Here is a 72089-nt window from a genome sequence, read left to right on the forward strand (position 1 = left end):
ACTTGAAGTAGGATATTCGGGGAGAATTCTTGAGCTTATGTGTACATTGGCACAGCTCCTGAGAATGCTGGTGCTCATGTTCATAGAATTATTGTAGCAGTTGGAACTGTCCCTTTGAAGATACAGAAACAAGCTTAAAACTGATAAATGAAGATGGTATTTTTTTTAAAAGTATGCAGTTATTAAAGCATAATTATCTTTCAGGGAAAGCTGAGGAAATGTAGAATTTGGATTGGTAAGTGGTGGAAACAAACACGGGGATAAACAAATACCATTAAAGACTTCTTTTGGTTCAAAAAATCAAGTAAAATCTGAGAATGTGTTATACATTTGTCCTGGGAAATTAGTCTCAAACAGAGGTTGACTTCATAAGGCTTCTACCAGCATATACATTTGTATCTAACTTGCAAAATAAGTTCAGAGATTAGAAACACCATTGAGGTCTTCTTCGAGGGGTTTCTGAACACTGTTGTTAGTTATATACTCAGTCACGGGTGCTATACTATTAAAAATTCTGCATTTGAGCAGTCAAGCAGGCATGGAAAAGAATACAGCAGCCCTTACAGTACTAATTATTAAATGGGAAAAACAGTTGGAAGCTTAAGTCATTCGAGAAATATAAAACTTACATACACTAAACTTCAATCTATTTTTCCCTGCTGTAAATGAGTTCAGCTCATGCAGTTACAAATGATTTTCTGAATTATATGGCCCTGTGGGTGTGCATCATTTCTAGTAAGGCATATGGCCTTGATCCCTACATGGATATGCATCACAAAGCCTAACACAGGAGTAGTTGCTGTTAATTTAGAATTTATGCCCTGCTTACTTGCAGAAAAGATTTGATTTGGTGGGAAAAAAATAGAACACAACATTAAAGAGAAACATACTCACACGTGTATCAAATGTATATCAAAGCCATAGAAACATAAATATTACCATTCAAGTGGAATGACTGAACCACTGGAAGAATCACCATGAAGACCCAACACGGTGCAGAGGAGTTTACACTGTGTCCTGAAAGGGAAGGACACAGAAATATCGATCTTTCTCTATCTTCTTGGCTTTTCTGGTTCATTAATAGCCCCAATCTTGCTAGCATTGCCATTACTACAATTAATAACAGAAAAATTACTAGTGTGCATCTTATTTCATCATTTGGAGAAGGAAACACAAACTATATTTTATATACTTTGTAAACACATAGAATATTATAACATCAGAGTATATTACTGATGAATAGAATTAGACATTTGGGTAAATAGAACATGCTCAGCAGCAGATGGCCCCCAAGAAGAAGCTCCATTCCACTGAAGAGCATATAATTTTTAAAAAGAATAAAGAGACTCATGGACAATGCTTTCTTTTTTACCCACTTAAAAAATTTGGAAATATTTCAGTAATGCAAAAAGAAGAGAGAGAGAGAAATAATATAATAAATATGCTTACCTATAACCCAATTATATCAAATCTTAACATTTTATCTTCTGATCATTTCTTTAAAAATTAATCCTTAGAAATGCAGTTGAGAAATCTTTCATCACTTTTTCTTTCATTTCTAATGATAATCGATCACTTAAAATTTTTATTTAAGAGGCATTTGATATTGTCATCACATTTTGTGTACTCATAAACCATAATCTTAGTTTGCATATTTTAAAAATCTAGATAAATTACACTATATGTCTACAACATCTTTTTACACTCTACATTGTTTTTGAGATTAATAGTCGTAGGTACAGTAGTTCTCCCTTATCCACAGGAGATGCGTTCTAAGATCTTCAGTGGATGCCTGAAATCACAGATAGTACCAGACTCTGTATATACTATATTTTTTTCCTATGCATACATACCTATGATAAAGCCTTATAAATTAGGGACAGTAACAGATGAACAGTAACAACTAATAATAAAATAGAACAATTGTAACAATGTAGTGTAACAGAAGTTATGTGAATGTGGTCTCTCTCTCAAAATATTGTACTGTGCTGACCCTTCTTCCAGTGATGATGTGAAATGACATAATGCCTTATAATGAATCAAGGTGAGTGACATAGGCATTGTGATATGGAATTAGGCTATTATGGACCTTCTGACAATTTTTCAGAAGGAGGATCATCTGCTTTGGGACCATGGTTGACTGTGGGTAGCTGAAATCAACCACAGGTAAGGGGGACTACTGTGTATATATTTCCTAATACAGTTACCTTAACAACAGTATAGTATCCCACCCTATGAAGATACCAAACATTTTTTACTTTATTATTATTATTTTTTTAATTAAGTAGGCTCTGTGCCCATTGTAGGGCTTGAACTCATGACCCTAAGTTGCATGCTCTACTGACTGAGCCAGCCAGGTGCCTCCTATCCATTTTATTATTGGTCGGTAATTGTATTCTCATTTTTGTTCAAAAATAAACAAACAACATTTCGATAAATATTTTTGCACATCTTTTTTGCATGTATATTAGGGTTTTTCTAAAAGTTGAATCATCAAGACTTACTGTAGGTGAAGTTATCTAGGCAGTGGCAAAATTTTCTTCAGAGTTGTTATAATCATGTTCTCTATCTTTTTAAACAGTGGTTAATGAGATTCTTAGTACTCTAAATCCTACAAAAAATGTAGTAGTGCCAAAGAATTAAATTCTGCTAATCTGGCTGACATTAATTTGCATTTCCTTCATTACCAGCAATATGTACATTTTTAATATGTTCATTGGCCAGGTGGGTGTCCTCTTCTGTGAAACACTTACTCGCTCATATCCTGCACTCATGTACCCATTGTGTTGTCTTTTTGCACTCACATATACATTACCTAATATATATATATATTAGCTATGTGGGATGTTAATGTTTTCAGTTAGTCTGTGACTTCCTTTTTCACATTAATTGTGATGTGTTTGGATTAAAAGATTTTTATTTGTTTATTTGTTTTGATTTTGGTCAAATTGTCTAAATGATAATGTAGTCAAATTTATCATTTTTAACTTTTCAGTTTGTATTTTTTTATCTTATTCAATAAGTTTCTTCAATCAGTCTTAAAGATAATATCCTATATATTTTTCTCAAATATTAAATGGACTGTTTTCACATTCAGAACTTAATCAATTAGAAATTAGTATTTCTATATGGAGTAATGTCGTCATGTAATATTATTTTTTTCCTATCAATAATGTTCTTTTCAGCACTACTTATTCAATAGAAAATGGAAAAGCATTTCCCCACTAAATGTAATAGCACTTGTGCACTATGTCATATTCCACATACACAGGATTGTCATTGTGGTTCATGTATTTCTTTGTTTAGTCATGTGCCAAAATCACACTCTATTAATGATTTTCTCTAATATTTTATATCTAATGATTTTCTGTAATATTTTTCCTCTTCAATATTAGGACAACTAAGAAATGAATGTCGCATAAAGAAGGAAACTTGCCTGTCTTTTTTAAAGATTTATTTATTTGAGAAAGAGAAAGACAGCGGAAGCAGAGGGGCAGAGGGAAATGAGGGGAGAGAGAATCCCAAGCAGACTCTCCACTGCTTGGGCTTGATCCCACCACCCTGAGGTCATGACCTGAGCTGAAATCAAGAGCCGGACACTTAACAGACTGAGGCACCCAAGTGCCCCAAAACTTGCCTTTCTTGACACTAAACTTGAATAGGGATAAGAAAGATGTTCCTATATAACTCATAGTCACAAATTCTCACATAAGTTTAATGACTGAATTCAAGTACCTTAGTGGTGCAAAAAGTGAAAGTTGAGAATCTAGTTTATTTCCCATAAGGCACTGGCAAAGGCAAATGCAAATATTCCACACAAGCAATTACTCAAATTATAAGTGTCAAACAATTTCCAGAGATAATATGTCAAAAAAAATATTAGTGGTTAAAACTCAAACACCCAAGTTCACGTGTGCGCGCGCACGTGTGCACGCGCACACACACACACACCCAAAAAAACCAAGACTTATGTGGGAATTAGCTAAAATAAAAATTAGCCAAGCTAGCCTCACAAAGACTTAAAAAAATTGAAGGATAAAACTTGGAATATGTTGAAAAATAACACTTTTTGGGTATTGAATGTATTTAAAAACTACCTTTCCAAAAGCCTGTAATATGTAAATAATATGTAAACAAGGTCATAGAAAAACAGCAGATTTTTAAAAGACATATAAATTTTAGCCATGAAATAACTATAAAATTTCAAATTAAAAATTAAATGGATATATTCAGCAAAATTTTAGTCACAGGTAAAAACAGAGTTATTAAATAGATGATATTGCTGAAGAAATTTTCCAGAATAGGTTTCAGAGAATAAAAGATGTGGGAAATAGTGTTGTTATAAAACAGAGGTTAAGAAAGTTGTAAGAAAAAATGAGGATTAGCACCCAACTGATAAAGGTTTAAGAAATATATAACAGGGATGATCAGGAAAAGGTGATTTACTCAAAAGAATAATGGATAGGAATTGTCCTTTTATGAAAAATGCAGAGAATAGAAAGCATACATTGTGTCCAGGAAATTGTTCATAGCCTATTTTGCTTATAGGGATCAGAATTTATAGACTTTCCTTTCTTTAGTTACAGAAATGTTTGCCACATTTTTATTTAGCATAAAACAGTTAGTTTTTAATGCTCAAATGCTTTGTTAAAATAGACATTTTCAGTAAGATTACAAAAGTTCTGAATATATGCATTCTAGAGACCACAGAAATATATTGTGTAAAGGATGCAAATAGAAGACTAGGCAAGTGGGCAAAATTCCTATTTAAGTTAAAATGTTTATATACTCTATTTCTTCTCACAGTCAGAACTTGAATTACAGTCTTGAATGACAGTGATGGGATCAAGAAGCTATCCAATTTATTCAGTTGGTAACTAAAAATTTCAGTTTTTTTCCTGGAATCTAATTTTTAACCTTAAGCCTTGTCATGACCAAAAATTAAAAGACACTTGTGGGAATTATATTGATTGTGGGAATTATATTAATCCACTCAATTATGGAATGTATTTGTTTCAAAACAATACGAACAAGTTGGTTACTGCTTCTGAGTGGACTAGAATACCTCATGGAAAATAGTGCATATGGAGAGCAGAGTCCAGATTTAAGCTGCAAATCACTCCAATACGTAATACTGTGAGGGAGAAGAATACGGCAAAGGAGACCATAAGGGGATCAGTTGAAGTAAGAAAAAAAAAGAAAAAAAAAAAAAAGACATGTCAGTGTCCTGGAAGCCATGACAGAAAATTTTCAATAATGTGGATGTGGCTGATTTGGGAGGATCCTGAGTAAGCTAAATGTAGAAATATCATTAGCAAAATTGGTGGCCTTGACAGGTACATTTTTTAATGCAGTAGTAGGGACGTGATCAGATTGGGTTGGATCAAAGTATGACTGAACACATAAAATTGGAGATAGCTGTACAGACAAGTCTTGTGGGCAGGTTGGCTCTGGAAGAGGTCAAGGATAAGGCCAAATAGTTGGAGATAGTGAGGAACTGGATGTTTTGCATTTTTTTCTCTTTTGCTTCTCTTTTGCATAATGGTTGAAGATATGAGAAGATGCTGTTATAATGACATAATTTCCATAGAAAGGAAGGAGAGAAGAAATTAAAAAGCAGAGTTGTGTGAGAGTTAAGGGGAGGGGCTTCAGAGCACACAGGGAAGACAGGCCTTTGGGGGAAGGAAAGACACTCCCTTTATTACAAAAGCAGTGAAGAAAGGTGTGCTAAGTATAGGCAGGATTACAGATTTGTTGAGGAGAAGATTAAGACAGTGAGAAATTGGGTGAGGTCATCAGCTGGGAGTGAGTACTGAGAAAAGGCTATGGAAAACTGGGAGAACTGAGTAACAGAGATAATCTAAGAAATAATCTCCCTTTGTTTTTTTTCTTTTTGTTTTTTGTTGTTCATCATGAATACAAGTGAAACAAATAAACCCATTTATATAATTCTTTCCTAACAATAGTCAACATTTCTGCTTTAGCCATTGCATCTGTAGATTGTAGAGTTTATCTAGATTTGGTGTTTGTGTCAAGAGGTGGTTAACAAAGATCAATTATAATGGAATAGTGTAGTATTTAGTTTGGTCAAAAAAAAAATCAGGAGAGAGTATATTGCTAGAGAGGAAGTTGTGAGACTACTGATGAAGTAGATCGTTTTTGACAAAGGGGATATTTGAATGGACAGCTTCCAATTGATATTGCAGAAGTGTTACAGTGGCTAACGGAGGACTCCATGGCAAAATATAAATAACAGAATTGTTAGGCAAAAGTAAGATTGTAACTGAGTTTGAACATAAGAATAGCCTGATGGTACATCTACTGATTCATCACTGTTTAGTGACTTTCTCAAGAAAATGCAGAAGATCACAGTCAAATAAAGTTCCATAACTGGAGCCAAGAAAAAACACAAGTTGGCAAGTTAGAGCAAACTGGCAAAAGAACAGTTGAAAAAGTGTGATTTTAACAGCTGGTTATAAGGTTTTGACTTGGGAGAGAGGCAAGTGATGCCAGAATTAGAAGTGGGGGAGAATATGCTACAAAAGGGACAACTGGAGATCTCCATCTTGGTAAGGATAAAAATCTAGTTTAGTAGAAATTTAGAAATGTGAAATAGAAAGCATCAGGAGGTACAATCAGACCATAGGATTTTAGAGTTGATCATCCTAAGAAAAAATTCAAATGATAGTGAAATGTATACTGTAACTGCTCGTGTGAGTGACTGGAACCTACTGGTAGGGAGGTCAGTGTTCCTGAGAAGCTAAAGATATTTAAGCCAGAGTGAAAGGAATATCAAATATTCAAAGGAAAAAATTCATAAATTGCATATTTCTTATGAGCGGCACCAAGAAATTTCACATGTTATTTTTAGTGCTGAGGGACAAAAGTTAAATAACCAATTTATTTTCCTAAATTTTTGATTAATTTCCTTACTGGAGGCTATCATAAAGAAAATTGACAATTTTAGAATTTGAGATAAAGGTCAATCATATATTAAATGTCACCTCTGAGACAAGAAATTGAGTCTTGACAGTGGAATAGATTCAAGGAGAACCACCAAACTTGTCCCCTGTTAACGCAGCCTAACTATAGATTCCCCTGCCTCCACACCCCAGAAAATAATTCTTAGCTACAATAATTATTTGAAATAAGCAAATAGAGATAAAGTCTTCTCATGGAAATTGTTAAAACTGTCCTGAAATTGAGTAGGAAAATTGTGTGTGTGTGTGTGTGTGTGTGTGTGTGTGTGTGTTTGGACATGTGCTCACACACATGACATCAGATTTTTGGACTGGTTTTGGATATTAGTATATACATTGTAAACAGAGAAACTTGAATAATTGACAGTAATATAGGACAACTTCTAAGTGTTTTTCAAATTATAATCCAAAGGGAGATGTCAGAAAAATGTACATTCGCTATGAACAAATCTAACATTTACAAAATCCCTTACAATGAATAAATTAAACAGGTTGATCATTTGTTTTGCAAATTATTTATTATAGTATTCCTTTAAATGTCAAGTTTCTTCATTGAGCTTTAATTGGATAACTCTTGTGGAACTGAATTATTTTGTAAATCAAGATATTGATACAGTTCAATATAAACTTAAAAAAATAAATTCATGGAATAGAATAGACTTTTCAAAGACATCAGTAAGAACTTAGTAACTAGAGAAGCAGAAATACTAAAGAAGGGGAAATGCCATGCACTGAATAAAATAATATATAGGCTTGGAGATCTAGAACCAACATATAGATTCTCAATATGGAAATTAGTAAGAGAAACATAATTGATGAGAAATTATGAAGAATTCTTAATGAAAAATGCCATGATAAAAATATGTTCATTTAAATATACTAGTTTTATTATATTTAATATATGTGTGGAACTATGAAATACTGTTTTAAAATTAGTATTTCTAAAGTTTACTGTGAATAATAAAGAGAAAGAATAAAAGTTAGCAAGTATGGTATTCCCAGAGACTCCTTCATGTGAGAAAAGAATAATTATGGGACGCCTGGATGGCTCAGTCAGTTGAGCGGCTGCCTTCGGCCCGGGTCATGATCGCAGGGTCCTGGGATCGAGTCCCGCGTTGGGCTCCTTGCTCACCAGGGAACCTGCTTCTCCCTCTCTCTCCCTCTGCTCGTGCTCTCTCTGTCAAACAAACAAAAAATCTTTTTTACAAAAAAGAAAAGAATAATTATGAAAGGAAAAAGAAGGATGTGGTAGCTAGCAAGACAGAAAAACTTTCTCTTATTCCAATTTAAATATGGGTATTCTTAAACAATTTTTCAGTTAATGTTAAATTAAGTTAAAGTACATTATAAGTAGAAGATGCAGGAGTATGTAAACTCTGTCTCCCAAGGGTCCACAAGTACTGTCAACAGAACTTTGACAACCTCTACTCTATTTATAGTCTAACATGAAAAATGTATGTGTCTGCTTAGATCAATGGTTGGAACCTGGAGGTTTATAAAAAGCATTTGGCATGCAGATTACTTTTGCTTGGCCTACAGGGATTTAAAAATATATAAACATTTAGGGCGCCTTGGGTGGCTCAGTTGGTTAAGCGACTGCCTTCGGCTCAGGTCATGATCCTGGAGTCCCTGGATCCAGTCCCGCATCGGGCTCCCTGCTCAGCGGGGGGTCCGCTTCTCCCTCTGACCCTCCCCCTCCTCGTGTGCTCTCTCTCTCTCATTCTCTCTGTCTCAAATAAATAAATAAAATCTAAAAAAATAAAAAAAATAAAAATATATAAACATTTAAAAATTGGGAAATTTTATATGAAAACAAACTTTCTGGCTTCATTAGAAAAATCATAAGGTCTGGTGACACTGAGAATTGAGTAGCAACTAGCCCCTTTTCCCTGAGGCTTGCCTTTACTCTCCACAGTCCCTTCCTCTTACCTGTGTGTCTCCTTACACCTGCTACTTTATTTACTTTGTTGGCACTTGTAGGCATTTGATTCTAAAATGCTCTGTTCAGAATGCAGGTTGTGAATAACAAGCACTTCCTGTAAATCCCATCTTTTATCAATATGTGAAATTTATGGCTTTATCCATATGTAGGACCATATTTTACCAAAACGTAAATTAGAAGTATGAAAAGTCCTAAAGCCCAGGAAATAAGGGATTAAATGTAGCTTTGCCTATGCCTGTGAAAATGCCGGGAAGTAGACAACAGAAAAATATCAACCTGTGTCCTTGGGTTAAATAAGACATAGTAGAAGGATGCATGGCACAAGTAAATAAAATGGTTAATAAGAAGAATGAGATAATGTAAGGAGAAGAGTTGTATAAAATGATCGATTGATTGTGGAAATACATTTCACTCTCCTATCATTATTTCACATCTCAACTTCCCTGTTCAATTAATTCAGTAATGAGACTCTTTCTCATTTTCTTATTCCCTTGTCTTCAATTAATTAATTCAGTAAATGAATGAGAAGACAAATTTAAGAGAAATTTCTTATAGAGAACAATTAGGTCCAAAGGAAAAGATTTTGGCTAGAATTTAAAGAAGTAAATTAAATTCATAAAAAAATGATAACCAAAATTATCATATTGTATTTTGTAATTTCTTTCACAATTTTGGGTGGATATTATTTACTTATCCTCATTTAATGGGCACAGTTTCAGCTTTGTAAGATGAAAAGAGTTCTGGAAATGGATGGTGGGGGTGGTTGTACAACAATGTGAACGTACTCAGTACTACTGAACTGTACATTTAAAAATGGTTAAGGTGGCAAACAAGAAAAATGAAATAGGAAAGAATAAATAATATGTTGAACCCAGCTGAAGGATTTTATGGAATCACAAATAAGGAAAGTCTGGTCTTATTTTTTAGTTAAAATAATAGAAGCAAAGACAAAGAACCGCAAGTGATTGAAGTCCAGGGGTTTCCTCACAAAGGTTAATTGAGGACATGGCAGGAAACAATTTTACAGTGCAAAGTTTACAAGTATAAAGTCCTTGTTTGTCCCCGACGCTGGTAGATATCCTGGTTTACAGTCTCCGAGGCTGACTTTCATGAAGTTTTGAAATATTCCATCTGCGAATCCTTAATTCATCTTTAAGACAATTTGAAGTATCTTTAAAAGTAGTATTACAGAAACAGATTCTTTTTTTAACCTTGCCGATGCAACCTCTACTATACTCTTTCTGGATTTAGGCTTTTATTTCTGAGAACTTCTGGTCTCTGCTTCTAGTTATGAGAAAAATGTCTTTTCCATTAAAACATTAATGGATCTTCATCAGAGAGGTTTATTAGAGAAAGAAAAAGAAAAATGAGAGGGAAAGAAAGTCAGAGACAGAAAGAGAAGGTTGAGACAGAGTCAGACGCTGAGAATCTAGCGAGAGCCAAAAATAGCCAGCTGTGAAAAAAGGAAATGATAAGATGCACCCATTTTATTTCAGTCAGGATTTCTTAACAGCTGTACTACTGACATTTTGGGCCAGATAATTCCTTGTTTAGTTTCCACTCACTAGATGCCAGGAATGTCCCCTCCCCGAGTACTGGCAGTCAAAAAATGTCTCCCAGGGACAAAACTGTTCCCAGAAAAACTAGTGCTCTATATCTCTCCAGTCTCTCGGAGGTAAATTTTCTAAGATACAACCATTTTCAGTGTAAAGTTGACTGACTTAAATGAAAACTATCCAATTTTTTTACACCTCAAGGAGTCTCTGTTTTAATGTATTTTTATTTTAATTTCCAGTTAAAATTACTTAAACCATAGTATTTAAAAAATTTAATTCTTCTCTGTCTTTATTTTTTTAAAGATTTTTATTTATTTATTTGTTGAGAGAGAGAGAATGGTAGAGAGAGAGCATGAGAGGGAAGAAGGTCAGAGGGAGAAGCAGACTCCCCACCAAGCAGGGAGCCCGATGCGGGACTCGATCCCGGGACTCCAGGATCATGGCCTGAGCCAAAGGCAGTCGCTCAACCGACTGAGCCACCAAGGCAGATGACAAAATTAAATGGATAGTACTATAGCAACTGAGAATTTTTCAGATTAGGCATACATTCTTGGCTAGAACTAATCCTAAGAAAGAACCTTTAGAATAAATAATGTTTCCTTTAACTATTTTATATTCACATTTTTAACTGTCTTATATTCACATTTCACAGAGTATACTTAAATATGCTGAGCTGAAACATAAAACCCCAAAGCAAAGAAATGCATCCATAAGGGCAGGAAGTTCTAATCAACCAATATCTAATATCATGTGACATTATGATGTGCCTATAGATGCATAACACTTGTTTGCCTGAGTTTTTAAAATTTATTTAATAGGAAGAATGTTTTCCATTCAAATATAGCATCTTGGTAAATACTGATTTATATTTATGGCATAACTCAAAATACTCATCACTGATGAATAAAAAGTACTCAGATTTTTATTCTCATATTTTTAGAAAATCATTTTATGGTAGAAATTTAATATCATCTTCAAATAATTGCTGAAAATAATGCTAAATACAAAGCATAATGTTTGTCACTGTGAAGGATTCCAAGAATTTCACATGTTGACATGATTATTTTCTAATGCTTCTTAGAATTATTACTTTTAGTCATTAAATAGACTGAAAAAAGGGAAACATTATTTCTTATTAATCATTACAGTAAACAATGGTCTCAACATATATTTTACATTCAGATTAACCTCCTTTTCATTGACTATTAAAAGAGCTAATTAAACACTTGTACAGAGTATTGCACCAAATTATGTACAAGTTAAATTCAATGATCATCTTTTATGAATTGGTAGCCTGAAAATACTCTGTTGTAGATCACACTATGAAATTTACAGAGTACTACATTCTCAGTGAATGTCCCTCTGACCCTAATCCTAACCCCATTCTCAAAAAAAGAATTAGCTATCCCTTATTTTGTGCTGTATACATTTCTATTATTACTCAAATTACACTGTATTGTAATTTTTTTAAACCAAAATGTTTTTTGGCCACCGTCTTATATGTCAACAACAGAGAATTATTAGTGCAAAACTATGCTACTTATCAGAATCTCTGAAGCTAGAGTTGGCAATTCTCTGAAAGTGCTGAAATCCAGTACCTTTTCATTTAAAAATGGAAAAACTGAGGCACAGAGAGGAAATCGTTTGTACAACTTACATAATGGTGGAGCCAAGACTTAATCAGAATCTTTAGCGCCAGACTCTTCTACTAAATTGCTAAAAGGATACTTCTCAGAAATCTAGAAGTAACTTAGCTATTTCCACATTATTTCTGATAGAGGGTACTGGAGTTGGATCTCCTTGCCAAGTTTCAGTTAATGTAAAGAATTTCTACCTCTCTGGCCCTAAGGGTTCTGGTGTCATTCACCTGTTGTTAGAAATTAAAAATTTTCTCAGTAACTAGTAAAGACTTAACCTGAGGTACCCGACGGAGGAGCTGGATAGCTCTTTGGAACAATTGCATAACTTGAACCGTAAAAAAAATCCCCAAACACTGTGAATATCTTATATCATTAGGTAAATCAAAAAAGTACTTCATTCCAACTAGATTTACTGCCTAGGTAAAGCAGTAATGGCAATGGTCACGTTTTTGGTTTCAAATGACCACAGGAACTCAATAAAATTTCCAGTGGAGATCAGGGTCAAATTATAATTTGATTTATACTGTACGTGACTGATTTTGAAAATGACCTTTGAACTCTCTCTTTAACAGAAGGATAGGGTCCAAGCTTTTTGAAAACAAATGCATTGACTGCCTATTGTATCTACTTCTACAAGCTCTTCTGAATTTTGACACTGGTTCATCAGAAGGAAGTAGTGTTTTATTTTGAGTCAGTCCCATTGGAAATATTTTGTCTCCTTTTCTGTGGTGTGACTTCAAAGTATATTCCCGAAGTTCAAATCTCATTTGGAGAGAATTCTTTGGAGTCAAAGTAAAACCAAATCTGTTGGATTCCCTGGTCCTAATTCTAATTAGCACCTAATTCTAGGTGCTAAAGGCAACTAGGCCAATTAAGACTCCTAATGTCTGTATAAAGGCTTCCCCGCACCAACCAGCAACTCTTGGACACCAGATGGGTGTACTACAATTCAACTCAATTCTGACACTAACAACCAGGAGATAGCATCAGATTCCACAGGTTAAGGGTTTAGTCCTGCAAGACTGCACTCCACTGCAGATGCCAATTTTCAAGCCCAGATTGTTACCTGTGCCTCTGACCAACTGGCTATAAATCAGAGGTTCCATGACCCCCTCCACTGGTTTGATTAATTTGCCAGAATGGCTCACAGAACTCAGGAAATGTATTTACTTGGTAGATTACCAATTGATTACAGAAGATGTTAAAGAATACAAATCTACAGCCAGGTGAAGAAATACAAGGGGCAGGTATGGGGAAAGAGCTTGGAGCTTCCAAGTCGTTCAGGTGCACAACTCTCCCAGCACCTCCATGTGTGCATCAACCTGGAAACTCTTTGAACTCCAGCCTTTTAGGTTTTTATGGCGATCTCATTACATAGGCATGACTGAATAAATCATTGGCCACTGGAGATTGATTCAACCTCCAACCTTTCTATTCCACAGAGTTGGTTGTGAGACTGAAAGTTCTAACCCTCTAATCACATGATTGCTCCACTAACCCCATCTGGTTCCCAAAGTCACCTCATAAACATAAAAGTCTCCCTTATGGTGCTCATCACTTAGCAAATCCCAATGGTTTCAGGAGCTCTGTGCCAGGAAAGGGGACAAAGACCAGAAATATATTTCTTCTTATAAATCACAATATCACACCAGGCAAGCTAGGTTTTCTGATCTCTATTATATACTATTTGACACAGTTTAGAGTCTCTGGATAGTTGATGCTGCTCTACTCTTTGACCTGGTGGCTTTAGCTCTTACCCCCAATGATCTGGTCATCCACAGGCTGTTCTGTGCTGTACAGTGTTTGGAAAAGGGGGAAAAGCAGCAAGGCTTGCTCCCGGGACCTCAAGTCTACATTGAGTCTTATTATAATTATTTTTTTGTAGATCTATTTTTTTCTGTAATACAGTAACCTCTTTGAAGGTAGAAAACAGAAACATTTAAACATTTTTGTATCAACACATAGTAGAAAAATTAGCATACAGAAGGCCTTAAATTTTGCTTTTGTGATGAAAAAGGTTAAGAAATGAGTCATCAATGGATTATTCTAGAAACAATTATCATCCCAAGTTGTTTATTTGTTTATTCATTCAGTCAATTTTCAGTTAGGTTTATTAGGCATTTAATCTTCTGGGCATGGTAGGAGGCCTGAAGGTACATGAAAACAGACATTTTGGTCTTAGCTTTCAGTCCCAGGCAGTACAGTCAGACAGAAACCTATGTGTAAGACACCGTTATCCCATGTTCTGCGTTTGCACTGCCTAATACCTAGGCCATAGCCAACCACGTGTGGTTTTTGAACCGTTGAAATATGGCTGATGCCTACTAAGGAACAGAAGTTTGAATTGTATTTCATTTCATAATTAATTAAAGTAAGAATTTATATTATACTGTATTATCTTATTTTATATTTTAAATTATATAGGTATGTGTGGCTTAGGGTTACTGTATTGGAGAACATAGTTTGGATATTAATAGAAAAAAAATCACTGCAGTGTGGTACACTTTGATTAAAATGTCAAAGAACAGTGTTGACCTAGAAATGGCACCATCCGGATTTGGGGGTAGAGCTATAAAGGAATTGTCATCTCAGGCCAAGTGTAAAGAGATAAACAGGACACAGGTGAAGGTGTTTTGATTTAGGCAAAGGCAGTGGCATTTGCAAGTGAGCGATACGGGTCATTTGAGGAAGAGAAGTAAGGTAGTCATGGGAGAGGACTTGACTAAGAAGAGAAGTGAGGATAATTGGATAAATACAGAAATGGAGTTTTGTGTGAAGGTGGTAAGAAGGTGCTATTAATCCTATGATTAAATTCAATGCAAAACCCTGATCAACAGCTTTGTATCTGCCTGGGAGGTTTACAAGGTTGAATGAAAACACTTGACTATGGAGACATAGTTCCTAACTGAAATGAGATAGATATGGATGACTTCACAGAATTAGACTTCACAGGTCTTGGAGACTGAGGAGATATAAAAATCGAAAGACATGTTCGAGTTTTGAGCATTAGTAACTAGAAGACTAGTACAACTCTTAATAGAAATAAGCGTATCAATCCACTTTGATGGAAGTTAATTACTTTTTTGTAGGACTGTTGAAAAACTAAATTAGATGATGCATACAAATATTTGAACATAGTGCCTGAAACATGGTAGGCAATTAATAAAATCGGGTGCCCACAAAAATGTGCAAAAAAGTGGTAGACTTCTCATTTTCTTTTCATGGAGTGTAGCACTTTATGCTGGAAGTAACATTGGCCTGAAGTCACACCCTTCTGAGGCCACGTCCTGCATAGTCCACATACTACAGTTTGATTAACCTTCCTAAATCTCAATTTCTTCATCTGTAAGTTGTAATAACAAATTTATCAGAGTAGCCTAAGTATTAGATAAGATAATAATTGTAACAGTTATTGAGTGTATTAAATTATACATCAATAAACATTTACAGAACATTTATTGTGAGTTAGCCAAATATACTAACTTCTGGGACCACTATGAATAAAAAATAACAATGTTTCTTTTATCCAAAAATTATCAAAGAAAAGGTCAGATACTACACAGCATGCAATATGAAATAGACTCAAATCCACTTCAATATATGAAGACAACTGTTCATCATTCATTGGACAAACTAACAGTTCTTCCGGATCTTCTGGTTTGGGATTTTCTGTTTTTCTCAAGACTTTTCATACCTCAGGGCTGCTGCCTCTGAGATACAGCCTTTCTCTATTTTAAGCTATGAGGCTCTAGTCTAAGATTAAAGAACATTCTTCTTTCTTTTTTAAAAAAATTCTTTTAAGGTCCAATGTCTGTATCGGATATTTTGGTTCTTAATAATTTTAATCCAATATTACTTCAAGATCTTTGGTCATCTTTTTTTCTTTTTTTTAAAGATTTTATTTATTTATTTGACAGAGAGACAGCAAGAGAGGGAACACAAGTGGGGAGGGTAGTGGGAAGGGAGAAGCCGGCCTCCTGCTGAGCAGGGAGCGATCTTTGTCATCTTATTCTAAATAATTTCTTTGGGAGATTTCATGTACTGCCCTATTTTTAACAATATTTTGTAATCTGTTGACTTCCAAAGTATATATCCAATCCATTATACCTCCTAAATTACAGATTCATATTTCCAATTGACTGCTGGAAATTCCTGCCGCACAAAAGAATTCCCTCAAATCAAAAAAGAATCGTCAACTCAACAATGGAGTATTTAAAACCTGAACTCTTCGGTACCAAATTTGTACCTCACTTTGTTATTTACTAGCTTACTGCTATTTTCTCAAAGTAGCAACCTGAAAGTCAACTCATAGTCCTTGCCTCTTTCCCACATGATTTAATTTTTCACCAAAAGTCATTTTGATTCAATCTTTAAAAACAGGTATAATGCCACTGCCCCAACCAGTCACGGCCATCATCCTCTCTTGGATTATTATATTTGCATCCTAATTGTACTGCTGTCTCTACTCCATACAGCCAGCACCTCAGAAATGTAAATTTGTCCATGACACTCTCTCAATTAAAAGTGTTCAGTGACTCTCCATAACTCGTAGTACAAAATCCAAACTCATTAGTAAAAGAGCCTTCAAAATCTGGCTCTGACTACCAAGCCACCACATTTATCAATGCCTCTCTCCATCCATCTGTATCTTAAGCACCAGTATTAAATTAGCTTGCCTAACCTGAATGAGCTATTGAAGTTTACTACATTTTTTCATATGCTGTTAATAGTGTTTCAACTGCTTATTTTATCTCATTGAGTGAAATCCTAGAGCTAACACTCAATCAAGGCTAATTATGTCTTTAATGGTTCTACCAATTTATTCTATATGTATTTCTACTACTCATTCAACATGTTACTGTGATTGTTCATATACATTTGTCTCTCCTAGGCAGACTTGAATACTTTGGGAGCTGGAATTGCATTTCTTTCTCTTTTCATGTCCAGCATTGTTTAGGTAAGTAAAAAAAAAAAAAAATGCATGCGTGAATGAAAATTTTAAGTTCTCAGTCATGCCTATGTGCGTATATGCTTATGCCTACATATACCTGTATGTGTACATGTATGTATGTAGATGTTTCTAAAGTAAGAGTCATATTTCTCCTGAGACTTTTTAATCTTTCTCAAAGTCACCTGGATCTGTTGACAGAAGCTAAGTATTTTTGGAAAATAAAGTTGGCTTGCTAACTGACCAGTGAAAGTCTAAGAGCAAAAAGTACCACTCTGACTTAGGATATTGTTATAAAAAAGTTGCTTCATCTTATGAGTTTTGCAAATTATAACATTCTCCAGAAATTGATGTAAGCTTGATTTTCTTGATTCATAATTTAATATTTAATTTCTTGACAACTCAAAGTAATATCGACTGGCTGCCCAATCCTGCCCAGTGTTAATGCCTCTTGCTTCAAGCTCTGCCAGGAAGACTTACTTGGCTCTTCCCATTTATATCGAGTGCCCTCTTTGAACATTCACTGTTTTCATTCACAAAAACAGCATATCTTTTATCATGTGCTTGTAGTTAGGAAACGTGCATCATACGTTCCTTTCCTTCCTCTCAAGTTGTCAAGCCTAACACTGGGCATGTTTTCATAAAACTGAGAATTAAAGAAGAAGAAGAAGAAGAAAATTCTAAAAGTAGCACTCAAAATTTCATTTCTGAGAATGAATAGAATAGAAATAGAATTTCATTCCTGAAATAGTATGTGTCAAACCATAAAAGTTAGGAAATGCACTATATCTATATTGATGGCAAAAACTATAATATTTTTGAAATTTAAATGATTATTTAACCTTGAAAGATAATGGAGATATTTTTGTGTCGGTAAAAAAGTAAAAGACCAAAACATTATTCTACAGCCTTTATTAGTGCTCTGAATCAAATACAAATAAAAAATTCATATGCCACACAATATAGTGAAGTCTGCTGTTAATTGTTGCACATGGTATTCCCACCTCAATACACACATACACACACACACATAATTTTTAAGGCTTCTTAAGCTTATTTGAGTCTTAAAATAAATATGTGTATTCAAGTGAATGAAAAACTGCTGTCTTTCTAAAGAAGCTGATAAAATATAGTATTTCTGATGCAAATCATTGAGATGATGGTTATTATTCTTAAGCTTGGGGAATTCGTCCTCACTGGAGAAGTCATTTTTTTGAATATCCATCAGCCCTGCATTGGTTTGGACAGACCATGTAACCTCCTTGCCTGGTAATTATGATAGATCATTCTAAATATATAAATTTTATTTTTTGATGGAACAGAGTAATGAATTCTTGCCTTTATCACACTCCAACTTCAGTGACACCAGCTCATTTCAGTTTTCTTTGTTATCCTTGATGTTGGAATTTCCCATAAATAAGGTCCACATCTACTCATTTTCTGCCTGGACATGATTGAGGAAAATGTTGTTATTATTAAATAATCATAGGGGGCTTAAGTGTGCTTAATTTTCCCTGGCCTTGTTTTTCACATCTTTATTGCTTCATCTTTACTGTTTTTTGAGTGTTTTCTTTTTCCAGAAAGTAGCTAGAGTGTGGTTTGGTGAGTTTCTTCTTGTAAATCAACATGATTAATAAACTCAATTGAATTTATTCTAAGCAAGTTTGGTCTGAAAAGCCCAGCGACCCAGGTGGGTGGGCTGCATAAACTTTGGTTTCACTGGCAAAGACTCCTGTCTCCATGAGTCTGGATCCAAACTTGTCTAACCTCCATTCTCAGAGGTCATCTGGACGAAACCTCTCTCCTATCCACAAGAAACACTTTTTTTTCTAGAATTGCTGGACTTTAGGCCTAATACTGTTAGCTTTGTGGACCCCTGGGGCTTTGTTGACCATATAGGTGCTGCTTTGTGCAAAATACTTGCTCTTTTGTGAAACTCCTCGAGGGCCTCAAGATCTGCTAAACTCCTATGGTTGACAGATCAGGGCAGTGGAATATATCTAAATCCCTCTGTTAGGCCAACTCAGTACTTGAAATTTGAACATATGTTAAAATTCAGGATGTTCATTTATGGATGAATGAAGTAAAGTTAAAACATAGGTGGTCTTGTAGTCGAGAATTTTATACCATAGACTTGGATTTACATTTTAATGATATTCACCCCTTGTTGATTTGTTCAAATATGTAGATATTGTGACTTCAATTCTTTATCAAAGCCTTGATCATTTGAATTTCTTAAGAGTTCTGCAGAGACTTTCAAAGTCCTCTGTGCAAAACTTGCAGTGAATGCCCTTATATTCTAGTTTTCCCATTTTGGACATAAAGATAACAAGCATTGCAGTATTGGATATGTAAAATGCAAACAAGCAACTGCCTACAGCTAGATGACATAATTATTAGAAACAGTGAAAGGGCAATATTCATTTTTCAAGCCTGAGTGATTATTTCCTCATGTTAATATAACCTTAATCCAGATTTAATATTCTTCAGATGCACTCTAGGTATTCCCTCCCCTCTTCCTTTCCTGAACAGGTAGTTCATTTTGCCAGATTGTACCATTACCATGGTTTTCAAATTCCTGTCTTGCTCCCAGTTTCAGGATGATTTCCTGAGCTTATTACAGACGTTTCTCCATTTTACATACAAAACTATAAGTTTACACAATTTTTTTAAACACTGTTTTTCTTGCAGCCTGCATTTCGTGCCTTGGATAATCTTCTCCCTGGAACGCTCCACATTATTTCTTAATTGTGATATTGGAATCTGCTGACTCGACCATACTTGCTTCGGAGCTACATTCTGAAGAAATGCAGGTGCTGCAAAATGGCTAGAAACTGTCACTTTTTATCCAGCTAATCACGGTCACAGTTTGATTAACTGTTTGCCTTTGTCTGCTGCCTACAGAGATGTGACTTCAGCTCTCGCATCTTGATGGCATCTGGAAATTTCTCATGGGAATGAAACTGCAACATAATTACTTTATACAGAATAGAGAAATGAGACCATCCATTGAAAAGCTTTGTAGGTGTAAACAGGGTCCTGTACCTATGTGAGAAAATGACTGAAGAGTCTTCATTCACTAAGTAGCTCTCATTTTCTTTCAGTATATGAAAACAGTTTGAATTGATAAAGTGCCTTTTACCTAAATTTCTTAATGTACTTAGAAATTATTCTGCCCGGTATTAAGCAAACACATTTCCAGGATGAAGTTTGCCTAATTATGCACATTTAAACAAACAAACCAAAGTAATCACGAGGATATTACATTTCAGAATGAAGATCCCTAACAATTAGGTGCTAAAGGCAACTAGGCCAATTAAGATCATGCGGTAGGTCCAAGAATGACAGTGTCTTATTAAAAAAAATATATTAATTTGTCCCAAAAGCTCTATCTCTGAAACCACCTTACCAGGGTGTATCCTCCAGAGAAATCCTTGGCTTGTTCCCAAATAAGTTATTAATGGATTGTTGATCAGCTGTGAATGTTTTAGCCAAAAACAGTATTTCGTTTAAGATACTTTTATCTGTGATATACTCTGCCAAGTTTGCTCAATTACAGTGACCGTTCTAAAAAGAAAAAGAAAAATGAATGTGAAGCCAAAGAATCCCAATGGTCACTGGCAAATACTGAATGATTTTTCTGTACCAAACATTGTATTTTTCAGTATAAAATGTGCAAAAGATGTGTAACATATGTATCCTACAATAAGGTGTATAGGGAAAAATTTGGACTTTCAGTGGGAGAAATACTATTTTTTTAAAGATTTTATTTATTTATTTGACAAAGTGGGAGAGAAAGAGAGAGCACAAGCAGAGGGAGCGAGCGGCAGGCAGAGGGAGAGAGAGAAGCGGGCTCCCCACAGAGCAGAGAGCTGGACACGGGACTCGATCTCAGGACCCTGGGATCATGACGTGAGCTGAAGGCCGACGCTTAACCAACTGAGCCACCCGGGCACCCGGGAGAAATATTATTTTGTTTTCAAAATTTTTTTTCTTACAGAAAGTCATCTTGGGAAACAAGAGCTTCAAAAATGTCAGTCTATCGCTCATAACTCAGAATGCCCTGGTTAAAATGAGTGATGGTCTTTGAAACTAGTTTGCTTTGTATTCCAATTCAGTTCAGAATATTCACTTCAAAACAAGAAAAAAGGTATTAGCAACATGTCTGTGAGCCTCAAAAGTATTTCATGTAACTAATGTAAACATTTTGATAAGCCTATTTTTACTATATAAGACACACAACAAATTCACTGCTCGTTCATTTGCAATCATATCTCCCTCCACTGACCACTACTGGTCAGACTACTGAAAATGAGTAAAATGATTTCTAGAGCACAGTTGTGTAACCGGCAAATATTATCAGTAACAGTTTATTTAAAAATTTGAATCTGAACAGAGATTTTAGAATAGAAAAGATAGAGAAAAACATGAAGATAAGACATCTGTGGGCATATGAATTTTTATTGAGTTATACTCACCCAGATTTTTTTGTCTTTTACTTTCTGCCTCATCTTTATATCACAATATCTACAATTCTCTCATTTTCTCAGAAGTGTAAGGATACCAAACAACTCAACAAAGCATCATGATTTGTTTTGAGTTATTGTTATCCTGGATTTTAAATTCTAAATCCTGTGATCATATTTCTTCCTCCTCTAAAGCTTTGAATAATCTCAAAGAAAAACACCTCCAAAATAATTGGGTTTCCTCTGTAAATCCTGAAAATCCTACATCCGGGATTGTTTCATCTGGCACAAAGATTTGCAGGTCTGCCTAGGTGAGTAACCAACCATGCCCTAATATAACCAGCCATGTAATTTGAAATGGAATTTGATTCCTCCAGTTTTAGAAGGAACAATCTTGTTTGAAAATGAAAACCACAGCCCATTTGTGTGACTGTTTCACCATAACATAAAATTGTCACTTTTTTTTTTTTCCCAGCAAGGCTAGGAAACATGAGAAAGGGTTGTTGCTCCATGGAAGAATGTCACTTGCTTACTGTGATGAAAATAGGAACTAGTTTTGTTAACTAATACTAGCAGGCAAAGGGATTTTGGAAAATTGCTCCCTTGATATAAATAAAATGCAGTTGTTATTCATTTTGAAGTGATAATCCTATTAAATAAGGGGTGAATATGCATTTAACACTTCATCTAAAGTTAGAAATATACTCTGTATATACTATTATTCTTACTCTGATTATTTCATCCTTAAAAAGTCATAAAAAGCATTTACTATGACTAATTATCCATTATATAAAGTTTCTAGCTATGCTGTTTTTGAAAGAAAATAAGGCATTAGCTTTTTAAGCTAATTATATGTATGTATCAAAGTGAAAATAACTGATCAATAATTGGGCCTGTGCCTAAAGTTGCTGTCTCCAGATTAAGGATAAATTGACAAAAGTTTGTCCACTGACTCTCATCTGGTCCCTCACATTGAGTAGCCAGCATTTCTCAGGACTGTCATAGACCTTGAGTTTGTGATGTGGAACAGAATTAAGTTAACTAGACCACAGACATTTTGGATCTCTTACTTTGCTCTCGTCAGCCACAGGCTAAGACTGAAGTAATAGACCGCACACATCTAAGCAGCAGAGCAAGCCGTTGCGGTAGGTTTGACCAATATGCTATAAGAACTCCAGACAAAACTGTGGACAGTGACTTTTTAACTATATTTGTAGATAGAAGAAGAAATGCATTGGCCAAAAATGACATTATAGTGCTTACAACTATTTGAGAGGAAGCTGAATATTCAATTACTCTTTTGCTTGTACCATCTTTATTAAGGAAAATGATAATTTGCAGACAAGGAGTAGAGCAATCGTGGCTCAGAGGAAATTTACTAGGTGTGGCGATTGTACATAAGTCACTAAACCAGGGTCCGTGTGAGTAGGTGATGATGCTGTTTGATTTCTGGGACTCCCCTGGAAGTCCTTTGTGCTTAATGGACAAGGCCCTGTGTTAATTTGGTCATTTGTTCATTCACTCACTCATTCAACAAATACTTATGGAGTTTAAATTCTGAAGGGTGATGGCAACTGTATTAATGAGCATGTAAGACTGATTTGGAAATTGATGAATGCTTCAGAAAGATCCAGTGGGGAAGGAATAATGAGTGAAAAGACCTGCCGAGGTCTACTTTTTCTGTTTTATTGCTTCTCACTGCCTCCCAAATATCCATCTCTTTTCCACCCTCATGACTTCTTCACAGGATATTTTCTCGGGCTCAGGCCCCTTTTCTGTCCTCTGCTTAGAAAACCCATAATTCGGTTTCAAGAGCCAACAGAAATAACATATCCCCTGTGAAGCTCTCATTACTCGCCTGCTTGAAAAGGAAGGAATTTGAGGATTAGGGTGCTCTTTCCAGTTATTCTTGTCACAGTTTGTGAATTTCCTTTTAACAACATTTTTCATATTACCAGTTTTTTTCTCTTACCCTGTTAGTTTATGGGCTATTTGAAAGAAAGAATCATGTATATATGTTTGTTACTACAGATCAAGGGTTGGCAAAACTTGTAATATTCACAAATATTTCCAGATTATTAATAGTTTAGGCTTTGTGGGCCTTACAGTTTTTGTCACTACTCAACTCTGCCACTAAAGCATGAAAACAGTTATAGGTAATATGTAAATGGATGGAGCGAGTGTATTCCAACAGCAGTTTTTTTTACAAACAGCAAGCAGTGGGCCAGATTTGGCCCATAGGAAGTAGCTTGCTAACTCAGTTATATGTTCTTTGTCTTTTCCTGTCTCTCATTTGTAATAAGCTCCTTCTACGTTTTGTTACATGAAAACATGTAACATCAAAACATTTTGTTTCCTGCTCTTTTGGTAGATATATATCATGCTTTAAATCCTACTATTGGATATATTTGAGAGTTCTTTTAAATGTATACTTGAAGATATACTCTATAAATAACAATGGCAAAACTTTAGGGTGGATCTATTGAGTGCCCTCAGGTAAAATGAGGAAAATAACACAAAACCTTTCCCCCCATCATCTTCCTTTCTCATTTCTAATTTCTATTGTTGAATCATAATTTCTAAACAAGTTTATTATTTTTTAATTAGTTTTGATATTAGGCATATTTTCTTTCATGGTTTATTATGACATTTGAATTGTTTTATAATCATATATGCAAAATTACATGGAGTTAATCATATTTAAAAGAATTCAGTGAACATAATACTAATAGTTTATGCCACTTTTCTCCCATTATTAGGTTCCTTCTTTTCATTCATTTCCCAATTGGTTAAATCACATTCTCAAGTAATTGGGGGGTGCAAGAAAGTTTTTGTGGACGGTGTACATTCTGAGCCCTTGAGTGCTTGTGAACCTTTTTCTAATGCCTTAAGCACATGGAAAATAATTACCTTAATAATCAAATTTCTCTTCTTATGGTGTGTGATTCCCCATTCTGCACTCTCTTGACTTCTGTTTAAAGATAATTATTGAAAAAGGAAAATGAGCATTAAGTATTACTAAGTTCTTTGAAATACTTGTCTCCTACTTTTGAAGATTTAAAACATCTCCATCTGCTTCTCCTAGCAATCAATCACCTATAACAAGTGCTCATCTCTGCCTTCTGAAATATATTAACTTCTAGGATACTAAATAGCAGTTAATATGGTTCTGTGATGAGCATATTGTAGTGGACTACCAGAGAGAAATCTAGGCAGAAGAGGGAAAAAGAACTTAGATTTGACACAGCTATATTACAAGAAGACTTTTGATTTGATTTGACCTGAGAATTTCACCAAATCTGTAGGAAAGATTGATTTTGAACACTTTTATTTTAAGTGTTATTATTTAACAAATACAGATCTCATTTAAGGGAGAATCACTTAAGATGGCATGAAGGGAATATGGATTTGAGACGAGAGATAAAATTGATTTTTTTTTTTACTATATTATATTGTTGCTATAGACCTTGGGCAAATTTTCCCATTAGTTTACTAATATATAAAAGAGATATAATACCTATTTTTAATTATCTATGAAACCAAAAATCAGCAGAAAATGTAAATATAAGTTTTTATGGCTAAGAATCTGTAGTATTATTATTTTTCTTTTATTAAAATAATTCATGAAATCTGGTAAGTCAAGTAAAAGTATCACCATTTTATTTTTAAAATATCTATATAATTAATTTTTTCCACACGACATAGGGTATGATATGTACCAAAAATTATTCTTCCTTAATATCGAATAATATTTTATTTAATAATTTCACTTATTTGAATGGAATACTTCTCATCTGCTAGGCAACACGATAGACACTAAGAATGCAGATATAAAATAATATAGAATCCTCTGTAGTCCCCCCAACTTGCTTGCAAAGACTAATGTGAAAAACATAGTGTGAAAGCTAAACACTCACCAACCGGGTAGCATTGTGCAAAAAGAATGAAGATGAATTTTTACACCATGTATAAAAATTAACTCAAAATGAATCAAAGACTTAAATGTAAGAGCTTAAACTATAAAAATTATAATAATTAAAAGCTTTTGTCTCTCAAAGGACACAATCAAGAAAGTGAAAAGACAACCCACAGAGTAGGAGAAAATATTTACAAATCATACATATCTCACAAGGGTCTAGTATCCAGAATATATAAAGTATTCTTATAATTCAAACAAAGAACACAGAACTGACTTAAAAATGGGTAAGACGTTTTAATAAACATTTTTCCAAAAAAGTTGCCAACAACCACATGAAAAGATGTTCAACGTCATTAGTCATTAGAGAATTGCAAATCAAAGCCACAACAAGATAACTCCTCACGTTTACTGGAATGGTTAGGATAATATATATATGTATGTATATTATATATATTAATTTTCAAGGATGTGAAGAAATTAGAATCATTGTATGTTGCTGGTGAGAATGTGAAATGATGTAGCAGCTACGAAAGCAGTTTGGTGATTCCTTGAAAAATTAAACACAGAATTAACAATGACCCAGAATTCCATTCTTAGATATGTGACCAAAATAATTGGAAACAGATATTCAAACAAAATTTGTACCAGAATCTTCATAACAGTAATAATAACAGTAGTCAAAAGGTCCATCAACAGATGAATGGATAAACAAAATATGGTATATACATATAATGGAATATTATTCAGCCATTCAAGGGAATGAAGTACTGATTCCTGCTATAATATAGATGAACCTTAAAAACATTATGCTATTGAAATAATCCAGAGACAAAAGTTCATATATATTATATAATTCCATTCATATGAAATGTCCAGAAGAATTAAATTTATAGAGATAGAAAGCAGATGAGTGCTTTTTTTAGGACTAGGGAGAATAAGAGGGAGGGTAGCTTAAGAATATGGGGTTTCTTTCTTTTTTTTTTGGTCATGAACATTATCTAAAATTGACTATTGTTATGATTGCACATATCTTTGAATATACTATAAAACACTGAATTATACACTTTAAATATGTGAATTATATCTCAATAAAGCTGTTTTTAGAAAAGTTGATTATTTCTTTTTTTATTCTTATGTTATGTTAATCTCCATACATTACACAGTCAATAATTATTTCTTATAGTTATTTTATCCATAGATACCCAAGATTTCCCCATGCTAATGCTGATGTCTTTTTTATCCTTCTTTATACTATCACATGAATATGAGAAGTTTGTATGTGTCATTGTGGTAACTTAGTAGGATTGTGAACTTAGTCAAGGTTTCAATGCTATCATTTACCAACTCTGTGATCTTAGGTAAGCAATGCAATCTCATCTAATACAACAGGGTTATGGTGAGCAGTTAAATGGTATATGCAAAGGCCATAATTAACAGAGAGCCTAGAATGGTGTTATCTGTTATCTATTACAAAGTAACAAAGTAACCAATAAATTAGTGGCTTAAAAAACCAACCTTTCATTTAGCTCACTATTCTGATGGGTGGTTCTGGAAGAAACACCAAAATACCTCAGCCATCTCAGAGGACCCCCCAGTGAAAATGAATAAGCTTTAGAATAGGGTTGGAGTTAAAATGATGTTTCCTGAAATTTAAAACCATGATTTTCTGAGGACTGTAAATTTGTTACCATGAAAAACCTGCTATTTTATCTTCCTGGAAAAGAAAAAGGAAAGAATGTGTATTTTATTCTAGAAGAGTGTGGAAATTATAAGAAATCTTGAGGAAATGTATGTACAAAGCGTTCAAAATTAATAAATTTGCGGCAGGAATGAAAGTAAAATTGCACCTGCTTTTATGAGGGGGAGAGGTCATGGTGCACTGCTGTCCTCACAGCTTGCCCTGTCACACTATTTTTCCAGTTCAAGGAGCACCACACACCTGAGATTATTAGTACAAATTGGAAGAATGCTTCCCTACTATAGATGATAAGAACCCTATATTATTATCCTTAGGATATTTGTATTGTTTCCTAAAGTATTAGACAACTAATTCTTCAGCTTTATTTGCTACCAGTAATTACAAGTGATAGTGTAATTTTGGTACTGTTGTTATATCTGGATCTCTATAAACACATTTTTTAGTCCTTCCCTTGTACAATTGATATTCTTTAAAATTGTTACTGTATATCAGGAGTGTTTTTTTTCAAGTTTGTCTTCTGTTTAGTTTTGAACCAGAAGCAAGGAATGCTAGCTGCTGCTGCTGCTGCTGCTGCTGCTGCTTCTTCTTCTTCTTCTTCTTCTTCTTCTTCTCCTTTCATTTCAAGGAAGAAGCATGCTGTAGAGTATTGAATTGCCTAGTTGACAAAGTTGTTACATGCCTATAGTTTGATACTTTTGACAAAACACACTTTCCTAATGAGTGCCAATGCTATATGAAAAAATACCCTGACTTCCAGTGCCAAAGTTTAACTAAATCTATATACAACTGGAAACTCATATATTTTTGATTTCTAAAAACGATGCTTTAAGGTAATTGTCCATTATCTATGTGGTTCCTCCGTAGTTTTACTCTACTTAATAGTTGGAAATCCACTTTTACTACAGTTTTTTACTAGAGTCTAAGGTACATTCTAACACAATAGAAGCAATGTATTCAAATCTCTACATATGTATTTAACTTAAGGTACATGTGATATTTACTAAATCAAAAGCACCTCACGTGATACTTTACAGAGTTTTACCTACAAATAAAAATTTCTCAATTATTTTTCTTAATGCAGAAAGCTGGAGCTCCAGAGTTTTCAAGAGTTAATGGAATTTAAATTTATTTTCTGTATTCTGATTCACTGTTTTAGCAGTCTGACTTTGTCACTTGAAATTTTATAGGAAATTGCTATGAGATTACACAATTTCAGTTAACAGTAAAAAATGGCCTTCGGCACTTTTTCAGATAAGCAAAGTAATAACAAAGAGCAGTAAACATATTGTGAGATTCTAATTACATAAAAAAAACCTGGCTGGCTTTTCCTTAGTGTAGATATAGAAGAATTATTAATATTCATTACATTTGCACAGGTGTACTCAGGGAGTAGACAACCTAAATGCAATACACACTAGATCTCAAAAGAATTGAATAAACTTGTGCCTCTAAAGGAAACACTTACAGGGAATGATGTTATTTGCACTTTTAACAGTAATTCTATTTTTATATTTATACTCTGGAACCAAAAAAAAGCTGGTTGTGTCTTTCATTAACTGTTTAAAATTTATAATAAGATAAAGGAAATTAATAAAACTATGATCCTTCTTATATATTAGCTTCTATACATATATTTATCTCAGAAAGAAACTTTTCTTTTTATTCTATTCTGGAGTTCATGCTAAAATGTACTCTTCTGGGAGGATATATAAAAATAGAAATAGTAATGCAAAAGGAATTCCAATAGCTCTCAAGATAATATTGTAGACGGAAAGAAAAATCCTGAAACTCTGAGAGCTTATTTATATTCAAGTTTTCAGGCCCTTCAAGTTGCTCAGGTAACAAATCTGCTACTGTGTTGAGATCTAATATCCTAGAATTTCATAAAGGTCTACACAGAATAAGTTCCAGAGATGAAAGTCGACCACCAAAAGGTTCTTGCTGCTAATTTCCAATCTGACACAAACAAACACATTAAATTAATCTCAAAACTTGCCCAAAATATTTCATAGCCCAATTCAGAGCCAAAAATCTACTGATAGCTGTTCAGAAAACTCAAAAGCATAATGAAGGAAAGAAAGGAGTGGTAGTCATTATCCTTTTGTTAATTTCCCTGGCAGTATTATTTCACTGGTAAATTAAAATTATTTCTGAGATCAGAAAATGACATTTCAAAATAGCATCCAGAAAAAAAAATGACATAACTCCAATCAGAATCTATGAATAATATTTTGCCAGATGCTGGGAATATTGCCCAAAGGGAGCTGCAAGGTGATCGACAACCCTATCTCACCCCAGCTGGAAGCAGCTTTTCTCTGATATTAAGACTGGTATTTAGGAAAAAAAAATCTCTATTGATGCTTTGATTAAAATGAAGAGCAAAAGTTGGGTGGGCTGGGGCAAAAGTGGGAGTTTTCCCTCTAGTGATCCTCTGTGATAATTCAGAACAGCAATGGGATTGAAGTTGAAAAATTACACTGTGCTGTCAAGCCATTTATTTTTCTATAATCTAACCCCTCAGCCAAAGGAAGTTCCCGGGAATAAATGTCATGGAAGAAGGCCAGGGAGGTAGTGAACATGATGAAGAGAAGCTTTGAACTAAAGCATTTTTGCCGTGAACCATGCTGACACCCTGAATGCCATAAGCTTTGGAAGATACTCTCTCCCTGGGTGAAGAAATGATAGATTAGGCAAGATGCATTGAGCCGAAGTCAACAGCGTGGATTACTAGATCTTTACTTCCCTCTCTTCTCCACTTATCTCAAACATATACCTAGCACCAAAGATGAAAGATAATCTGAAAGAAATCAAGAGAGAAGCTATGCATAGCAGTTGGCTTTTTTCCCCCCAAAAAAGATGAGACAGATGAATAAAGGTACATGAAGTACATACATCACAAGAGGAATTAACTAAGAGTACTATGGAAGAATATGGATATTTTGTCATAGAATCAAAGAAGTTGGCAACAATATAATATTCCCAGAACCAGATCCAAAGAAGAAGTTATAAGTTATAGGAGATGAAGAGCACAATGGCAGAAATTAGGAAAAAAATAGAGAAAAAATATTAAGACCACTGTCAAAATGAAAAGCACATTAAAAGAAACAAAAAATATTGGGGCCCAGTTGACAAGTGAGATGAAATATAAATGTATTAACTTCCTAAGTTTCTCAAATAAGTAGTTGATAATACGAGATGAAGTGGGTCTATGTGGTATAAAATAATCATGCTTACATTAAAATGTATTTCACAATATTTTTCCTACCTTTATAAAACTAATGGATTTCTTAATTCAACTTTTATTTTTACACTGTTAAATTTAAGTAAATTAATATTAATGATCTTGGTTAAAAATAGTATGTGGGGGGCACCTGGGTGGCTCAGTCTGCCTTTGGCTCAGGTCATGATCCCGGCTCCTGGGATCGAGCCCCGCGTGGGGCTCCCTGCTCCACAGGAAGCCTGCTTCTCTCTCTCCCACTCCCCCTGTTTGTGTTCCCTCTATCGTTGTGTCTCTCTGTCAAATAAATAAAAATATTTAAAAAAATATAGTATGTGGGGGCTTAAATTTCTTACATGTGAAGACCTTGGAAATCATCACTCCCATCCCTACAATAAGAAACAGCTAGACAAATTAAAACATAATGACTTTTCTTGGACGCTTTGTGAACCAGTCCTATAGTTTTCTCCTTAACAAAAGACCTCTTTGCCAGAGCGCTACTCAGAAACCTTATCCAGCAGGGAGAATATAATTCCTTCCCTCCAGCTCCTCCAAGCTTCCTTTCTCACTTAAGAAGGGAGAAATAGTCAACAGGGGACAGGGCTTGGAGGAAATTGATTGGGAAGGCTGAAACCAGTGTAGGAAGCAGGGAGAAAAATGTTATACCAAAGACAGAGAGTCTGAGAGACATGTAAAGACCACAGCTCCAAAACACAGGCCATTTTACAGACTTAAATGCAAGACCACAGAATGCCTCTTCCGTCCACCAGTACACTAAGGAAGCCCCGGGATAACAATCATGGACTACAGCTGCAAGACTGTGAAAGCTGTAAGGGGCAGGCCTTCTCTAAGCAGCAGTGCCAGGGGAAAGAAGCCCTAAAGGCAAGATGGCAGAAAAAAATAAGAACACTAGAAGAATTTTAAGTCTCTACCTACAGCTACAAAAAACATTAAAATACAGCCCAGTTCAACAACATAAATTGTCACATTAAAGGCCTATTTTCCTCATTTCTATTTCCCAATATTTGCTTTTTCACTTTCAACAAACATTACAAGACTTGCTGAAAGGCAAGAAAAAACACAGTAGGAAGGATAGGCTTAACATACAGCACAAAACAGGAAAGAAATTTTAATAAATGTCTTTAAAAGGAAAGAACATTTTAGTACATGTCAGACTAGCACTATTCCCAGCTTACAGAAAAGTACCTTGCTCTCCATGCAAGGAAAAGGAAGAAGGATTTGGAAGTGAAAAGGTGGGCGTATGTTCCTTTCCCAGCACTCCAATGAGAAATTTCCAGACATGTTGTAGGGAGTTCCTATGTGGGGTCCAAGGAAAAAACATGAAGAGATGAGAGAATGTGAAATCCATCTTCTTCCCTGTGGTTATCTTCAACTTAAAAATTCTTGTTATCTGTTTTAATTGCTGTTCTGTTTTAAAAATCAGGTTTATGGATTGCCAGACTGTAGAACAATTAGATTGTCTTTTTAAAAATTGCCTTTTAAAAGGCATATACTCTATTCAAATACTATTTACTAATTTCAAAAATCTATGCTTTTTTTAAATCCATCACATATTTATATTTTTTTAAAATAAATTTGTGTCACACTCCCATTTCATTGGGAGTGCAAAAAAAAAAGGTAGTTATCATTATCTGTGCCTTTCATTTTTATTTTAGCTGTCGATTTAAGGGTTTCTAAAAATTGAAACAATAATTATAAATAATATTGATGTATATATTTTAAAACACACACAAAATCCCATATTCCACATACAAAAACAATTTTAACTTTACAGATGTCTTCTAGCCTTTTTTCATAAGTATAAGTAGTTTATGGAATTGAAATTATGGGTTCCATTCACTTGGTTAACTTCTATTTCAATTAATATATTATTTTCAAAATGTAAAGTTTTCTTCATTATTTTAAATTTTGAATAGACTTTATTAATTGGAGGAAGAATTTAAACAAGGGACTCAATTGCTCAGAAGAAAGACCATGGATTAAGTTTAGATAGTACATATAAATGGAATTACAGTGAATTCAGAACAAACTCTTCCAGATCAGTCAAACAAACTTAGAAAGAAAGAGAACAAGACGAGAATACACACAGAAGTGTGAAATGGTTGTCATGCTTTTAACTTCAAAAGTGAAGGAAGCCAAGAACACTCAGACCCAACAGATTAGAAAATCAGAATCAAGGCAAAACCAGGCCCACTTCACCCTGAATTGTCTTGGTAAAAAGAATGCCACCTTCTAGTTATGGTTATTTTTATGATGATGAGAAAGAAACACATTTAAATGAAATAATAGAGGAGGAGTTTAATAGAAAAGGACTGGGAAGTAATCTGACGGGAGGGGGGCAGTTGTTTCACACAAGATATAATATCTAGAAGGGCAAAATTTTAGGAATATATAAAGGGATTCACTTGAGCACTGACAATCACCAGGGCATCTCTGGGTCCTTCTGACTTGTGTTTCCTTCTCATTCTGGAAAAATCAGTGTAGGCAGTAACACATGTCGTTTTATTTCACAGTTTTCCCCTTCTGCCCATCATCATCACTCCTAAAAAGAAGAGGAGAAGTCTGGAATATTTGTATCAAACATGACACTGTTCTTTGAAGACTCTCCCAGCGAGGGGGCAGAGCAGGCTGTGTAAAAAACCAGGTAGTTATCGTTACCTGTGCATATTACATCATGTTGGTATGTAACAATAAACTATCTGGAATGGCATTTAGGCTTTTTTCCGTTTGTGTTGCTTTTATCATCATAAGCACAGAAGTAAGTAAGAAATATTACCATGAATTTTAATTTTTATTTCTGCTAATATTTTTTCCAATATTAATTCCCCAGAGTGGGATGTAATGAAATGAAATCACTGTTATGTTAACTATAGTGGAATTAAAATAGAAAAAACATTTTTATATAAATCAAATAAATTAATAATAAATGTGGCAGTATTTTGGATATTATAAAGCACTTTACACACATTATTTGATTTATAGTACAGTGAAATACTTTTTATTTTTGTCCTCTCTCCCGTTAGTTATCTTTCTCATGTGGGAAGCAACAGTAGCTCACCAAAGTGAAGATATAGAATCAACATAATCATTGAGTCCTTGAGTTTTTCCCAACAGATAAATCATCTACTACCTAAAATGATTACAAATGAATCAGCAAGTATCCAAAATCAATAACAAAAAATTTTGACAGATGTATGAGGATAGATGCTCATATACTCTTCATTTATAGTACAAATTTCATTAGTTATAAGCATATCACACAGGGATGTATAGTAGGTCCCCTATATAGCTACTTGATTTAACTAACTCTTGCCATTTTAAGAGATAGTAAAATGAAGGAAACAAGTAATAAGAGTGATCAGAAAAATATAAAAAAATATATGTACAAGCTATTCATTGTAGCAGCACTGTTATAATAACTAAAGACAGAAATCACCCACATTCCTGTCCACAGATGACTGATTTAAGGATAAACAACAGGATACCATGCAGTTGAGCAGCTATAAAAAGGGATAAAGACTCTGTCCATAAATTAAAATAGAATGTTCTCCAGGATAAATTGTTAAGTGAAAAAGCAAGATGGAAAAAGTGTATAGTATTATTTATAAAGAATTAATACAAATAAATCTATATATCTATATGCCTCTCCAAAGATACACACACCCACATACACACACCCACATGTATTTACTTGTAACAACTGAAACCATAAATTATAAAATTTTTTAAAGTTGTTGTTAGGAATTGAGGGACCTAGTTGGAAGAAACAGGGATAGAGGATAGATTTCTCAGAATACACCTTGCTTCTAAGATTTAACATTGGAATTATGAAACTTTTATACAAAATCTTAAAATAGAATTATATCAAATTTAAAATAAAGTTTTTAAAATCAAAAGCAAATCAAACTTGGTATACAGTTAGCAGCAAATATCACACAAGAAAATTATTTCCAATTTAATCAAATTGGAAATGGGGCACGCATATACCTTCAAAAGTTGTCCCCCCAACTCTATTACCTCTGAAGACTACAATTATGCATATGTTAGACTACTTGATATAGTTTCAAAATTCACTGATGCTCTGTTCTTTTTTTTTTTTCAGTCTTTTTCTTGTTTTATTTTGGATCACTTCTATTGTATGGACTTAGTTTACTAATCTTTTCTTATGCATTGTCTATTCTGCTGTTAATCCTAGATGGAGTATTTTTACCCTCAGACATTTTAGGTTTTGTCTCTGGAAGTTCCACCTGAGTGTTTTTTATATATTTCAACTCTCTTTATCAAGACCCTACTTTCCTCTACTTTCTAAAACAAAGTATATTTATAATAGCTGTTATAAGTATCCTTTTCTAGTAATTTGATTATTTTGTGCCATCCCTGGCACAAAATCAATTTTTTTTCTCTTTGTTCTGGATCATACATTCCTATATCCTGGTAATTTTTTATTGGATTCCATACATTGTGAACTTTAGATCATTATATCCACTACTTACTATTATTGTTACTATTATTTTCTTTTCTTTTTGGCTTATTTCAGAGAAGCAATAAAGTTATTTGGAAAAAAAATATCACCTTCCTAATTCTTGCTTTTAAGCTATTTTACCAAATCAAAAACGGCCTTTACTGTAGAATAAATTCCCCCTTTACTCTACTCATGTACTAGGAGTTCTTTGCACTCTGGCCTAATGAGAGCCTTTTGCTTACTGGTCATTTTTTTCTTTGGCTTTGATAGATTCCTTAAACACATATGTGGATCAATACTAGACTTGAGAAGAACCCTCTTCAGTTCTTTGGTATTACTCTTCTCTCTGGTATCCTGTCTTTCTAGCCATCTTTGTTCATCAAATTCTGCATGCTACTTCCTCTTCTCAGCAACACTGCCGGGCTCTTTGGGTTCACTCTCTCTGTTCTGCAGTCCATGCGGTAAACTAGGAAAATCATTTTGGCTCATTTAGTTTTTGTGTGTTCCTTCTCCCAAGGATTACTGCCCTGCACCATCGGATAGTTACATATCTTATCTGATATTTAAAAATTGTTTCAAATATATTACCTTATTTTTAAAAATTGTTTAAAGAGGAAGGATAAAACAAGTCCCAGTTATCTCCTTATGGTAATCATATTCTATTAATTATATATTTTATATACACTTACATAGACATACCCATATGGTAGTGTCTGTTTACAGCAGACTGTAATAGAATTAAGATCCAAGATTGTCAGTGCTAGAGAACAAAGATACAAATAGAAAATTTAAAAAGTTGAGCAAAACTTTATACTTCTAACATATTGGCCTTTCCTCTTAAAAATAAGCCTATTTCCCAGCTCTGTAAATGTAAACACCTGAAAACAATGACTGACTCAGTAGCAACAAATAATCATGGAGCCCAGAATATAGCCTCTAGACATCATTTTCCATAAAGAGAATCAAAATAACTTGGAAATGTGACTGATTCCTGATCTGCAGGAGGTAGTACAATGAATCTAGACTATACTATCAAGCCAGAAAGCAAAAATGAACAAACAATTAAAAGTATGAAGTAATGTAAAAAGGAATCAGGGACCAAATTGAAACGGTTGCCACTAACAAAATAAGACAATTTGAGCATTAACATGAATAATAATTATAATGAATCAAAACACATTCAAGATATTAATATCTAGGTCTCCCTAATAATCTGCAAGAGGAAAAAGAAACACCTTCAAAAACTGCTAAGCAATGAACACATAATTTTTGAAATTATTAAATGAAGAGAAATAATAATTCATCTATTTTGCTTTTCCCATACTAACAATACCTTAGGATAAACAAATTTTTGTGTTTCTTTTCATAGAATCATTTTAGCTAATAAATGGAGAAAGAGTGGTAGAATTAAAATATTGACACATTGTATATCCCCAGTAGAATGGATCTAGGCAATAGCTAACATTGTAAGACAGCAGTTATCACACACACACACACACACACACACACACACACACACACACACACGAACAAAAAGAAGACACATTTTATTTTGCTTGATAAAAGTACACGGAGGGCACCTGGGTGGCTCAGTTGGTTAAGCGACTGCCTTCAGCTCAGGTCATGATCCTGGAGTCCTGGGATCGCGTCCCACATCGGGCTCCCTGCTCGGTGGGGAGTCTGCTTCTCCCTCTGACCCTACCCCTCTCATGCTCTCTCTCTCTCCCTCATTCTCTCTCTCAAATAAATAAATAAAATCTTTAAAAAAAATAAGATCATATTTAAAAAAAAAAGTACACGGAGCAAATTATGATATATTTTTTTTAGCCAAAAAGTCAAGCCTGAACCAAATCCAGCCTCTAGATCTAACCCCCAGATCTATTTTTTGTAAAAAAAAATACAAGATGAGAGAGAAACAGATTTAAACAAGACCCTACAGATGCAAGCAGGAAAATCCAGGCTGTGGGACAACCAGGTTTCTTAAGTAAATAGAAGGAGAAGAAGAAAAAAAATATATATGGTAAAGGAAGAGTTTTGAAACATATCAATGAAACTCCAAATAAAATGACCCTAGTTTGAATATTCTCCAAGCAATATTGTTCAAACAAATCAACTTTAAAAGTACAATTATGAGGTAACTGAGGGAATTCTGATTTCATCTTGATAATTGCTTGTATTAACACTATTACAAATTATTTTATATCTCAAGGTTTAAAGACGATTTTTGTGTTTAGATTTGAAAAAAATAATCCTTTTATTGATAGACAGTAAATACTGAAATATTTAAGGATAAAATGATATGGAATCAAGGACTGACTTCAAAATTGTATAGTGGAAGGAGAGGAAATGCACTGAGTTGTAGATGTCATGAGTCTGCCAGTTGCTGAACCTGGGTCACAAGGACATGGGAGTTCATTACAATTTTTTCCCTAATGTTTTAATTATTTAACATTTCTTAACTCCCCTCTATTGTTTTTCAAAAATGTGTCAAATAAATTAAAAGCTCTTCACAAGTCAGATGGCTCTTCATGGTCTTTGATTTTCATACAAGGGACAGGTGGTACCCAAGCCTAGAACCAGCATAAGTGGTAATTTTCTTACATGTATTCCTTTGTGGAATTAATATGACAATGCATTAATATGACAGTTGGGAAGAGAAAGAGGAGCATAAAATAGATAGGAGGTTTCAAAAGACTTTTCCCCAGCAGATGGCCCAGGATTCTAGGTAACTAGGTCTAGTTTGAGACTGCTCCATGTCTCTAGTGTCACTGGGATAAGCCCCGTGGAACACAGTTCTAGGTCAAGAAACTCTTTCATTTGAATAAGAACTGCTTCCTTTTTCCATGCTTCAGGAGGTTGGCTGGATTTTAAGGACATCCCATCTAGCCCAGATACGATTAGAAGATACACCAACTTCATGTGGCCTCCTAACCAGAGAAGTCAGATGCTAACCTGATTTAGGCTAGTGATCAAATCTCAAGACCTCAGTTCCCAGAGCTTAGGTATACATGGTTGCTTATCTTCTGAGTAGGTGAACAAATGGGGTCACAAACTTCAACTATGCTTTGGTGATGACAGTCTTACCATTTCTACTTTTCCAAGAGATTATCTCCCTGCCCCCAGTCTTCATAATTCTGAAGTCCACAAGGAAGCACTGAGGCCTGAGCTGCAGAACTGTTATCAGGCATAGTTTTCAGTTCAGAGCACTGTTTTAAGGACTGGAAATATGAAGATGAACAATGCACAGTTCTGCCCTAAAATAAAGTTTTGCCTCTAGTTGGGGAGATGAATATATAGATAAGAATTTTCTCCTAATGCTAAATTCAATAATACTTATATACAGTGTATTACATAGGAACATAAAAAAAAGGGCACTTAGCCCAACCTGGGAAATTTCAGGAAAAATTTCCAGGGAAGTTTGTTCCTGACCTGGGTCTTTATGTAACATAAGGGTTGCCAGATGAAAATGAGAAAAAAAGAATTTTCCATAAAAATATAAGCAACATGGATTTAAATACCTGCCCTCTGTATTCTGATAAAACCAAATTTATATTTCCAGTCCAGATCCTTTTTGCAAACTTCAGATATGTTTATCTTACTGTGGATATACTCAGTATATCTACTTTGATGTCTAATAAATGTCTCAAATTCAACATGCCCAAAATGAAGCTCCTGAACTGACCCCTTACCATCAAATCTTTACGGAACCTTCTCTGCTAGGTTTATGGCAACTCCATCTTCCAGTTGCTCAGATCAAAATCCTGTAGCAGTGCTTGACTCCTGTCTCTTTTGTACTCCATGCAGGAACTCTGCAGGGCCATATAATTGAAAAGAGTCACAGAAAAAGAAAACACAGACAGGGGTGCCTGGGTGGTGCAGTCAGTTGAGTTTCTGACTTGATTTTGCCTCAGGTAGTGATCTCAGGGTTGTGAGACTGATCCTGGCATTGGACTCCATGCTCAGCATGGAGTCTGCTTCAGACTCTCTTTCCCTTTCCCTCTGACCCTTCCACCCTCTCTCAAATAAAGAAATAAATCTTAAAAAAAGGTAGAAAAAGAAAACACAAATATCAGAAAGATCTAAGACTCCAGGAATGGTTCCCAAGGAACAGTATTAATCACACAGGACATGGTTTGTCCTAGGATTGTAAAACATTAAGATATGTCTTAGAGGTTTCTTGTCTACATCTCTCTTCTACACTATAAGGTCCATGGAGGCAAGAATCTTAGTTAGTAATATCTGCTGATATATTTCAAGCACTGAGATATGCCTAGCATTTAGTAGATGCACAGTAAATATTTATTGAATAAAAGGAGTAAAATATGAAGAAATTTCTGCAATGTTTATATAATGAGTAGTACAGGAACTAAATATTGTTTGAACAAATATAATGGGAAAAGAAATGGAGGTAAAGAAAAGTAGGAAAAGGCGGTGTCATGGTATATGAGAGATGCCATGCTCTAGAGTGTGGTTTTTACCTTACAGGTAATGGAAGGTCGGCTAAAATATTTTTAAAAAGGGAGTGCATGGTCTGATTTACACTTCATATAAATCCTTCTGGTTTCTGCTTGGAGAGAGATTTGAGGAAATCAAGAGTGGTCTCAAGGTCATTACAAAAGCTATTTTAGAGATGATGAGGGCCTGACTTAGGGAAATGGAAATGGAGAGATGAGGCAAATTTAAAACATTATACACAGCTAGCCATTACAGTAAGACATGTTGTTTGATTAAATATAAGGAATAAGGGAGAGAAAACAGTCTAAAATAACTATCAGTTGTTTTTTTTGTTTTTGTTTTTGTTTTTTTTTTGGTATCTGAGAGGACAGCAACTCTGTTAATGAGGTAATGTGTACAAAATCAGGAACAGACCTTGAATGGACAATGATGTGTTTTTTGGGACATTTTTTAGGAAGCCCACATAATAATATGGTACAGACTGAATTATTTGTGAAGTTATACAGACCAGATATGCCACTTACTAGCTTCATGACTGAGACAATTTAGTTCCCTTTTCTGCTTCTGTTTTCTCTTCTAAAAAAAAAGACAATAACAGCTCACAGAATAATTGTAAATATATAAATAAAGCATGTGCCTATCACAGAGATAAATAAATTACAACCATATATTTTTTGTGGTTTCAGTGAAAAACCCCAAGTGTCTAGAAGAAATCAGGATATTCCTATTAAAAATGTAGGAGAAGTGAATATATATATTTGAGTTATTAGAATATAGACACTACATAAAACTTTGAGGACAGATGAGATTACAGAAGGACAAAACGCACAAGTAGAAAAACAGCAAGAAGTGGGCAGTCACGGGGATGAGAAATTTAAGTAGCTTTAGAGTAACAGCAAATAAAAAAGATGACCAATATAATATAGAGAGAAAATGAGAAGTTTAAGAGAGGTAGGATTTTTTGTTTGTTTGTTTTTGTTATTGTTTTACAAGAGTACTGATTTAACTTCTGACACTTGAATAAAGCTCACCAAGACTACTAGTTGTAGTTAAATGTGCAATCTTCTACCTGGCTCATATTTCATACAACTCCACAAAACCCTGCATATTAGTAATGGGACAAACAGCAGTCATGCTCCTTTATCCCATTCCCAGGGCACCTTCATTCACGATGACATTTGTCCTGTGAGAGCTCACTTTCCCATAGTCCTCGACAAGGATATGTTAATGGAAATCAATATATTTTGCATTAAACTTTCAGTTACTTATAACACCATAAGAACTATAATTAGTATAAGAAGAAGGCTCTACCTCCACTCCAGTAACATTCCCTGGGTAGAAAAAAAAATCACTATGGGAAATAGCTGTCAGAATCTGAAGTTAGCATTTCAAAAAGGACAGATTCTTTATGAAAGCCTAAAGGGGATTAAATTGAAGCAGTTTAAAGTTTACAGGGGAAAGCCAACCAAAGTATAGGACCAGAAAATGATATGATGGTGATAAAAATGTGTGTCTATTCCCCAGAACAAGATCAAACTAAAGATCTGAAAATTGAATGGGGTAGCTCAATGTGAAATATCTCAATTTGTCTACAATCCTAAGAAGCCTACACACTATCAATCACACCTGCTGTAAACTAGAGGAAGTCCAGAGAATCAAGTTAAAATTAAGAAAGAAGATATTTTATCTTTCTGTCACACTATATTTGAAGCTAGTATTCAAAAATGAGTCTTTCACATGCTTAAGATTGTATTCAACGGAGCTAATGGTTAAACTAGGGAGGTCCAATAAAAGTACTCTAGGTGCCCCATACAGCCTGTAATATGGCATAGGGGAAACATTTCAGTCCTATTGCCTGGGCCTGCCACAACTCTACATCACCAGTAAACAACATCTTTTTTTCCTTTCCACACCTGCACAAGTGTAATTTAGGTTTGGCCTCTGCCCCCAGAAAAAGGAAAGAAACTTAGGCCATCTATAATGTTCTGTACAAATATCTTGTGACATTTAAGAAAGTGACAAAAGATCTTGACATTTAAGGAAAAAGTCATGTTGAGACAAAGTGGTTGCCTAGGAAGCAGTTGGCTATGTAGTGATTTCCATGATGATGGAGTTTCATAAACATAGCATCATTTTTGTCATTAAATACCTGCAGATTTCAGGACTTGACAATTATGTTGACAATTATGAAGTATGCTTTTGTTACTTCTTTGTGAGTATTTCAATAAGTACTTTGCTTTCAGTGAGTATTTTTCTCTTCTTTAGAAATTTTTCCTTCCTATTGAGTCTATTAAAATAGCCAACATATTGCTAGTATCAAAATTTTTTTCTAAGGCATAAAACACACACTAAAGTGCACAAATCTTAGATGTACAAATTGATGATTACTTGTATGTGCATGTATGTACAAATAGAAATGTATATGTAATATACACATATTCAGGTAAACAGGATTCAGATCAAGATATAGTGTATTCATAGAGATTTCTTCATGCCTCTTTCAAGTCAATATTGCTCTCCCCAGAGGTAATCAGTATTCTCAATTCTACCACCACAGATTAGTTTTGCTTGTTATTGAACTTCATGGAAATGAACTCAGATACTCTGTACTTTCCCATGTCTAGTTTCTTTTGGATGTCACTATGGATGTGAGATTTGTACATGTTATGTCAATGTGTAATTTGTTATCATTCTTCATCCACAGTTTTTCATTATACTACTGACATGCATTTGGGATTTCCAGTTTTTTTCTACTGTGAATAAAATTGGTTAAACATTGTTCCACAATATCTTTGTTGGTTATAAGCTCTCTTTTCTCTTGGGTATATATCTATGAATAGTATTTCTGAACCTTATAAAAAGCATATATTTAGCTTTATCAAATATTCCCAAATGGTTTTTCCCCAGCTTATACCCCGATCAACAATATATGAAAGTTATGTTTCCTACATAATTTTGTCCCCTTGGTTTTGTCAGGCTTCTAAACCCTAACCATTCTAGTAGGTATAAAAATGGTATTATGCTGTGCTTTTAATTTACATTTCCCTTATGAGTAATGATGTTAAGCATCATTTCATATACTTATGGGCCATTTGGCCATTCTGTTTTGTGAAATGACCTTTCAAGTTATTTGACTTTCCCCTTTTCAATTTGTATAAATCATTTTATATCCATACAAGTCCTTCATTGGGCATTTCTATTTGAGTATCATCCCCTGTGCTATGGGTTGCCTTTCTACTCTTTTAGTGTTTTGTTTTGTTTTTCTAATAAATAGAAGTCCTTGATTTTAATTTGATCCATTTTCTCAATTTTCCTTTTATGGTTAAATATTTTGTATGTTTTTTTTAATTTTTTTTAAAGATTTTATTTATTTATTTGACAGAGAGAGACATAGCGAGAGAGGGAACACAAGCAGGGGGAGTAAGAGAGGGAGAAGCAGGCTTCCCCGTGGAGCAGGGAGCCCGATGTGAGGCTCAATCCCAGGACCCTGGGATCATGACCTGAGCCGAAGGCAGATGCTTAACAACTGAGCCACCCAGGCACCCCATATTTTGTATGTTTAAAAAAATCTTTGCCTATTCCAAGGATACTAAAGTGTCCTTCTAAAACCTTTATAAATTTTTTTCTTCGCATTTTGATCTGCAATCGATCTGGAATGTGTGTGTGTGTGTGTGTGTGTGTGTGTGTATCGTGTGAATTAAGGATCAGAAAACACTTTCCATTTGAATATGCAATCAACATAGCATCATATTTTGAAAAGACCATTCTTTTGAAAAGACCAGTGTAGTGGGGACTATACTGTGGTGTCTTCTTTGCCATTGTGATGTTAATTTCATGTGTTAAATTGGAGGGTGCCTTTGGATGACATTAATATTTAAATCAGTAAACTCTGAGGGAGCAGATTGTCCTCCATGAGTAGGTGGGCCTCGTCAAATCAGTTGAAAGCCTGAATAAAACAAAAAGAGCAGCTTCCTGAACAAAAGGGAGTTCTCCAGTACACTGCCTTTAGACATCGTCTGCATCATTGGCTCTCCAGGATCTTGAGTCTGTTGGCTCACATTGCAGATTTGGGCTTGTCAGGCTTCATAGTTGCATGAACTAGTTCCTAATAATAAATCTTTCTCTATATGTACATATCCTATTGGTTCTGTTTCTCTGGAGAGCCCTGATTAATACAGTCATACATAAGTTAAACAGGCATGTGTGATTTCTTTGAGGTCTCTATTCCATTTCATTTGTCTATTTCTTCATGCCAATATCTGTTTTTATAGTTATTCTCCACAAATCAGTTAATTTAAATCAAGCAACTTCATCAAAACCAGAATCAGAAGCCTCTGACCAAATATTTTGATATAATAATATTAAGAGGAATGAAGGGGTAAATAGGGAAAAAAATATTTGTTTAATTTTACCAAGTCCTTGTCATTCATAATAGGAATTAAATAAGTAAGATTTGAGACTAATATATCAAGGGACACTCTGCTAAGTTAATTAATTATTTAGAAGTTTGGAGTTATATGTCAGAAACTTTAAAAAAAAAGCAATGAAAGTAGAAAATTCTACTTTTGGCATGACAGCAGGAGGAACTCTATGGACCCACTCTTCTGAAACTGGTACAAAGTATAAAGGGACAACCACTTAAACTCTTTGTAAATGGTCAGGTCATACAAACTCACACATTACTCAACAAAGAGAGCTCTGTAAGAGTCGGGGGGGGCAGTCTCTGTTGAATCAGGCCCCATTCCCTCCTTCCCCTCTCCCAACTCAACAAGATGGAAACTCCACTTCAGACCGTTGCAGCTAAGAATGCAGGGTTCCCCCCCCAACTCCCAGTTGGAAGGCTATCTTCTTAGGAAAATCAAGATATCAGCATTTTTTAATTCTGCCCCCAGTTATTTGTTGCTGAAAGTTCTGGGTGAGTATGGCCAAGAGGTGAGGCTTCCTTCTTTTACCCAGCCATCTTTGGTGGTGTGGAGGTTTTAACTACGGCATGACATGGTTGAGAATACTGGGACCATATCACTGTTGTCCCAGCATGGAAGGTGACGATTTTATACTGGAAAGGCAAGCTGAGAAGACATGAAGCTACCACACCCCATCCCTTCACCACCTGCACTGAGGGCTCAGTTCCTGAGGTAGAAATATTATTCAGAGGGCACCTGGGTGGCTCAGTTGGTTAAGTCTGCCTTCAGCTCGGGTCGTGATCCCAGGGTCCTGAGATTGAGCCCCACATCAGACTCCCTGCTCAGCGGGGAAAACTCATTGTTGTCATCCTCAACTCCAGAGCCCTGGCTTGGAGTTTTTCCCCTGAGGGAGAAGCAGGCTATAAAGCATAAAAATTTCTTCCCAGGGTAACTGACTTATTTGTAACAGTGTGTGGAAAAGTTTAAGCCTGTAGCTGCTCTCAAAAACAATGGAAATTTTGGTGAAAGGCAATTGGGAGAAAACTGGTGGAATCACTGGTCATATAAGCTAAACTGTAGGCTAATTAGCTCAACTGTGAGAGCTGGGGAGGGAGGCAGTTGGAAGAAGTCCTCCTGGAGGCAGAACAAATCTCAAAACACCGACCTAGGCATTTTTGCTTCAGAACTCCAACTTGACTGATTATTCTGCAAAGCAATGTATGCCCCAATGCATTGGTAAAAACAATAAATTGATCAGGTGGTAATTAGGGGAGCTTACTTAACAGCTCTAATGTCAAGGAAACAGTCAAAGGGAGGCCTGCCAAAGTGATGGTCTCCCCACAGTGACTGTGAGCTTTCTCAAGGCTGTGTGCCACTAAGGAGCAACATCAAAAACTAAATGCTGCAGGTGTCAGGGTACATAGCGGGTAATAGTCTGAAATGTACAATCAAATAAAAATAACAGGCCCTAAGAAAGATAGTACCCAGATTTGCTTCAAGGTATTGTCTAAAGTGTCCAGTTTCCAAAAAAAAAAATTATGAAACATGCAAAACAAAACGAAATAAATCAAACCAAAAACAAAGAACAAGCCGTGGAAAGTATGACCCATACACCAGAGACAAAGAAAGCAACAGAAAACTGCCTCTGAGAGTGGCCAGAAGTCAGCTATAACAGGAAAACTTCAAAGTATCCATTGTAAATATATTCTAAGAATGAAATTCAACAATGATTAACAAAGCAAAAGAAGGTATAATGACAATACTAAATGAAATAGACAATATAATAAAGAGATAGAAATAATTTTTTAAAGTGCCAAATGGAAATGCTGAAGTTGAATAGAACAACAATTGAATGTAAAATTCACTAGAGGAATTTGAAAGTAGATTTGAGACTGGCAAAACAAAGAATTAATAAACTTGAAGAGAGATTACCAGATACCCAATCCGCAGAATACAAGGACAGATGAATGAAGAAAAATGAAGAGAGATCCTTAGAGAAATGTGGGGCACCATGAAATGCACCAGCATGCATGTAATAGGAGAACCAAAAGGAAAGGGGAAAAAGCAAAACAAATTTAGAAGAAATAAAACTGAAAACTCAAAATTTATTTTAAAAAAATTAACTTACACATCCAGGAAACTCAGCAAACTTCAAGTAGGGTAAGTAAAAAGATACTAATACCCAGAATTATCATAGGAAAAGTCTGAAAGCTGAAGACAAGTAGAAAACCTTGAAAGTATCAAGAGAAAAATACCTAGTCACTTACAAGGGAACCTTTATAGGATCTGAAACTGACTTTTATCAGAAACAATGGAGGCCAGAGGCAGTGCAATAATATATTCAAAGTATTCAAAAGAAAAAACTGTCAACCATCAACCCTAAATCCAGCAAAACTACTTTCAAAAATGAAAAGGAGAGACTTTCCCAGTTAAATTAAAAACTGAAGAAATTTGTTGCTAGCAGAGCCATAATAATAATAATAAAGTTCTTTAGACTGAAAGCAAATGACCACATATGGTAATTTGAATCCACATTGGGAAAAAAGAAAAAAAAAAAAGCACAGGAAAGGTAATTATGTAATTATATAATATGAGCCAAGGATCTGAATAATTTTCTAAGGAAGATATACAAATGGCCAATAAACACATGAAAAGATGCTCAAAATTACCAATCATTAGGGAAATGAAAATCACAACTACATTAAGATATGACTTCATTTCCATTAACATAGCTACTATCAATAAAACAAAAGAACAACAACAACAACAACAAAAAAACAAGTGTTGGTGGAATGTGGGGAAATTGAAACCCTTGAGCACTGTTGGTGGGAATGCAAAATAGTACAGCTGCTGTGGGAAACAGTAGATTCCATTTGGTTATGACCTGAGGGTGATAAGGTTTGTTGTCTGATGTCACAAAAATGTTCTAGAATTGATGGTGATGATGGTTGCACATAACTGTGAATATAATAAACTATTGAATTATGTGTTTTAAATGGGCTTATTGAATGGTATGTGAATTATAGCTCAAAAATGTTTTTTAAAAAGAGAAAAATATAATAAAAATGGTTGCATCTAAAGAGCAGATGTCAGAACTGGGGAATGTAGAGAATTGCTACTTGTTTTGTTTATAAGTCCTATAGTACTGTTTGATCTTACTCATTTACGAACATGTGTTTTACTAAAAATGAAAATACATTAAAATAGCATGTAATAAAAACTCAGCTTAGTAATGATTAAGTTAAAATAAGTAAAGACAAAAAAATATATGCAGGAAGAAGTGTCACATTTATGCAATCTTTTATCTACTTCTGTAGCCAGATATATTTTAGAATTCAAAAAACATTTTTTTGTATTTTAAAAAGGCAATATGGCACATATACTATTCATTATGTAATAACCCCGACATGACCAAAAAGAATGCTACATAATCAAACACATTAATATTTCTGTGGCCAAATGTATGAATATTTACACTAAATGCAATAGATTCTAAAAAGTAGCTTTATGATAATTTAGGTTCAACTTTTGGTACCAAATGAATGAAGCCAGATTTTCTGCCAAATTATTTGAGGAAAAAAAAAGAAAAAAAAATAATTTTCACTTACTTTTTTGGGGGGGGATTCAAAATCACAGATGAGAGTTGCAGTTATATAAACCAATGTGATTAAACTATATTCCATATCACCCCCTTTTAACTTGTGACAAATGTAGGTTTTTATATCAATTAGTGATTCCAGAATGTTTTAACTACTTTTATTGTTAAAATTTGTTACAAATGAAGCAGATGCCCTGGTAATTTTCACACAAATGGGTCAAGGAATTCTTTTAATTTGATGTTACATAAATTAAGATTACTGTTTTATGGGGTTTCATATATAAATGCACCAGCTGGCAGGAATAGATGTCATATTCAAATTGTATTTTGTCAATATTCAAATACATTCTCTCTTTCATATGTTTCTACGGTAGTTTTTAAAACTTCCTTTTAGAACTCTCTATCTTCTCTCTCCCTTGAATTAAAGTGTCCCCACACTAAACCCTTTGGATTTGCTTTTATTTTTAATTTTTTATTGTTATGTTAATCACCATACATCACATCATTAGCTTTTGCTGTAGTGTTCCATGATTCGTTGTTTGTGTATAACACCCAGTGCTCCATGTAGAACGTGCCCTCTTTAATACCCATCACCAGGCTAACCCATCCCCCCACCCCCTTCCCCTCTAGAACCCTCGGTTTGTTTTTCAGAGTCCAAAGTCTCTCATGGTTCATCTCCCCCTCCAATTTCCCCCCCTTCATTCTTCCCCTCCTGCTATCTTCTTTTTTTTTCTTAACATATATTGCATTATTTGTTTCAGAGGTACAGATCTGTGATTCAACATTCTTGCACAATTCCCAATGCTCACCATACCCTCCCCAATGTGGATTTGCTTTTAACTTTTTCTTTTCCCCCAATTCTGTACTATCCTCATTCCATGTCCAATTATCTCCAGTTGGCTGCCAAAATGCTTCTTGCAAACTCTTCTTAAGTCATCTCTTTAAATTCTCCCAAACTGAGAAAGATTTCCTTTCTTATATCTTTTTATATTGAGCTTATCCAGGCTTTCTCACTGAGGAACTAAAATTTGTTTGGGCCTATGGAAGATTTCGAACATCTGAGGAGCTGAAGTAAAACCAAAAAACATTTCAATAACGAAACTGTCATCACGTGGAAAGCCAAGGATTATTCAATTTAGAGATGCTAGTCATGTGAATAAAGCTATATGAACAAGAAATCTCAAAATCTTAGCCAAGATCGCATGGTGCTTGGCTGCTTTTTGCTTTTAGAGTCCTGAACCATCTAGAAAGGACACTTCCTAAAGTATCCTCCAAGGCAAAGCCACTCACCTGAGGATGTGCACTCTGACATGAAATGCTAACAAAAGTAATATTAGTTTTTCCAATAAGATTGTAAAACTTCAGTTACATTTGGAAAAAAAGGAAGCATTCTTTGTGACTCCTGACTTTGTCCAGGAGTCTCATAGACTCCAGCGACTGGCTATGTCCCAAATGTAGGAGAGGCATGGAATTGACCTGAATTCCCAAACATATTTGGAGATCCAAATAGAAAATGAAGCAATATCATAAGATATCCTTTGTAATATTTTATCTGACAAAGGGAGTATTTATTTCTTAAAAAAAAAAAAAGGTCAATTTTGTCCACAGCAAAACCTAAGGAACTCCAAGATTCTGAAAGATGTGCTTCCCATTGTGTTCATGACATTGTGACGGGGGGAACTGGGGCTTAGAAGGATTCTCCTAGAGCCTGTTTATTTTCAGTCAAACTGTGGCTTGAATTTGACTCTAGTTTCTTTGTGTTAAGGAAACACAATTAATTAAAAGGTGCTCCTTCGAGGAAACAGAGCATAAATGCCAGTGATTATGAGTTATAATATAGCAATCTCATCAGGTAATTAAATAGGATTAGTTGTTTTCCATGTCCCATAAACCGAGTTTGTATCTTGTAATTTACCTTCTCCTTCACTGTCAGAAAGTTTACTGTATTTTTTTTATTCTTTCAATTTTTTTCTTACTATCACCTATCTTCAGAATCCTTTCGAAATTTTTAGAAGCTCTTGTTAATTATATGTTAGAGAATCACCATTTAAATACTGCTTTTCATAAATTTGAAATTTAAAAAAATGACGCCTAGGAATTGTTCTACTAGATATCATGATTTAAAATAATCATTAAGTGTGCAATAGTCACAGGTATAGGATTAGACAAATTGACGAGTAAAATAATACAGATCCATATATATGCATGGACTTATTAAATAATTGATGTGGCATGGCAGAACTCGAATAAAAGGAGAGACTTTTGGTTATTTATACTAAAAAAAATAGCTTTGTTTCTATGAGATACCATACACAACAATCTATTCAGATTGATAAAAGATAAATGTTTAAAAATTAGACTAAAATATAAAAATATATCTTTAAAATCATGATTCATAAACAAATGTTTAAAGTAGCCATTCAAAATCTTTATAATTAAAAGAAATTACAGATATATTTGTATGCATGAAAATTAAAAACGTTCATTAAAAAGAGAACCAAGAGATAAGTTAGAGACTGGAAAAGTTATTAACAAAATATGTTATTGATAAAAAACTAGTATCTGATATGGATAAATAATTCCTAAAATCAGTAAGAAAAATACACACAAAATCAGACAAAAATAAGCAGATTTTTCTCAGAAAGAGAAATAAGAATGAGCAAGACACATGTGAATAGGTGCTCAACCTTATTGGTAATTAGGGAAATGAAACATAAGACCAAATGAGATACCATTTTATACCCATCAGATGCACAAATATTTATGTCAGGATAAATCAACATCTTTGAACAGTTCCTAGAACATAGTGAAATTCAATTAGTAATCGTTGGGAGAATGAGTAAATAAGTAGGACTCATACAATTTCTGTGGGAGGAAAAACAGCTATGACATTTAGGGAAACAATTTGGTATTATCTAGTAAAATTGACTCTCATATGCCTATGACCCTAAGACCTGGGAATTCTCTGTGTGTGTTTGTGTGTATCCTGAATAAGTGCATCAGGTACATGTATAAAAACACTATCAACATTGTTTGTAATAGCATTACAAGTAAACCGGACAAAAGTCAAATGCTCATTAATAGGACCTCGTATAAATAATAATATAATTGTGAATTGATTATAATCACCAAAATAAATGTTACACAACAATCAAAATAAGTGTACTGTAACTACACAAATATGCATGTATCTTTGAAAATAACACCGAATGAAAAAGCAAATTACAAATTCTACATATTGACTGATTTTATTATGATAAAACTCAAAATCATGCAAAACAGGTGTTATATAGTATATTACAGTATTCTATAGTAATATACACATACTTAGGAAAAAAATGTATTTGGGGAAGACATTAAATGATAAACCAGAAGACAATGCTGGTTTCTAGAGTAGAGAAGGGCTGTGACGAGATGGGAGGGAACATATAAATAGGTACTTTCTCAATAATAGCTAAGTTCTTAGGTTAGATATCCAAACATGGGTATTCACTGTATTATTATGTCCTGTAGTTGCATTTGATGCGTTTATTATTTAATGTGAATAACTTATAACCAAATTTTTTAACACACGAAAAGCCTTTAGAACTGACGTGCTGTTGTCATATGCTAAAAGAATGTTGAAATTTATTTACATTTTTTCCATTTTTTCCTAAAGTAATGAATCTACAATGAAAGTATATTGATATTTATATGTAATTATGTATGTATATGCATTCAGAATGTATAAATTTGTTTAATTTATACAATTTCATGTGTTTGGCTTTGTTAAATCACCAATGTTTATTGGCAACGATTCATATTCATATGATTGGAAATGCTTCAGAATATATCTACACTGATCTGTGACAGTTGGACATATGAAAATATAATAGTAACTGACATTTTTAAAAATAAGTCCTAAATTTGGTTAATAATAATCAGATATATAAGTTAATCAACCCATGTTTTTCTTTTTTAAGAATGAAGAGTAGAATCAAATGAATTGAAATCTTGTAATTAAAATTTTATAGTTTATTTATTTATTTGACAGAGAGAGAGAGCACAAGTAAGCAGAGCAGCAGGCAGAGGGAGAAGGAAAAGCAGGTGCATGCTGAGCCCCATGCAGGGCTTGATCCCAGGACCTTGGGATCATGACCTGAGCTGAAAGCAGACACTTAACCAACTGAGCCACCCAGGCACCCAAGAAATTTTACAGGTTTTATAAAATACATTCCAATGTCATTTATTTTTTTCAACAAATGTGAAAAAACAGAAAGGTAAAATAACACTAGAAAAACATTGGTGTGGGGCGCCTGGGTGGCTCAGTTTTTAAGCATCTGCCTTCGGCTTAGGTCATGGTCCCAGGGTCCTGTGATTGAGCCCTGCATCAGTCTCCCTGTTCAACGAGGAGCCTGCTTCTCCCTCTCCCTCTGCCTGCCTCTCTGCCTACTTGTGGTCTCTCTCTATCTCTCTGTCAAATAAATAAATAAAATCTTTAAAAAAAAGTAATAAAAAAAGAAAAACATTGCTGTGCACAAAACATTGAATGTAGGTTCATTTCATAAAAGCATACTCAGCACACTGTAGCAATTTTATTTTGACATTTTGCCTAATTAATTTCAATAATATTTGGGGAATAGGGCATCAAGAGATTTACTGAAGTGATGATTGTTAGTTAGTAAAAATTGTTAATGTTCAGATGAACACGTTTTATGTCTCCTGAATGACCAAAAATGAGTTCTTTCCATTTGAGCCATGAATACTTTTTCATTATAGAAGACATACAAAATATAACCTAATGTCTCAGCATTTACATCAGTAACATTTTCTTTTAATACTGCATTTAGATATTGCTGTATCAAAGACAGATTTCTAATATTAATCCACAATAATATCAAATTATTATTTTCAGTGCTGTCACCTTGAGAAACTAATACGGGCAAAAAGTAGGATAACCACTGATCATTTTTAATGTTAATGTTATTTCTCATTTTTAACAGTTTCCACAATTTCAACATTCATGATAACGGGTGTTCTAGTAGGTAAACATAGAAAAAATTAAATTGAATAACATAATAACTAGAATGATAAGTATAAATCATATCCATTTAGAACATTATTTTTTAAAAGAGATAATACTGCCTTGCTAAGGTGTTTTGGAAATTTGTGAAGGAGAATATTGGAAGAGCCTGTTTAGTAAGGTGGAGAGCCAAAAATACTCTCCATGGAAGAACACTGACATATTGTTCCTTATTCCATATGACTTCTAAATGTCCCCATTGGACAACTCTTGTATGTTTAAAAACATGCTTGTAACTCTTTTAGTCTATAATTAAGCTCTAGTTTGTCTACAAAAAAAACATATTTACAAACACATTTTTAAAGAAGTACAACTACATGTAAATCAAAGATTGTACTCAGTGTAACGCAACACATCATCAAGAATTCACCACTTCTTCTCATGCCCTAAGAGCAATACTGCTGATGGTATTTATGCTGCCAAAACAACTTGTATTGATGTGTAATTGTAGTCATTGTATTCATACATATAAATGCAAACGCCCAACTACTTAATTATATTTTCTACTGCAGTAAATACCTGAGCATTTACATATAGATATGTGTCTTCTTTATATCACAGTCAACATTACATTGATTATTGGGTGGATGATATTTATGTGGTTGGTTGTATTGTCTATACATTTTATTTCATGATGCAAAGAGAAAACACTGGGAATAATAAGGCTGAGAACCGTTGCATTAGAAGATATATTTGATGATGATGATCAATGGAATCATTACCTTATTTCTTCAATGTCTACTGTGTTCTAGGCTCCTAAGAGATTTTGGGAAACTGAAGAACCTGTCTGAAGAGTCTGTAAACTTCTACAGACCATATCTTATGTTGAGTCAATTTTATAAATTCAGTATCCTAAAAAAACACTTGTGGAGTACAGTTTATATAACATTGTTATTTTAAATCCATTCTATAGTTACAGACTAAACACAGAGATCACAAATCATAAACTTGAGCATAAGACAAACTTGTTTGTTACTAAAAATAAAATACCATATTCTGATGAAAGCCACCTAGAGAAGCATGGATAAAGTGCCAAGGAGCATGCTGATGACTGCATTTAGTTTATCACAGAGATGGCCCTAGTTCTGGCCCTTGCTGCATTGGTAGAATCACAGAAAATTGATATGGGGATGTACCTTCAAGGTGGCAGGGATATTGAACCTCAACGAAAGGTATGCTTATTAAAGAGGAAGCAGCCTAGGGGCCCCTGGGTGGCTCAGTCAGTTAAACATATGATTCTTGTTTCAGTTCAGTTCATGATCTCAGGTCATGATCTCAGGTTGTGAGATTGAACCCCACGTGAGTCTCGACGTGAGCTAGGAGTCTACTTAAGATTCTTTCTCTCCCTCTGGCCCTCCCCTTCCATTCTCTCTCTCTCTTTCTCAAAAAAAAAAAAAAGAGAGAGAGAGAGAGACAAAGAAAGAAAGGAAAAATAAATAAGGAAGCAGTCTGATGTTGACTAAGCTTATGGTGATTAAGCTCCATGAAATGGAGACGATAGCAGTAGTATAATGAAAAATAAGCTGAGAAAAAATAAGCTGAAAATAAGTCAGAGTTAAAAAGAAAGGCATCAGAACTTTAGCGATGATTCCTAATCTTGTGATGAAGAACAAGCCATAACATAGAAACATTAGTTTTGCTCTGTCTTATTGTTGAAAATCAATATCACTACTATATTTAACAAACCAAAATAATCACTGGCTTTCTTCTCTTCCAGGCTCCCGAATCTCTGTGGCCATACTTTAATGACTGCTGTTATAAAATTTGCTATAATTTATTTATATAAATTCTTTTAAATGTGTACTTCTTGAGGATAAGTATGGTATGAATTATTTCATAAAATCTAACACATATCAGGCTGATACTTAGTAAATATTTGAATAAATAAATAGTGAAATAAAGGTATTATTTTTATTGGTAATATTAAACATTAACTATAACATCCAGAATTTGGATTTTTTTTTCATTTTTCTCAGCCGATGTATTAAATTGGAACCATTGTATCATTTGTCTCTATTATTTAAGGAGTATATATTGTTGTTATCCATTTCCACAGACTCAACACTGTTTGGTAGATGTTTTTAAATTACAACTTCTTTTTCTATACTAGCTGAGTCAATTAAGTCATGAAACTTTGAGCATTTAGAACTTTATTCTTTACCAATAATGATATATACATATATATATCAATATATATATCAGAGAGAGAGAACAGAGAGGCGCACTTGAGTATACATATGACAAATTTTTTTTTTTTTTAAGACTTTTAAAGACAGAGAGACACAGAGAAAGGGGGAACACAAGCAGGGGGAGTGGGCGAAGGAGAAGCGGGCTTCCCGCCAAGCAGGGAGCCCGATGTGGGGCTCCTGAGCCGAAGGCAGACGCTTAACGGCGGAGCCACCCAGGTGCCCCCATATGATAAACTTTTAATAGAGCCAGAATGTTTTTATTCTGGTGAGTTGAATTGATACAAATAAAAATTCATTTACTTGAACATTTACTTTTGCATTCATTTACTACATAGTTACCCCTTCCAGCTCTTATTTTCATCATACGTTTCATTAAAACAACTATAGCAAACATTTTGTAACATTTGAAGAGTAAATTTAGCTATTTAAAGAACAACTTCGGGCACCTGGGTGGCTTACTTGCTTAGGCGTCCCACTCTTGATTTTGGCTGAGGTCACCATCTCAGAGTCCTGATATCCAGCCCTGCCATCAGGCTCAGCACCGGGGGTGGAACCTGCTTAGGATTCTCTCTCTCCCTCTCCTTCTGCCCCTCCTCTCTCTTTTTCTCTCTCCCTCTCTAAAAAAAATAAATAAATGAACGAAAGAAAGAAAGAAAAGAAGGAAGGATGAAAGAAAGAAGAAAGAAAGGAAGAAAGAAAGAAAGACGAAAATATCTATGTAAATTTTAAATATTCATAACTTTCGACTCAGTATTTTCACTTCTAGGAATTTATTCAACAGATACACTCACACATTGTTGATGGATGGATGGATAGATAAATACATAGGTAGATAGATAGAAAAAGGTAGATAGAGACATTAATGTTGCATGGTTCATAAGCATGAAAAAAATTGTGACCTAAATGTCCTTTTGTTTTAGATTGGTTGAATGAATTTTTGTATATGTAAATAATACAATAATATCTGTCTATTAATTGATCTATACAACTCAATGTGGGAAAATATCTATTATTATTTTGTTAAAAATTTACTTAAATTGAAAACAGAATACAGAATATCACCTATTTAAAAAAGGAAAAAAGAAAGAAAAAAAAGCATCTGGAAGGATATATGTTAATATATGTTTGCTATAATTTCTTCTAAGGAATAAAATTTGGTGATTTGGGAGAATAGGAATAGGGAAAAGCATGAATATCTCTTATTATGGTTTGGTTTCTTATTATAAACATATATTAATTTTATAATTAAAATATCAGATAGAGGTTAAGACAAAGTCAACAGGCAAGAATTTGCCAAGCCTTTCTTAAATTATTGCCTACTTTGCACAAAACATAAAAATACATCTTTAAGAATCTCCATTTGTACTTGAGTTGTCAAAAGTGAAGATTATTTGTAATTCCAAGTGACACAATATGGATAAGAGAGAGATGAAGTTAATGTAATATTTGAGTTTAGACAATGATTTCAAACTATCCTCCACTGGTCTGTTAAAAAAAAAATAAAAGTACTAAGAATGAACAATGAAACTGACTGATTTGAAAGCGTCCTCATTTCTTTTTCTCTGGCTAGTCTGTCACGGAGATGCCTAATGACTGGTGAAATACCCAGAAGGCAGGCTGCAGAAAATGGACGAAAAAGTAAAGCTATGAGCCATTAGCACACTGGACAGTTGAGAGTTGATGATTCTTTGAACCCAGGAAATGCAAGATAAATGCTAAAAATCACTATTTAATATCTCACTGTTTGTCCCTGCTGATCAGTTTTGCTGGAGCTGAGTCACAGTGGCCTATTAGATTTCTATCACTCTAAACTATGATATTCAGAGACTTGACCAAATTTTACATATACATCCTACATCATTAAAATTAATTCTGTCCTAGAAGCTTGTAATGGAAGTTTTCTTCTCTCTCTCTCTCTTTCTCTCTCAGTGTAATCTTATAAGAAATGCTTCAAAGTTTTTTCAGAGCTCTTAAATAGTATTGGGAAGAAAATGCTATTTGCAAACAGCTTAACCATTTATCCATGCTAAGAAAAATCTGCTCATTTTGTGAAAAAGATGCTCATGGTTTTGCTGAAACCTGCATAAGGAACCTCTGTAGTATAAAAGACACTATGAAAACTTCTCCCAAATCATTTACCTGAAGGAGCCTAGCTGTTCTCTAGAGGTGCCAAAGGATCATAACACCCAAAGCTCCTTAGAGCTGCTTGCCCATTACTCAATTATTCCTTAGAGGGATGGTAACTGCATCATAGATTACAGCTTAACTCTATTTTCCACAACATGATAGTTTATAAAATTACAGTCTATGCTAGAGCATTTCTGTTTGATTTATGCCCAGCCCGAGGCATGAAATCTGCTTCCTTCCAGGAGGAAATTATGTTTCCTGAAAGGGGAGAGTAGATGACAACCATAAAATAACTCCGATCCCCTCCCCCGCCTCTTGTTACCTACATTCTTTATTTCTCACAAAAAAGAGAATTAGGAGACTACTAATGTTTCTGGCTTGGGTAAATGGGAAAAGTTTAGTCTTTTCTTTGATTTGTTGTATGCATATGTTTCTAAACTTTTTACGGTAGCCAGTCTTTGTCCAGAAATTGGTAAAATTTAAAACTAGAGGAGAAAATTAATAAATTCCAACTTTGTTATTTAGCCCATTTTATGCCATTGCCTTTCTGATGAAACACTTAATCATTTTTTGATGTGTGCAACTTAGTGAATAACGATGTTTAAAACTGACCTTGGTGGGTCACAGGTTAATTCAATTTCCATTTACTCATGTGTAAGAAATATTCCCATTGAAACAAAATGAGAAAAAGGATGAGGAAGAGCTATTTTAAAAACTACATCAATACATGCTATGGGAACACCAGTGAAACATTTCCTTCAGCCATTCAAAGAAAAATTCTATGTTTTGATACTAGAGCATTAGAAAAGTGACAATGAAAAATGGCATAAATGAGATAAAACCTGAGAGTACAGGTTATCCTATTTTTAACAGTGAATTCAGTTTTGGCATGATGATTTAATGAAATAGTGAGATCTTTTAAATATGCTTGTTTGTTGTTAAAAGTCTAAATGTGGTGCAGTAAAATGCAGTGGATGGAAGAGAATGAGATATTTTCCTATTTCAAGCCAGCTAAAAGCACATACTTCTTTTCCTCCAGATTCTTGTTCTATATAAGCACTGGTAGTTGTTTTAAAGAGGAATATAAGGTTTTTATGTGAATTACATCAATACAGTGGTAGTTGCCCCTCAAGTTTCTAAGAATCTGTAATTTTTATTTTTGCATCTCTAGTTTGTGCTATGAAGACTAGAGGGGCGGCAATAGATACAAGTAATAAGGCAACAGGCTTCCATTTGAATAAATGGTTGGAGACCTTGACGGTGGTCATGATGTTCTTTCATTGGGAAGACTATCCCGTCTGCGAGCCCAAGCTATGCAGCCACCCCAGTTACACAGGAACTCCTGACTGGGTATTATTGCCAGAAGGGCAAACAAATCTAACCCGTAGTCCAAAAAGCCAGTAAGCCTTCTGAAAGTTTTCCTTACTCATTGCAACAAACAAAATCTAATCAAACTTTCGAGTGAATTGGATGGACATTTTTGTATCCTGTAAGCTAGGCCTCTTTAAATGCTGCATAGACATCCTGATTGGAAAAGAATTTGCTAAATTGAATGGGAATTGATTGAAACACACCACTGAGAACTGGACAATGTATAGTCCCAAGGAAGGATTCCTGTAAGAAGCAGGAAATACATTGCAGATTTGGAATTATTATAAAATACATGAAAACTGTGATGAATATTGTGAAGATATTATTTTAATGCACCTTTACTTTTTGAAGTAAATCAGATTATAATCTTCTTCTCCTCCTTCCCCTACTCCTTCTCCTTCTTCAAAAAAGAGATCACATTAAGCCAGGAGAACCTTGGAAGACCTGTACTGTTTCCTCAAGAAAATGTATCTCAGGTTTGTTATTTTATAGGTTTAAATTAGAAATCATACCATCCATTCCATCCTAGAAAGTGAGATGGATAAGTTTGAGGTGTCATTAGAATCTTATCTTCAGTACTAGGATTTATTTTAAGTTGGAATTTAACATTTCTTATTTCCTTCTAAAGAAAATGACTCACATCTATGAGAAAAAGAGAAATTGGAAAAATTAAAAAAAAAACACATGGTGTTACTTTTTTAAAAAAATATCATTTAAAAGAACAATATTGATAAAAATAGTTACAAATAACTGGTAAATTTTCTTCATTTGGGGGAAATAAAAATATAAACATTTTATTTCTCATATTTGCATATTTTTAAAGTTAATATCTAACAAAAGGTATATAAAGGATCAATATTTCCATTTGGCATAGCTTGAGAGATGACTTTATTAAGCTATGCTGGAATTGTATTTTGGCACAGGGCAGTGACATGTTTCAGTCAGTTTTATTTCAATCATTCTAGGGTAAATAGAACAAAAATATGAGCAATCAAAGTGGTTTTATGACAATAACCAATAGTCTAACTAACCTGATCTAAAAATCCAATTTAAAATTCTGGAAGCATACTTAACAAAATATGCGAACAGCTGGAAGAATTATTGAACTAATCTTTTACTTGGAGACATGCCATATTCTAAGCAGATGGGTGATATGACTGGAAGTAGAGATATTGAATAAAGTTGTCAAAGAGGCTAAATATTTTCATCAATATGGCACTTTATTAGTCATTCAGCCTTTACAAAACAAATATCGAATCATCACTGGGGCCCAGGTTTACCTGTTGTGATGCTGCATCAATCCTTTACTTTCAATCATTCCAGTCAAACCATACATTTAAATGAAGTTGGTAGAAACAGCGGGACTCCTACACCTGGTTTCACAAATCTATTCCTCCTCAACAGGGCTTCTGAATTGTGTAGAAATGTTTTGCTATTGTAAAACCAGGTGGTTCAATTAAATGCATAAATTGATGCAAACCAGAGGGTTTTTTGCTGATGCTGTGCTTTTTAAAGCAAAGTTGGAGTTATAATCTTATAAACCAATAAAATCTGGGCACAGAGCTGCTAATGGATTTCAGTGTGATTTCAGTAAAAACAAAAGGTTTTTTGAAGATATACCATGGCTGGTAGCATTTTTCTCCAAGAAAAGAAAAGAAACACACTAGAGAAATTATCTTGGCAATTTAAAAACAATTACATATTTAGGCTTAGCAAATTTTTCATAAAATAGTCATAGTTACTGAAGTTGAGGAAAAAGGATTCTGTTTTATGTCTGCTATAGTTGTTGAAAAGATCAATGCTTTATGGGTTAATGGGCATTACTTGAATTGGTAAAAGCCCTTAACTCACCATGAGGAAGAACCTAGTAAATTCTTCACGATGCAGATGAATGATATTTTACACAATTGATACTTTCTAAAAATAAATATCTTAACATCAATCATTTTTTAAGTTTTTGCATATTATAATTTTAAATATGGCTCTTTGTAGTGAAAAAGCTAACACAAAATAAATTTACTTTAAGAATGACAAAGTATCTTTAAATATTTTTGAGCTGGAGGAAATGTTCTAATAAAATATTTACAAACCAAGTTAATTTCTGCTCTAAACATAGAATATTGCACATGCTTAGAAACTAGTGATTGACAGAGATATGGGAAGAGAGACAACTTCCTCTTCTATAAAAATGTACAAGAATGTACTTTCAAAAAGTATTTAAAAACAGATATTTTGATGACTTCATAATGGCCATTACCCAATAGACCCCATGAAGAGAATCAAGTCCACAAAAATTCCATCATTTTACTTGTAATTAACAAGAGTTCTGCAAGAAGGGAAAGCCAGAAAGGAACTTTTCCTCTAACAGGACTGGAATACACTTTTTACAGCAGCTTCTTGCATAAAGAATAAGAAATATGCCTAAATATAAATATGAATGTAGACTTAAGCTGCAGCACCTGTCTTTCTTACCACTACTATCCCTCCCCCAAAATATTCTAATCTGGAACTAGATGCTGGCAAGTGTGTGCACTATCTCTGTGAGATTGTGATAAAGAAAAAAGAGAATGGACTGAGGAAAGTAAAAAGGGACCTCAAGCAGAATTATATACATAAAAGAAATTATAAAATCATAAAAACAAAATTATCTAAGGAAGTCAGGTTACTATAGCAATGTATTCAACACTAGGCTGTTTATAAACTGTTATCTAATGAGCAAGTATCTACTGTGATAAACATGTGACCTATAAACTGTGGAAGAAGGCACAGTTTAAATGTTCTGTATATTTGATAAGCAAACTCTGGTAAACAACTTATAGGTAGGTAATATGTCTTTAGATCACAGAATACATGCAACAGTAAAAGCACTTCTTCAATTTAAAACAAAATTCTGAACAACGTAACTGTGTTTGTTATAGAGATTATTTCTTATCTGAAAAACAAGACCACACTACCTGAAAACTCTTTAGACATCAATGTCAAAACATTTTCTCTGATGAGGTCGCTAAAGATGTTAATCACAATGAATATTCTTGTCTGGCCAATCCCAGCCGTCAGTGAACCATCATGGCCCTATGTCCATCATACTATTTAGGTTATGGTGGACAGCTTCCAAAAATTCCAACACACCAGTGGGTCACTGGGTACTCTATTCAGGCAGGTCTGAAAGTGATATTGCCAGAAACTTTATTTCCCCAAAGTAGAGCTTATTCAAACTTGAAGTTAAAGTTCACTTTATATATAATCATGAGCAACATGTCTTTGACATTCCTAATGTGTGATGACATATTTTTTTGAGCATACCTGTCAGGACAATAATTGACACATCTACTCTTTCCCTCTTTACTTTCATTATCATGTCAATCACCTACTTGCTTTCTTGCAATACCATCCTCCAGAAGTCCTTTGCCATATTTTTCAGGCAGTCTTGTGTGACAATATAATACTTTCTTGGGTTTGAATCATTGCACTTGGTTTAAAATTCAGGCATTATAATATTTCTGTTTATCTGGTTTGAAACAGGCTGGTTTCATATAGGAAAATTCTGGCATGAGCAAAGGACAAGGTATTTTTATTTCTATTTTTGTTTTTATTTTCTTGCCTCAGACTTTCTTTTCAAATGAGGAGAAATTTGGACTTACTGTATTTTAGCATCACCACTCTTTCCCTCAATTTCTTGTTTAACTCTCTCTGCTAGTCAGCTAATTCTCTTAGTTTTCTTTTTTTTTGAGCTATTTGTTTATTATTTATTACATTTTTTATTTTATTATGTTATGTTAATCACCATACATTACATCATTAGTTTTTGATGTAGTGTTCCATGATTCATTGTTTGCGTATAACACCCAATGCTCCATTCAATACGTGCCCTCTTTAATACCCATCACCAGCCTAACCCATCCCCCGCCCCTCCCCTCTAGAACCCTCAGTTTATTTCTCAGAGTCCATAGTCTCTCGTGGTTCATCTCCCCCTCCAACTTCCCCCCTCTTCGTTTTTCCTTTCCTGCTATCTTCTTCTTCTTTTTTTTTAACATATAATGTATAATTTGTTTCAGAGGTGTATATATCTTTTTGAATTAATGTTTTTGTTTTCTTTGGGTATATACCCAGTAGTGGAATTATTGGATCATATGGTAATCTTATTTTAAATTTTTTGAGGAACCTCCCTACTGTTTTCCACAGTAGCTGTGCCAGTTTGCATTCCCACCAACGGTGCATGAGGGTTCCATTTTCTCCATATCTAATCAGCATCATTGATACAAGTTGTGTTAAGTCTCCTTGACTTGTAGTTCTGAATCCAATATTTCTGTTATAGGATCCTCCTGGTAATGCTCCTCAAAATCTGTCAAATAATTAAAATGTTCATCTCCTTCAACAACATATTTCAGTTCCAACAGTGAATCATGACATGGGTCACTTGAACTTGTCATTGTTGTTCTCCTCTTTGTTATCACTAGTGAAGATGGAAAGAATAAGCTCTAGACCTGCTCTTCTCTCTCACTCTTTTGCACATGGAAGCTGCCAAGTTTTGTTTTTTCTGCCCCCTTTTCAGAGTATTTCCATGTAACTACCTCTCAAATGTAGGCTCTGCAAAATTCAACTGAGATTACAATTTAATAGCATCTCCATTATTTTCTGTTACTTGCTCATACGGTTCCATGTAATACTGTAATACAGGCAATGTCGCAAATTTCTCTCATCCATATAGGTCATTACAGTGAATCTTAATATGTATAGCAGGTAAATTTCTTCCCATGGAAAGAGTTAAATTTTACTAGGCATTATCTATAAACTGCCATCAACTTCTCTTGCCAACAGTTTTTTTGTTTCTACAGCAGTGATAGTTGGGTGACGTTATCTCTGCGATACCATTTTCCTCCTACTCTCAGGCTCCGTAACAGTTATGCTCTTTGCCCATGGACTTCTGGTCCTATTCACACCAGGCCAACCTAAGGGAGGCTCCCTCAGGGCCAGGCAAGAACAAGACAGAGCCAAAGTCACACACATACCACTCCAGACCTGAGAATTCTGGAGCTGCTGTAGCCACATCTGCAAGCCAGGTGTATTCTCATGAAAATTAACCTATCATAGCAGTAATTGCATCTTCTTAATTACTTTTTTCTAAAATATTTATCAAAGGTGCCTGGGTGACAGTCAATTGGGCTTCCAACTGGGTTTCTGCTCAGGTCTTGATCTCAGGGTCATGGGATCCAGCCAAGGTCGGGCTCCCTGCTCTATGTTCCACTCGAGTCTACTTAGGACTCTGCTCACTCTCTCTCTCTCTCTGTAAAATAAATAAGTAAATCTTTTTTAAAAAATAAATAAAATATTTATCAATTCTAATAGAAACTGCCATTAAAGTATGAATTAATTGCACAAAATAGTTCATGACTAATAGTGCAGAGTATTTCAGACAGAGCCCATGTTTCAGACATCTCCTCTTAGTGTACAACTTTAAAAATCTATTCTGACTTAATTAATTCATTAAGAATCTATCATGCTTATTATGTACCTGACATCTATTAGCCACATGAGATAAAGCAGTGACCAAAATATCCAAAGTTGTCATCCTCTTTGAACTTGCAATCCACATGGTGTGGGGAGAAAGAAAATAAGAAATCAGTAAGTAAAATTTAAACTCTATCAGTGTCAACAACTGCGAAGTGGATAAGATTTTACTCTACTTGTAAGCTAATATATTAGCCTGCTACAGTTTTATGGATGTTGCCAGAAAACATGAGACTCCTGGATCAGAGGCCAAAGGACTTTATTACCCAAAATACTAGTAATATCTAGGTATCACTCTTTTCTTTTGCTAATTCTCTGAGTCCCATTTCCATGGGAAGAAGCGAAGGCAGGTGACACCTACACACACAAAGTATTGCATTACCAGAAGGGAACCCTTAGCTTTGGGAATCTGAATCTTTTATAATGAGCAGTAAGGATGCCTGACTTTGTTCCAGATGTGACCTCTATCATCAAGATTGCTATGTGAACATTTTTGAAAAGGTAGTGCAGAACAAAAACAGGAAGTTGTTCTGTTTATAAGATGTTCAGAAACACAACAGACAGATTTATGGAGAATTGTCATATAACTACCAGATGTTGGTATATGTTATGGAGGAAAAAAATAAGCAATAAGTATGGTGGGAAGGAGGATATTTGCAATTTTAGAAAGTGTGGTCAAGGACAGCTTCACTGAAAAAATATTTCAACTGAAGCTTGAAGAGATTGAGGGGTCAGGGAAACATAAGTTATAAAGATTTTATCTTTGACGTGTCTTACTGATCCAGTAAGTATTTGATTCAATAAGTATTCCTCCTTTTCTTGCCTTGCCAGAATATCTTTAAAGTTTTGGTCTCAACTATATTTTTAATAAATTGTGGTACAAATGTGAACTCATATGGAGCTAATGAATTCTGTTCATTATTTTAGAAATAGTAACATGGAAAACTGGTAACAGACATAAATAGATATAACATAAAATTACTAAAAGATAAATGGAAAACAAGATCCCTTTTTTTTAAAAGCTGAAAGTTTATACCCTTTTACTAACTTCTCTTTATTTCCTCCACCACCCAGCCCCTCACAACTACTTTTCTATATGTTTGACTTTTCTTTTTAGGTTACACATATAAATGATATCATATAACTTTTTATTTGACTTATTTCACTTACCATAATGCTCTTAGGTCCAGCCATGTTGTCCTAAATGTCAGCATTTGCCAGCATTTTCTTCTTTTTCATGGATGAATAATGCTCCATTGTGTGTGTGTGTGTGTGTGTGCGTGTGTGTGTGTGTGTGTACATACACACACCACATCTTCATTCATCTGCTGATGAATGCTTAGATTATCTGCATATCTTGGCTATGTGAATAATGTTGCAATGAACATGGGAGTTCAGATATCTCTTTGAGATCCTATTTTCATTTCCTTTAGATAAATACCAAGAAGTAGAATGACTAGACCATATGGTAGTTTTATTTTAAATTTTTTGAGGAACCTCTCCACTGTTTTCCATATTGGCTGCACCAATTTGCATTCCCACCAATGGTACACAAGGATTCCCTTTGTTCCTTTTCTCCACATTCTTATCAACACTTACCTCTAATCTTTTTGATGAAACCATTCTGACAGGTGTAAGGTACTACATCATCATGGTTTTACTTTGCATGTCTCTGCATGGTTTTACTTTGCATGGTTGGTGATGTTGATGATCTTTTCATGTACCTGTTGGCCATCTGCATGTCTTCTTTGGAAAAATGTCTATTTAGTTCATCTGTCCATTTTTTAAACAGATTTTTTTGTATTTTGCTATTGATTGCATGAATTACTTACATATTTTGGATATTAATCTTTTATTGGGTTTGGTTTACAAATATTTTCTCCCATTCTGCTGGTGCCCTTTTATTTTGTTGCTGAAATGATTTCCTTTGTTATGCAGAAACTTTTTAGTTTGATGTAGTCCCACTTGTTTATTTTTGCTTTTGTTGCCTTTGTTTTATGTCAAATCCAAAAAATCTTTGTCAAGATTGATGTTAAGAAGCCTATGTTTAGGGGCACCTGGGTGACTCAGTTGGTTGAGGAGATGCCTTTGACTCAGGTCATGATCTCAGGGTCCTGGGATTGAGCCTCACATGGGGCTCTCTGATCAGCAGGGAACCTGCTTCTCCCTTTCCCTTTTTCCCCATGCTTGTGCAATCTCTCTGTCTAATAAATAAATAAAATCTAAAAAAAAAAAGCTTATATTTACTTTTAGGGGTTTTATAGTTTCAGGTCTTAATAGTCAAGACTTTTTAATTTTTCATTTATTTATTTATTTATTTATTTAGAGAGAGCAAGAACGGGCTGGGGGTGGGAGAGGCAGAGAGAGAGAGAGAATCTCCAGCAGATTCAGAGCCCAATGCAGGCCTCAATCTCAGGACTCAGGAATCATGACCTGAGCAGAAGGCAGCCGCTTAACCAACTGAGCCACCCAGACACCCCTACCTAAACTTTTTCATTTTTTAATTGAAGTGTAGTTGATGATTACATGAAAGTCTCTAATCCATTTTGAACTGATTTTTGTAAAATTGTATTTTGTAGATAGAAAATTTACTTTTTTAGAGTTGTATTTTGTAAACAGAAATGAAGGTCACTTTTATTATTTCCCACACTAATTTTGGGACCAATGTAACCATTGCTATGGTTTTTCAAAAGCAAATATTGATATTAAAACTCTAAGGTTTAAGTATGCCTGTGTGGCTCAGTTGGTTAGGTGTCTGCCTTCCACTCAGGCCATGATCCCTGGGTCTTGGGATCGAGTCCCACATCATGCTCTTTGCTCAGCGGAGAGCCTGCTTCTCTCGCTGCCTGCTCCTCCTCCTGCTTGTGTGCTCTCCCTCTTTCTCTCTGTCTCTGACAAATAAATAAAATCTTTGAAAACAAACAAAAAATAGCAAAACAAAAAACAATAAATCCTCTGAGGTTTAATATGCTAAGACTGGCACTATAGTTTCTACAAATTGGACTTAATTTGGAAATATCTCTAATAAAAAAAATGTAGTATAGAAATAGAGAATCTATGACAGAAACTAATAAAAACCATTTTTAATCAAAATTTTTTTCAAGAACATTAACCAATACAATTTAAAACAAAAAATTCACTGAAAATAAACTTTTTAATAAGCACATGTAAATAAATTTGGGGGATAAGAACAAATCTATAGTCTGTGAAAGATTCATAAAAGACTTTTTAAAACTGTAATAATAATAGAAAAATTTAAAAATGATGAAGGATTTAACTTAGGGAACTATAATTAGAAAATAATGTTAAATAGAGTAAATTAAAGCAGAAAATAATTACATATCGTAAAAAACAGAAGTGATTCTTTGAAGTTGTATTAAGTTATCATAGAGGTTATGCACACACACACACACACACACACACACACACACACACAAAACCCCAAATATCAATTTTGGAAATTAGACTAAAAAAAATCCCAAATAAAACATTAACAATTTAAATTATAAATATTTTCGAAAACTAATGGCCACACCTTTGTAGTGTTCATTCTAAGGATACAAGGGTACTTCAACATAAAAAATCCAAATCATATTTAGCTACATTAATCATCAAAAAGGGGAACAACTAAAAGATTAAGTTAATAGTTGCTAAAACATAATTTGATCAAATTTAACAGTGCATGAGAAAGCTAGTAATAGACCCGAAATTACTTATTTGATGGAAAATATTGGCCTACATTTCTGTGAATTTATTCATCATCTTTGTGTATCTCTCTTGGTTTGAATATTCATACTTTTGGTAACAAATATTAATGTGTTGATAATTGGATGTTACCCTGGGCCCCCACTGACATTATATATGTAGTATATTAACTTTCTAAAATATGGATATTCTAAATCCCAATGCACATCTTAACTAAGGGAGTTTTGGTTAAGAGGTTTTGTCTTATATTAATGGTGAATATGTGTATGGGTGTGTGTGTGTGTGTGTGCATGCTGCATCATAATATACATTAAAAAGAATAAAGAAAAGCAATGAATTTTCAATCAGCTAATATACCTTTGTAAACATTATACAAGTCAGGACAGAGATCAAGTCTAGTACTCAAGGATATCCTCCCATGGCTCTGCCTAATCACTACCATTGCCCAATCCTAACATAGGCTAGCATTGCCACTTTGGGTAATTTATAACTGAATAAATTCTGAAAACACGCAATTACAAATCATGTAATATTTTGTAGTTGGCATACTTTGTTCAACATTATGTTTGTCAATTTTGTCATTGTTATTGTATGTAGCTATATTTCATTCATTCTCTTTGCTGAACAGTATCGCATTAAATGAATACAACTTGTTATTTATTCATTCTACCACAAATGGACTTTTGCTTTGATTCTAGTTTGAGACTGGTGGATTTAATTTTTATTTTTTCTTTTGTATGTATTTCTTGATTTTTCAAAATAAACTAACATGTTATTTTTTGGTAATAAACAAAAAGCATCAGGTTACAATACTGACCTCATGGCAGATACTTTTGCATAAAAAGAACATGAAGCTTATCTTCCCCAAATATGTTTGACACTCAATACCAGACCAAGGTCTTGTCTATGATAAATGAAAATAAAAAACTTACTCTATGGGACTCCTTGGTGGCTCAGTCAGTCAAGCACCTGCCTTCGACTCAGGTCATAATCCCAGGGTCCTGGGATTGAGTTCTGCATTGGGATCCCTGCACATCAGGGAGCCATTTTTTCCATCTGACTCCCACTCGCCCTGCTTGTGCGCACTCTTTCTCTTTGACAAATAAATAAAATCTTTAAAAAAAAAACTCTAAACACAAAAAGAAGTGGATAAACATTTACTAACAAAGGTTTCTAAGCTTCTTGTTTGGTTATACCTAAGGAAACTAAAAGAATAAGGAAAGGGAAATTAAATTAATCTATACCACAATTGTTATTCAAAATAATAAATAATATTAGTATTTTACTTTCTGTATGTCAAGATCAGTACTACATATATTTTATCTTGTTTCATCCTATGTCTTCCCCCTTTCTATCATTATAGATATAATCCCTTCCTGTGACAGTACTCATGGCCTGTTGTCTTCACCCATGGCCCTTGACTTCCTATAACATGACAGTGGCCTTTGTTTCTAATACCTCTGGAAGAAACTGGGCATCTAAAATCCAGCTCCAATAGAGAAGACAGAGAAGTGAAGATACCAAGTGGACACTGGACAAAGGAAAGGAGGATTTGCCTTTTATTTTGTATTCCACATATGACATGATCTTCTGTCAATAATTAGATAGACAGACAGATAGATAGATAGATAGATAGATAGATAGATAGATATAGAAAATGGACTGAATTTTTTGTTCCTTCAAAAGTTTATGAATGTAAATTAGAATATTTGGGGTGGGAACTATTATCTGTGTATTTACACCTGAACTAAAGACAAAGTTTAATCTCTCTTGGAGAATTTCTGATAGACAATTAAGAACTAACAAATAATAACTGTAAGGACAAGAGAAGGTCATAGAATAAAATATTCAATGGAATATGAATTTTTGTTCTATTTTTCCTAAAACGATTAAGAAATATTCCTTTTCCAGCTTAATAAGCAGTGCTTTCCTTTAGCAGATATACATTCCAGTCATTTTATGCAGCTGTTCTATTGATCAAGTAATTTGACCAGATATGTATAAGTGTGCTGTACTTTTGCTAGTTTTGTGCCAAAACTGATACAGCATATATAATTAATTCATTATTCTTGATCCCGGAGAAACTACCTCAAGTAGTGTAATGTTCTTGTAAACTTTAGAAGCATGTATTGCCAAGGACTGCAAAATCTTGAAAAATAATTAAAACATAATTATTAAACTAAACAATAATGGTGCTATTTATTCAGGTCATAATTTAATAATAACTAAAATATCCCCAGAAAAAACAGGAAAAGAAAACCTCATGCCCTACAATTTTATACTTAATTAACTATGTATGTAAAGTTTAGCTTGAGACAAAGGATAGTTAGTGAGCATGATCGAAGCAAATTATTGATAAAAATAGCCAATGCTGCAGTTTTTACCAATTTTGTTGTATGCCCGGGAGACCCATGCTTTTAAAGCTCATGGAAAGGACACTTTTCCTCACAGGAAAACTTCAGTGTTCCTTTGTTTTCTTGTGAGTTAAAGACATTAATTAATTATAAATGTTCTTATATTTGATAGGTATTAGTTGGTATTGATGAAGCATAGATATGAAAATATTAACAGAGCATTTAGGTTCTCAGAGAAGATGTTTCAAATCTAAAATATGGAGAACATTGGAATAAGAACAAAAACAAAAATTTCACATCAACAGATATTCTTGCTGCGTTTTGTTTTGTTTTTCATAAAAAAAAAAATAGTCACCTGGGCGCCTGGGTGGCTCAGATGGTTAAGCATCTGCCTTCGGCTCAGGTCATGATCCCAGGGTCCTGGGATGGAGTCCTGCATCGAGCTCCCTGCTCCTTAGGAGCCTGCTTCTCCCTCTGCCACTCTCTCTCTCTGTCTCTCATGAATAAATAAATAAAAAATCTTTAAAAAAAATAAATAAATTTCAAAAAAATATAGTCACCAGTTTAATAGGCTTGACTTCTAGTACAGAAATAATATGATCCAAGGGATAATTTTGGTGGGTCAGAAGTCATAAGACTCTTGTAATATTTGTCCTTTAAGACCCCAAGTTACATACTTACCTTAATTTCAGAAATTATCAGTTAGAATCTTTGTTATGACAGGAAACTTCAAATAAGAGCAGTTTAATTGAAGACATTTGGTTATACAGTCATCCACTAGAGGCATTCTAGTTATAGTTGAGACAGTTTTTTGAATGGACTCATTTCATAATCCATTTGTTTGAAGAGAAATGTATAGGAAATATCCCACAAGTACTCTCTGTGTTTACATTGTTTATGTAGTGGAGAAAATAACAAAGCAAATGTCAAGTTAGTTTTTCAATGGTAGATATTGTGATTTAAAAAGAAATGCAAAAGCAATAACCTTGCAGGGCTCAGCAAGTGCTGGCCCCCATCGCAGAAATGTAGAACCTGTAGTCATTCAAATTTGTCTCATCAAGCAAAATAAACCAGTTGAACGAATAATTGTTATACCCCACTTATAATGTTCTGGCCTCAGGAGTTTGTGAGCCAACAGAAAGTAAACCTGATGTTTTTATCATTTTGGGGGTGAAAAATTCAAAACAGAAAACTCTGCATCTGATGATATCTAGGGATGGAGTAGGGAGTGGGTTATGATTCTTCCAGGCCACAGGGAGTTTCTGTGGTTATGTACGCCCTTCATATTTGGATGATAAGCTAAGATTTTAATCACCCTTCTGCTAACATTTTGAAAAAAAAATAGAAAGAAAAAGAAAAAGTAGACTAAAGTGGCGACAGCTGGCTCTAGGGAGAATCATTCATTAACATTCACTGTGGTCCATACCCTCAAAGAGAATACCCTTGTCCTGAGAGTGTTTTGCCCTGGAACCAAGGGTAGGATATTGGGTTGTGTCAGTTTTTCCCTCTTTGCCCGTGAACTCAGTGAACAACATACAGAACTCCCTCTCCCTCTCCCCCCCTTCATGTGTGTGAAGAACACATGTTAATAAAGAAATAGGGAATGTTGTTTAGAACATAAACTCTGCATGTTCTGAAGGACACGCCACTAATTAGTACATGTGTTGACACCATCTTTAATTGGAATGACAGAAATGGGGCTGTTGTAAAAATGAAAAGATTTAGTATATTTAGGATGGAATAGTCTTTAGCATACAGTAAGCACATTTTTTTTAGGGGGCAGGGATTATAACAAAATTTTATTAAATCAGTGAGAAGAATGGATACGTTTATGATGCTTAGGCTTCCTATCTATGATTATATTTTTTCCATTTATTTAGGTTTTTAAATTCAGTTCAGTAAAGTTTTATAATTGTATCAAATGTCATTAAATTTATCACAAGTTACTTTATATTTTGGTTGCCATGGCAAATTATCTTTAAAAAAATATAATCCTCTTTTTCTTATTTGGTACTCGTATATAGAAAAAATTTTTCCGGGCGCCTGGGTGGCTCAGTTGGTAAAGCGACTGCCTTTGGCTCAGGTCATGATCCTGGAGTCCTGGGATTGAGTCCCGCATCGGGCTCCCTGCTCAGCAGGGAGTCTGCTTCTCCCTCTGACCCTCTTCCCTCTCGTGCTCTCTCTCTCTCATTCTCTCTCTCTCTCAAATAAATAAATAAAATCTTTAAAAAAAAAAAAGAAAAAAAAATTTTTCCTTACTGTGTATAAAACTTTTACATGGTGTTCTTATGTGCTATAACTTTGCACAGTTTTAATCAAATGTAGAATAGGAAATATTACATTCCCCTGTTTTTATTCTTTTGGCTAAATCAGTAACAACTCAAACAAGAATAATCCTAAATAAGAACCCAGCAACTTTTGGATTCTATAGACCGACTATTTCCATCTCATTTTCTTTGCATTTAGA

General features: G+C 34.3%; 1 long non-coding RNA gene across 1 annotated transcript; it reads left to right on the forward strand.

The window, feature by feature from the left end:
- The first annotated feature begins 2112 nt into the window (after positions 1-2112).
- LOC141372904 (uncharacterized) lies at positions 2113-33018 on the forward strand. The gene is made up of 4 exons (XR_012378423.1): positions 2113-2166; positions 17014-17075; positions 19758-19879; positions 32902-33018. It is a non-coding gene; the product is annotated as an uncharacterized lncRNA (long non-coding RNA).
- The last annotated feature ends 39071 nt before the right edge of the window (positions 33019-72089 follow it).

This window comes from Callorhinus ursinus, unplaced genomic scaffold (genome assembly GCF_003265705.2).
Source record: "Callorhinus ursinus isolate GAN/ISIS: 27379988/994484 unplaced genomic scaffold, GSC_fseal_2.0 scaffold6, whole genome shotgun sequence".
Lineage (NCBI taxonomy): Eukaryota > Metazoa > Chordata > Mammalia > Carnivora > Otariidae > Callorhinus > Callorhinus ursinus.